The sequence below is a fragment of the Microtus pennsylvanicus genome, chromosome X (genome assembly GCF_037038515.1).
Source record: "Microtus pennsylvanicus isolate mMicPen1 chromosome X, mMicPen1.hap1, whole genome shotgun sequence".
Lineage (NCBI taxonomy): Eukaryota > Metazoa > Chordata > Mammalia > Rodentia > Cricetidae > Microtus > Microtus pennsylvanicus.
In genome coordinates this window covers 143,822,461-143,883,407 of record NC_134601.1, presented here as the reverse complement: position 1 = coordinate 143,883,407, position 60,947 = coordinate 143,822,461, and the positions used below count along the sequence as shown (strand labels likewise).

The following is a 60,947-nucleotide window of genomic DNA, read 5'->3' as shown; positions in this document are numbered from 1 at the left end:
TGGCTCTATTAATCTATGTGTCTCTCCTGGGAATACTAGTCTTTTTTTTTTTTTTTTGGTTTTTCGAGACAGGGTTTCTCTGTGGTTTTGGAGCCTGTCCTGGAACTAGCTCTTGTAGACCAGGCTGGTCTCGAACTCACAGAGATCCGCCTGCCTCTGCCTCCCAAGTGCTGGGATTAAAGGCGTGCGCCACCACCACCCGGCGGGAATACTAGTCTTAATTGTGATAGAATAAGTGGATAGAGCAATCCCTCCCACTTTATTCTTTTTCAAAATTATTCTTGCTATCCAAGTTATTTTGTCTTTGTTGTTTTTTGTTTGTTTGTGGGTTTTAAGACATGTAGCGCTGACTGTCCTGGAACTCCCTTTGTAGACCAGCTGGCCTCAAACTCAATAGAAATCCGCCTGCCTCTGCCTCCCAAGTGCTGGGATTAAAGGCATGCGGCACCACACTTGGCTGGTAATTTGACTTTTCCTATAAATTCTGTAATGAACTTACTTTGCATTTATAAAAACCTTGATGGAATTGTAAGAGAAATGGCATCAAACCTATATATCTTTTTGGGAAGAACTGGCATCTTCCCAACATACTCTTCTAACCCTTTAGCATGATGATCTCCATCTTTCCATTTAGTTATACTCCTCATTGGCATTTTGGAATTTTCAGCATGTAGAGCCTAGGGACATTTTGTTGATTGTTCACTGTCAGTATAACATAGAAATGCAATTGATGTTTGTGTGTTGATCTTAATATCCTGTGACCTACCGAACTCAATTATTGGTTCTATGAGTCTTTTGGCAGGTACTTTGGAAATTTCTCTATAAAAAATTATGTTATTGGACTTGTAAAATGGCTCAGTGAGTAAGGCACTTGCTAACAATAAATGTAATTGTAAAAAAAGAAAGAAATTTGTGTTGTTTGGAAATGGAAATTGTTTTATCTCCTTTCCAATCATATGATTTTTATTCCTTTTCCTGCCTGATTGGCAGCATTTGAGTTATATTGAATGAAAGTGATAAGAGTAGACACCTTTGTTGGGATAGATCTTAGGGGGAAACATTTCATCTTTCACCAGTAAATGTGATGCTAGCAAGGTTTGGGGAAATATTCTGTATCAAGCTGAGAAAGTACCCATCTATCTATTCATAGTTTGCTTAATTTTTTAACCATAACTGAGTGCTGAAATTTTTTAAGTATACGATTATATCATTTTTCTTCATTAGCTTAATAGATATGCTAGATTACATTGATTGAATATTGGGCTTTTAATTTTTGTTGTTTGGGCTTTTTATCATTTGTGGTTTTGTTTTTTGTTTTTGTTTTTGAGATAGAGTCTCAATGTGTAGCCCAAGGTGACCTCAAACCTGTGATCTTCCTGCCCATATGAGTAAGGTATGTCTGGCATTTTGTCTGATAGTTTTAAAACTATTTTGCATATGTGTATGTGTGTGGGTGTGTACATAGGGAGTGAACATGCACATGTACACATATGTGGACCAGAGATTGATACTGGCTATCTTACTTGACTGTTCTCTACTTTATTGACTGAGGCTTGCTTTGGCGAGGACATCACAGTGTGGGATGTCTTCTCTGTGATGGGCTCACAGCTATGCCACTGACCTGCCGAGCTCTTTCCATGGGCCCTGGGGATCTGAACTGTGCTTCCCATACTTACACAGTAAGTGCTTTCCCCACAGAGCCATCTTCCTAGCCCTACTATTTTTTTTTATTAATTCAAAGCCTTGCATGGTGATGCATGCCTTTAAGCCTAACACTCAGGAGGAAGAAGCAGGCAGATCCCTGTGAATCAGGTCTATATAGAGTTCTAGGATAATCAAAGCTACATAGGCCCTTGCCTAAAAAAGCCAAAAAAAGCAAACAAGAAAAAAAAAATCCAAGCTGGGTAGTAGTGGCGCACGCCTTTAATCCCAGCACTCAGGAGGCAGAGGTAGATCTCTGTGAGTCTGAGGTCAACCTGGCCTACAAAGTGAGTTCTAGGTCAGCCACGACAGTTTGACGAAGAAATCCTGCCTCAAAAAAAAATATATCAAACAAATAAAAACAAGGGAAAAAAACCTCAAAATTATTAATTTTATTTTATGTGTGTGGAGGTTTTGTCTGATTCTCTATCTGTGTATCACATGCATGCCTGGTACCTGTGGAGGTCAAAATAAAGAGATGGATTGCCTGGAGTTATGGATGGTTGTGAGTGTTGAAATATGAGCGGCGGGGCTGCGTCCCCAGCACCCGGCTGCCCACATGGCTAGCTTATGCCCCAAAATAATTACACGGAAACTGTATTCTTTTAAACACTGCTTGGCCCCTTAGTTTCAGCCTCTTAACCCATTTCTATTAATCTATGTAGCACCACGAGGTGCGCTTACCAGGGAGATTCTGGCCTATGTCTGTCTGGAGTGCGAGAATCATGGCGACTCCTTGACTCAGCTTCTTCCTCCCAGCATTCTGTTCTGTTTACTCCTCCCACCTATGTTTTAACCTATGAGGGCCAAGCAGTTTTTTTATTGCTTAACCAATGAAATCAACAGATTGATATATGACACTCCGAAGTCAAAGGACAATTTGCAGCGGTCAGTTTTCTACTTCTAGTCATTTAGGATCTAGGGATAAAACCCAGGTCCTCAGGTTTGGTAATAAACAACTTTATCTGCTGAGTCATCTCCCCAGTCCCTAGTAGGTTTGGGTTGTTGTTTAAGCTTTTGGTTGCACCAGCCTTATATCATTGGAAAAGAACCCTCCTGGCTGTAGTAAGATTATTTGTATACATTTCTGGATTCTAGATTCTATATTACTAATATTTTGCTGCAGGTTTTTGTGTCCAAGTTCTTGTCAGGTTAGGCTTTGTCTTGGAGGGAGTTGGGTACTGCCTTTGTCCAGTTTTCGTATTAGGAAAATGTTGGTCTCATAAAATAGTAACAAGGCTTTAGTAGAAATCTAGGAACTTTGGTTTTAGGAATGTCCTTACATTTTCAGAACTGATATTTGTGACTTACAGTGCATAGTCTCTTTGCACAAATGTGTGTCCTAGGAAAAACACTCAAGTCTCCCGATTTACAGCAAGCCTGACTTGGGTTGGGGAAGGTTCCTACAATTTCCAGACTAAATAAGACACTCACTGTACCTAAACTGTTTGTCTAAACAATATGCTTTATGGTGAATACCTATCTGCTTTCCTATGGGGAATCTAGAATTTTAAGTAAGTGCTAGGCAGGAAGTGCCTACATGAGCAACCCCCAATATTGCCTCAGGAACTAAGTTTCTAACAAACTTCCCTTGTAGACAACATTTCACACATGTCACAACTTGTTCCTGCAGGAATTAGCATATCCCTTGGGTCTCTCTACTGGAGGAGGGAAGTACTGGAAGCTTACTGTAGTTTCCTCTGAACTTCACCCTTTGCTAGTTTTGGTCTATATTCTTTTGCCCTAATGAATCATCGCCAGGAGCATGACTCTCTGCTACATGATGTGAGTCCCTATGCTGAATCATCAAGCCTGGGAATGACTTGGAGGACCCTTGACACAAATGTGTTCCTTTTTCTTTGTTATTCTAGAGTAGAAGGGATTGCACACCCCTTTAATCCCAGGAGTCGCAGTCGGGCAGAAACAGGCCATCTGAGTTCAAGGCCGTCCTGGTCTACAACAGAGTGAGTTCCAGGACAGCTAGGGCTACACAGAGAAACCCTGTCTCAAAAAACCAAAGACCCAAACGAAACAAAACAGAAACCTTTCAAATACATTTTTAATAGCTATTGGGCTAGATAGGTAGTAAATGCTCATATCTGTTGAGATTTGGTAGTTTGTGGCTTTAAAAGATCTATTTCATCTGAGATGTCACATTTATCTGCGTAACATGCCTCTATTTCCCTTACAAGAACTATATAGTAAGACCCCTTGTCCAATTTGTGATGTTAGTGACTGTGTCTTATCTCTCTACCTTAGTCAAATTTGAAAAATTTTTGAGATTATAATGACATCATTTCTCCCTTCCTTTCCTTCCTCAAGACCTTGTTATATTCCCCACTCCCTTGCTCTCTTTCAAATTCATGGTATCTTTTAACTTAATGGTTGTAATTTTGAAAAATATTTTCTTGTAGATAACATATAGTAATATTTAAAACGTATTTTGTGCATATTTCTTAATTTACTTAGAAAATTCAAGTTGACCACTGTTATTGATACTTAGAATTTTATAAGCTGCTTAAAGTTTTTCCTCGGATTCTCATTTCTCTCTTTTCCTTTTGTTGCCCAAATAATTTTTAGAACTCCATTTTGCATAGTTTTCTTAATATTTGTTCTAGATATTAAAATATATATGTAATGTGTCACGGGCTACCATTCTCAACATTTTACCACCTCTAATATAGTGTAGAAAATTGATTTTTCTATTCTTTGAGGCTAGTCTCACTTTGTAGTCATGGCTGGCACTGCTCCTGCCTGCCTCTGCCTTCCAAGTGCTGGGATTACAGGTGTGAGCCACCACACTTGGCTAGAAAATCTTGATTTGCTAGCTCTTTTTACCATTCTGCTTTTAAAATACAAGTTTCTTATTTGCCTTCTGTATATAAAATAGACTGTCAGGTTGTAAAATTTTGCTTGATTTTTGTATAGAAAAACATACAAGGAAAAAGGTAGTATATTATATTTATTCTGAGTGTTAGGTAAGTCATTGTTTTCCTTCCTTTCTAAAGTTCCAAGACTCTTTCTGGTATCATTCCCTTTTGTTTGGAGAGCTTCCTTTAGCCACTCATTTATGATACATCTGCTAGTGAAACGTCTATAAATTTCCTCTGTCATCTGAGACTGTCTTTATTTCCCTTTCATTCCTGAAGGATATTTTCCCTGAACATGGAATTAAGAGTTGACAGTTCTTTTCTTTCATTATTTGAAAAATGTACCACTTCCTTCTGGCCTTTCTGGTTTTGGATGAAAAATCTGCTATCATTTAAATCAGCATTCCCTTATAGGTAATGTATAGTTTTCTCACTAACTGCTTTCAAGAGGTGTCTCCTGACACTTTGTCTTTTGTTTTAAAAGGTTCTTTATGCTGTGTTTTGGTGTGGGTATTTTTGTTGTTTCCTGGTCTAAATTTGTGGGCTGCGGTACCAATGACAATTTAATTTTTAGGGCCCTACCAGTGCCATTGTGGTCTGCTTGTGTGTTAATCAGAAAGCATCTTGAAAACCTGAATCCCAGTTCCAGATCTGCAGGTGTGGTGAACTAGGCAAGTATGACATTTGGGCCAGGCAGGTGCCTTCCAGGCACTTCCCCTACACATTTAAAGAACCCCTTTCTCGGTCTCCTGCTTTACTCTAATTGAGAGGGGGTGGGGCACCAGCTGCTGCTGGCAGACAGGGTGAAAGTCCAGACTTCTCACTCAGCTTCCACTGGCATGGAAACAGCCGCAGGGAGGGGGAGCACCTGTCTGCATCCTCCGCTGGTGCCGGATGGTGGGAGGGGAGCGGCAGATGTCCTGACTCCCCGTGAGCTCTCTGCTGATGCCACAAGCGATAGGGAGGAAAGTGTCTCCCCAGCAGCCTGCCTCGTGGTGGGCTTAAGGGATCTGATTTTTCACTTGGTCCCCTGAAGTGCCAGTGGAGTTGGGGGTTGGAGAGTGTCTGCTAGGGCCGTCCACTACCACTGCTTGGGTTCAGACTCAGTATGTTAACTCTGCTTTCCCTGCGGCTGTGGTGCAGTGGGTGGAGGTCTTTGCTACTGGGTAGGTATCCACCAAAGCTGCCAGTTGGGCAGAGCACGCCTCTGCCAGCTGCCTTGTGTGTTTGGAGGATTGGAGGAGGCAGCAGGAGGAAAGTACTTCCCCAAGCTCCTTGGTGCCTTTGGGACTCCTGCTTAATCTCGGCTGGTGTTCTCTTAAGGGAGGAGTGCTTTTCCTCCAGCTGTCTAGGGCCACCAAAGCAAGTTGACAAGCTGTAGGCCCCACCGACACCAGGGCACTGCTGGTGTTGTCAATTAAAGTTTTTCTTCACTGGGCTACCTTTTTCTCCTTTCCCAGTGATTTGGCCACAAAGGACAGGTTTTTCTTTGGTTTGCTTTGCTTTAATTGACGCTCTTGGTTACAGGTCTCTTTAGTACCCTTTCTAAACTATGTGGAAGATAAAAGGAAAAGTCAAGGAGCATACCCAAAGCCATCCCTAGAACCCTAAGGTCCCTGTCAAGTTGGCTTTCTGCTTTCCACCCTTCTGACGAATCTTTGCATAGTTTTTCAGGGATTTTGTTGTGTATAGAAGGGAACGGCAAGGAGAATTGAGTATCTACTGTCTTATAAAGCAAGCTTTGTAGTGCTAGGGATTAAACCTAGGGCCTTGCATACACTGGGCAAATGTTGTACTATCTATGTATCTATCTATGTATCTATGTATGTATGTATGTATGTATGTATCTATCTATCTATCTATCTATCTATCTATCTATCTATCTATCTATCTATCTATCTATCATCTATCTATCTATATCCCCTGCTCTCTTTTTTGTTGTTTTATTGAAAGATTTTCACACTGTAGCCTAGAATATCATGAAATTCAGTATGTAACCCACACTGACCTCAAATTCAAAGCAATCCTCCTGCCTTAGCCTCCTGAATGCCAGCATTTATAGAAATGAGTGCCACCTAGCTCAATCTCATATTTTAAAACAAGTAAATGAAGAGCTTTTCAGTGTCCATTGGAAGACAAAATTTGACAATTGAGGGCAACGACTTCAGTTTGCACTTTAGGGAATTCTTTTTCTTTCTTTTTTAATTTATTTATTTATTGTGTATACAACATTCTGCCTTCATGTATGCCCACACACTAGAAGAGGGCACCAGATCTCATTACAGATGGTTGTGAGCCACCATGTGGTTGCTGGGAATTGAACTCAGGACCTCTGGAAGAGCAGCCGGTGCTCTTAACCTCTGAGCCATCTCTCCAGCCCCGGGAATTATTTTTCTTAGTGGAGATGCTCTCAGTTGCATAAGGAATTGTTTATCTCTACTTCTTGAACCACTGGTACTAGTGACTAGTTGATGAAACAGAGTGCAAGACCTTGAAATCGCTTAGGCTGTGATACACACTATATGGTGCCGCTACTTGCCATAAATTAGCTCAGGGGACCCAAAGGAAAAAGACCAAAGAAATCCAGAGGATCGCTCTTGGCAAGATCTCCTGTTCTTTTTCTTACTATTGTTTTTCTTGACCATCACACCACAAATCTGCCATGATAAGAATCAGCAGCAGGCAGCATTTTCCTTAGACAAGTAAATACCTGCTTTCCACATGGGTTCCTCTGCTTGCGCACTGCACTGTGCGTGTAAATGTGTACATAAAGCCAAAGAGATAATGGTGGTTACCAGTGGCGAGTGGGGAGTGGAGAGCTCTGTAGACTTAGCTCTTGTTTTTCTCCAGGGAAAATCAACCTCTATTTATAGTTAACAATTACTAAAGCAAAGCAATTGTGTGTGTGGCAAGCCACATGAGTCTGATTCTGAAAAGCCCGTCAGTTATGCTACCTTTCTCTTGGGTAAAATGTTATTTCACACTGTGAAAGCCAGTGACACCTTCTATTTGCCCAGAGCATCACTACCGTGATTTGCAAGAACATTTTTAATATTTATTTATTTATTATGTATACAATAGTCTGTCTGTGTGTATGCCTGCAGGCCAGAAGAGGGCACCAGACCTCATCACAGATGGTTGTGAGCCACCATGTGGTTGCTGGGAATTGAACTCAGGACCTTTGGAAGAGCAGGCAATGCTCTTAACCACTGAGCCATCTCTCCAGCCCCTCAAGAACATTTTTAGATAAAAATAGGAAAATAGCTGACACTTCAAATAAAGAAACAATTCTAAACACATAAGTTTATCTTCACTTGGGTTGAAATGATAATGCGTACAAAGAGCTTTGTGTGTTGTGGTTTCAAAATGAAATGCCCCATGGGTTCATGTTTTGAAAGCTTGGTCTCTATTTGCTGGTACTGTTTTGGGAGGTGCTAGAAACTTCAAGAGGTAAGACCTAGCTCAGGGAAGTCGGTTACTAGGAGTGTCTCTTTGCCTTCTTTGTACTATGACGTGATTTGCCCAGATCACAAGCTCCCATTGCCATGTGGACTCCATGCATCTGGAGTTAACAGAGCCAGGGGCTATAGGTGGAAATCTCTGAAAGTAGGAGACAACGTGAATATTTCATTCCTTACGTGACCGTCACTGATAAGGAAACTAATACAATATGTACAGAAGGAAAAACAAAAGAACAGCAATAAGAAGATTTTTCTGGTGATGGTAGTAACATTTTACTTTCTTTCATTTTTATTTTAAAAATTTAGGAGGCTGGGGGGGATGGCTTAGTGCTGACAAGCACCTGCTACCAAGCCTGATGACCTGAATGAATTCAATCCCTAGAACTAGCATGGTGGAAGGAGAGAAACCAAGTCTAACCTCAGCATGTGCATCATGGCATGTGCACACATGTTTAATAAACCTAAGAAAATGTTTATTTAAGTTTTTATTACGCTTCAAAGTAATGAGTTTCATTATGATATTTTCATTATCATACACACATTACTGTGTCTTCCTCATTTCCTGCCTGCACTAGCTGCCCCTGTCCACCTCCTAAACTGGCCTCCTTTCTCCTCTCATAGTTCTGCTTTCATATAACACACACACACACACACACACACACACACACACACACACACACACAGATTCCCTTCCTTCCTTCCTTCCCACCTCCTCTCTCTCACTTTCTCCTCTCACATAGTTCTGCTTCTGCTTTCATATATCACACACACACACACACACACACACACACACACACACACACACACACACACACACACAGATTCCCTTCCTTCCTTCCTTCCTTCCTTCCTTCCTTCCTTCCTTCCTTCCTTCCTTCCCACCTCCTCTCTCTCACTTTCTCCTCTTTCTTGATTGTTCTCTTGATTATGTATGAGAAATATGCAATACTTTCATTTTATTTTTCTATTACCCTCTTGCTCTGCACTTCTCCTTCCCACCCTTTAGACGTTTTCTTTTTTTTAATTTTATTTATTTATTTAATTTATTTATTTATTAAGGATTTCTGCCTCCTCCCCGCAACCGCCTCCCATTTCCCTCCCCTTCCCCCGATCAAGTCACCCTCCCTCATCTGCTGGAAGAGCAATCAGGGTTCCCTGCCCTGTGGGAAGTCCAAGGACCGCCCACCTCCATCCAGGTCTAGTAAGGTGAGCATCCAAACTGCCTAGGCTCCCACAAAGCCAGTACGTGCAGTAGGATCAAAAACCCACTGCGATTGCTCCTGAGTTCTCAGTATTCCTCATTGTCCTCTATGTTCAGCGAGTCCGGTTTTATCCCATGCTTTTTCAGACCCAGGCCAGCTGGCCTTGGTGAGTTCCCGATAGAACATCCCCATTGTCTCAGTGTGTGGGTGCGCCCCTCGCGGTCCTGAGTTCCTTGCTCGTGCTCCGTCTCCTTCTGCTCCTGATTTGGACCTTGAGATTTCTGTCCCGTGCTCCTCTGTCTCTGTCTCCTTTCATCGCCTGATGAAGGTTAATATTCATGAGGATGCCTATGTGTTTGTCTTTGGGTTCACCTTCTTACTTAGCTTCTCTAGGAACATGCATTATAAGCCCAATGTCCTTTATTTATGGCTAGAAACCAAATATGAGTGAGTACATCCCATGTTCCTCTTTTTGGGTCTGGCTTACCTCACTCAGGATAGTGTTTTCTATTTCCATCCATTTGTATGCAAAATTCAAGAAGTCCTTGTTTTTTACTGCTGAGTAGTACTCTAATATGTATATATTCCATACTTTCTTCATCCATTCTTCCATTGAAGGGCATCTAGGTTGTTTCCAGGTTCTGGCTATTACAAACAATGCTGCCATGAACATAGTTGAGCATATACTTTTGTTGTATGATAGGGCCTCTCTTGGGTATATTCCCAAGAGTGGTATTGCTGGATCCAGGGGTAGGTTGATCCCGAATTTCCTGAGAAACCAAAACACTGCTTTCCAGAGTGGTTGCACAAGTTTGCATTCCCACCAGCAATGGATGAGTGTTCCCCTTTCTCCACAACCTCTCCAGCAAAGGCTATCCTTGGTGTTTTTGACTTTAGCCATTCTGACAGGTGTAAGATGGTATCTTAAAGTTGTCTTGATTTGCATTTCCCTGATCGCTGAGGAAGTTGAACATGACCTTAAGTGTCTTTTGGCTATTTGAAGTTCTTCTGTTGAGAATTCTCTGTTCAGCTCAGTGCCCCATTTTATAATTGGATTGATTAGCCTTTTACGGTCTAGTTTCTTGATTTCTTTATATATTTTGGAGATCAGACCTTTGTCAGTTGCGGGGTTGGTGAAAATCTTCTCCCAGTCAGTGGGTTGCCTTTTTGTCTTAGTGACAGTGTCCTTTGCTTTACAGAAGCTTCTCAGCCTCAGGAGGTCCCATTTATTCAATGATGCCCTTAGTGTCTGTGCTGCTGGGGTTATACGTAGGAAGTGGTCTCCTGTGCCCATGTGCTGTAGAGTACTTCCCACTTCCTTTTCTATCAGGTTCAGTGTGTTCGGACTGATATTGAGGTCTTTAATCCATTTGGACTTGATTTTTGTGCATGGTGATAGATAACATAAGGAGATCAAGGGGATTTGTATTGGAAAGGAAGAAGTTAAGCTTTTGTTATTTGCAGATGATATGATAGTTTACATAAGTGACCCCAAAAAGTCTACCAAAGAACTCCTACAGCTGATAAACACCTTTAGTAACGTGGCAGGATACAAGATCAACTCCAAAAAATCAGTTGCCTTCCTTTACACTAAGGATAAGGAAGCAGAGAGGGAAATCAGAGAAGCATCACCTTTCACGATAGCCACAAATAGCATAAAATATCTAGGGGTAACCCTGACCAAGGAAGTGAAAGACCTATTCGACAAGAACTATAAGTCTTTGAAGAAAGAAATTGAAGAAGACACCAGAAAATGGAAGGACCTCCCTTGCTCTTGGATTGGGAGGATCAACATAGTAAAAATGGCAATTCTACCAAAAGCAATCTATAGATTCAATGCAATCCCCATCAAAATCCCATCAAAATTCTTCACAGATCTGGAGAAGACAATAATCAACTTTATATGGAGGAACAAAAAATCCAGGATAGCCAGAACAATCTTATACAATAAAGGATTGTCTGGAGGCATTACCATCCCTGACTTCAAACTCTATTATAGAGCTACAGTATTGAAAACAGCCTGGTATTGGCATAAAAACAGAGAAGTCGACCAATGGAATCGAATAGAAGACCCTGACTTTAACCCACAAACCTTTAGACGTTTTCCTTTCCCCTAGTAGTCTCCCTTCTACTCACCTCTGACTGTCCTGGAACTCACTCTGGATTCTCACTCACAGAGACCCACCTGCCAACCTCCATAATGTCTTCCAAACCCACACTGTCTCTCTGTGTATGTGAGTGTATAAGTGAGTCTCTCTAGTGGAGTTTTGACTGATAGAGTCACTCACTTTACATTTGTTTTGCAAAGCAAGATCTATATGCATTTTAAAAACTATTTTCCCCCAAACTTTCATGTTCTTTCTTTAGACTATTTTTATAAATCAAAAGTTTCCAAAAAGAGTCCAGAGAATGTTCAACTTTAGAGATGAACCATCCTTGTTCATATTTAAAACAGTCCACTTGTCCACAGTAAACTGTGCTCTGTGTGCCTTAGGAAAGACTTATTCCTCTTGGGAACTATTATCTAAGTGAATTCTCAGAAGGCTCTATAGTCAGCTTTCTGAAGATAGAAGCACCAAGGCCTTATGGGACAGAAGCCCATGAAAAATGTTCTAGGCCTCCTCTATGTCTGCATTCTCTAAGTCCGTCCAGAAATACTGTGTACTGGATGCGATAAAACAACAACAACAAATAGTCCTGAAAAAAATCACAATAGCAGTGTTTTCGATCCTTATGTTCTCTAGAAATTTCTTGGAGATTTTCGACTTTTCTGGGATATAGTATCCAAGTGTTTTTATTCCACTGCTTCCTTGAAGGAAATTCTGGGTTAATTTCAGAAATTTTCTTAAATCTTTTCTTTCCTACTTTTAACAGATTTTTTTAAAAAAAAATCCATGTTACAAAAAGCTGATCCTTTTCAGAAATTACTTAATATGAATGACAAATATGCCTTAAATAAAGCAAGACATAAATAAAAATTGGTAGAAGAAAGAGAAATAGCAAAGAAGAGAAAGAAAGGAGAATAAAAGGGAGCCAGAGATCAGAAAAAAGAGCATAATTATCTATAAAATTTTATGGTTTAAATTTTTTAGCAAAAGTTTGGGCGAGAGGAGGCCACCAGTGGGATGAGTGGGATGGGGACGAGAAACAAGAGGGGGCAGTGGGAGTAAAGAGCCTGCTGTGCATGTGCAAACATGCCAGAAGGAGGGCCATTATTTTGTTCATTTGCTTAAAAACTTCTCTAGTAGACTGGAAGTATACACTTCAAAAGGTTCAAGAGAGGAAACCAAACCAACTTTTAAAGAGAATTACAAGTATTTTTAATGTAAAGGAAGGCATTGCCCCCAGGGATATGCTATTGTATATTTAACCTTTTGCTTTCTTTAAAAAACACACAAAGCAATACCTCTAACCCCAAGCACCATGAGAATGGTTTTAAAAAGTATTTTCAAGTAACAACATTTTCTAATTTTGTGTTTTATTTTATCACCCTAATTTGGGAAGAACTTAGCTGTAACTGCACAAAAAATAATGAATTCTTTGTATTTTTTACTTAATGTTTCACCAAGGACCTCCTTTGTCTTGTGGAGGCAGCTAGGCGGAGGGTCAGAGACCAAGGATCCTCCTAAAGTATTTGTTGACCTGGTGTGGATGTCAAAGAGCAAACATAAGAGCTTGCTTCCCGTCCTGGGGCATTCAACTGTCTGATGTGTTCTAAAAAGTTTTCCAGATTAATGTGACAAATAGTGATATTTGCTTTTTTTTGTTAGAATCTCAGTTTTCAAGACAACAGTGGACCTAGTGTAATATCTCCTTGGCTTCCTTGAAGCTAGGATCTGTGCAACCCAGCTCTGGGTTACAGTGAGCTACAAGTCTACTGAGAGACTTTGGCAAAGTTAATGTCTTCTTGATGAAAGCGGACAGCACTCACTCACCTGCTCTAGTCTTTCGCTTAGAATTCAGGCACAGGATTTAGAGGTATGAGAGCCACTCTATCTGCAGAAAGCAAAGCCACGTTTAAGATAGCAGAGCACAGAGATGGAAAGAAAGGGTTAGGACTTTAAAGATACTGTGGAGATTCTGGGTTGCTGACCTCAGAGTTTTGAGCTGTTTAATTCCTAGTGTGTTACTGTTCCCCGTACACCTTGGAACCTTGCTTAATCGTTTCCCCCACTTTTCTAGTCCACTTCTTACTGGTAGCTCATGTGAGGTATTCAATGAGTTACTGATTCAGTGGTATTATTGTCCCAGAGTCTCCTCAAACAAGTCCATATTTGCATTCATCTGGCTTCAGGCAGTTTCAGGCTGCCTGAGCCTGGAGGAGATGTGTACAGAGGTCTTAGAATAGGTCCACAGAGAGCTGTGTCATTTCAGAAAGACAAGACAAAAGAAAAAATATGTTTAGAGAGGGAAACTAAGACCAAAGGCTAGAATCTTTACCTTATTTTGTAGAATGCCCCCAAATAACTGCCAAACTGGTCAGAATTCTTGTTTTGCAGATGAAGAAATTCAAGGTATTGTTTAGGTGACAGGGATTTTCACAGTAGTATGTAGCAGGAAGTATGTTACTCTCAGATCTGAGGGTTTGCCACTCCACCTGACTTGTTTGGAAAAAGCATAGGCATCAGTGGTTTCCTGAAGCAAAGAGAGCTCGGGCCTGTGCTGAATGCTGGGCAGAATTTGAATATCTCCGATGCCAGGGAGAAAAGGGATTCTGATACAGAAAGGAACATAAGCAAACAAGACTTTTCATTGATTGCCTCTGATCCAATAGTGACTATTGGCTAACGGCTCAAGCAGAGAATTGATTTCTTGAAGCCATTATCTGTTAACATCATGGCCTATGATAGTCACTGTCCACTTTGAGAGGGGGCACATGGGATATAATTGCTGTTCTGTTTTCTTTCTTTTCCTTCTTCCATTCCCTTCTCTCTGCTGAAGTTTGAACTGGAAATCAATGGATTGCTAAGCATGCAGCCTCCTTCTGAGTTTCATTCTCAAGGTTTCTGTTCCATTTTTGATGGTTTGGTCTTTAAAATATTGTTACCTATCTGGGAAGAGGAATTATTTAAGAGTTTCAAAGTAGAAAATGTCACAAATTGATCCAAGACTACAGATTACAATCCCCAGAGCTATGCTTTTTTTTTTCTGCTGTGATTTTACTCTCAGTGTAGGGAGGCAACAAGCAAGGAGACGAGCTCTCAAGTAAGGAGTCTAGTTAGCAGACTGATGAAACCATTGCAGGGTCAGTAGCACCCATCAGAATTTTGAGGTTGAGCACAAAAAGGAAAACATGACCAAAAGAAACATTGTCCAAAGCATCTTAGTTAAGAGCTACTTAACAAGATGCAAATCCACTCTGACCTAATCCTAAAATGTGAGCAGCAGAACTGGGAAAACTGCAGGCTACCAATGGAAAGAGATGCGAGGATGGCGAGACTGTCTGGAAGGACAGAAGTGATACTTTCAGTTTATTACATGTAAGACTGGGAGGTCTACTATTTTCTTATTATTTGAATGCACATATTGGGTAGAAAGTTGGAACTGAGAAAATGGAATCAGATGAACAGCCAGCCATGCTTGGTAGGGTCCTGGTAGCTGTGAGAAAGGTTTGTATATCTCAAGGAAAAGAACGTAAGCACCACGGCCATCCTTCACACACCTCAACCTTCCATCAATATCATGCCCCATTTACTACTTGGATATGCTTTGACAATGTTGCTAGAATGCTTTTTGTCTGGAACTTACTAAACCTGACGAAAAAAGCGTTGTGTAAATTTTAAAGGAATTGAATTCTAACATGAAGTCAACTCCAGCATGGCTTTCTGGATATACTGATTTTGCTAGTTTTGAAAGCCTCTTTTACAACTGGAACCAGGATCTCCAGATTTAATCCCCAGCCTCAGGAATTTTCTCCTTTGCTACATCTTGCATTGACTTCAAACAAAACATGTGGTCACAAATGAGAAACTCCCTTTGCTTTTTCAAACAGTTTCATCTCTTCCTACCCTTCCACCCACCTAGGAGGTTCCAATAGGAGAAAATATGATGCTTAATAATTGTCTCCCTGCTTCTTTCTATTTCTAACATCTTTTCTTTTCTTTTCTTTTTTTGGATTTTTCGAGACAGGGTTTCTCCATAGCTTTTTGGTTCCTGTCCTGGAACTAGCTCTTGTAGACCAGGCTGGCCTCGAACTCACAGAGATCCGCCTGCCTCTGCCTCCCGAGTGCTGGGATTAAAGGCGTGCGCCACCACCGCCTGGCTCTAACATCTTTTATTGAAAGGAAAATTGAATTTTGTATAGGTGGTTCGATACAAATACTGCCCATTTCCCAATTTAGATATTATAATGAGTTCTTGTTAAACATTTGGCATTAAATTCTGTTGTCTCAAAATAGTATCTAGATTAGCCAGGCATGATGGTGCGCACCTTTAACCTCAGTAGGTTGATCTCTGTGAGTGTATAGCCAGCGTGATCTACATAGTAAATTGCAGGCCTGCTAGGACTACTTAGTGAGATCCTGTCTCAAATATCTAGAAGACAAAAATAGAGATAAAAGTAGAGGACTTTAGACTCTTTTGCTGTTCATTTGTTGGTTTGTAGGGTCTCATTTTATAGTCCACAGTAACCTTAAACTCATGGTCATCCATCTTGCTCAAAAGTATCAAAAGTAGACAAACACTGCACACCTGAGCATGATCGAATCTTCTACCTTGATGACAAATGAGGTAGAGAGGGTAAAGGCAAGAGGATCTAGATAAAGAGACTAAGTCCCAGGGCTGGAGAGATGGCTCAGAGGTTAAGAGCACTGGCTGCTCTTCCACAGGTGCTGAGTTCAATTCCCAGCAACCACATGGTGGCTCACAACCATCTGTAATGAGATCTGGTGCCCTCTTCTGGCCTGAAGGGACACATGCAGACAGAACACTGTGTATATATAATAAATAAATCTTAAATAAAAAGAGACCAAGTCCCCAAATTGGAAAATTCAATTCTATCAAAGTACTTGGCAAAAACAACTGTTATCCATGGAAGGAATCAATCTAGGGAGACATTTTAAACAGTAAGGGAGAAGGACCTGGTGAGAATAGCCAGTGGTTAAGAGTACTAGTTCTTCTAGAAGACCTGGATTCAGTTCCTAATGTCCATATTGTGGCTAACAAACATCTGTAATTCCAGCTCAGGGGATCCAGTGACCTCTTCTGACCTCTGCAGGCACCCAGCATGAAAGTGCATGCAGGCAAAACAGCCATATGCATAAATCTTTCAAAAATGATTTTAAAATTAAAAAACAGAATAAGGGACAAACAGAATACAGTGAAAATTGATACAGGGAGGGCGTGAATAAAGAAATACCTGGGACTGTGACAAGATTAAAAGCATCCTTGGGAAGTGTAAGTGGCATGAACAGCGGTAACTGTCATTCTTATGAGCTACAGAGCAACAATAAAAGTTCTGTTAGTTGAGTTGCTATGTAGCTGCGCACTTCTTATCTATTGATCAAGTTAGAAGTTCTTCTTCAACTCCATTGCTCCATTGGTCATGAAGCAACAAAATTCCTCTCTGGGCCCCAGGGCCAGTCTTTGGTATGGAGCCAAAGGTCACCTCTTTCCAGCTGTCTCTGAGCACTAATCCTTGCCGTCCCTCAGTTCCATTTCAGAAATGCAGAACAGAAACCTTGCCTAACTGGTTTTGGAAGAAGCAGTTCCACTTGCTGTTTCTTTTTATCTTTTGTTTTCCAACACTTTTATTTTGAAATTCAACTTTTATTTTGAAGTAGATAATCCATTTACCAAGTTCAAAGATCAAAACTGTAAGAGGTATAAAGTTCCATCCCATTTTTTTGATGTTGGAGGGTTCCGTTGTCAGTCTGGCCCCCATCACTTTCGGGTCTTGGTTTTCTAACCTAACAGTGAGATTTCTTCTCAGTAAAAAGAGATATTTTTTTTTTGAGATGGGATCACCCTATCTTTGATCCACACTTTCACCTTTAATGTTTTGCACACTCAACATGTGTATAGGCTTTATAAGTGGAGGGTCATATATACTTTGAAAAATACTCTTAAGTTATTTTGGCACATGCCTCTCTCTGGAATAGGGGCAAAGAGACACACATTGGTTTATACCCCAGCACAAACAGATATTTATTTCCTCTGGTAATGCCGGTCTTTAGAGGCAAAGTAGCTCAGGATTGTCTTCTCTTTGCCCCAGGCTCTCTGCCTAATGGGGATGTTCCACTGGATTGCAGGGGGGTTCTTTGGCAGCAGGCTAAATAGTCACAGAAAGTGGAATTTCCAAAGGATTAAAGTTAGGTGGTCATTTTCATCTGTCTGGATGTACCCTTTTGCTCAGGCCTCCCTTTGAAGTAGCTATGCCTAGAATCAGAGGCTCTCAGCTTCAAGACAATGTTCTTTCCCTTTTTCCCTCTAGCACTCATAGGATAAGACTTTGCTACATCAGTGTAAGACCCAAACATAGAATATGGGCTTTGACCTTACATCTTAATAGACCCCTATTATCCAATTTCAAATATGCGAAACTAAACAAAGAGGGTATTTGACCTAAGTTTCAATTTCTTCATTTGTCAAAATGGAACCAATCATACAGACTTTACACTACCACAGTGCCTAGCTACCACAGGTACTCAATAAAAAGGTTATGTTACCGCTATTGCTGAGTACAGTATAATGTTTGAAAGTAGAGGCTTTGCAGTTAGACTGTTCCCTCTCTGACCTTGGTCCAGAATTGTTTGCCCATTTTTGTTTTGCCACAGGTAAGTTAACTAACCCCAATTTCCTTAATCATAAATACATGCTTAAGTAGAACATCTCTTATTTATGCAGATTTCATTTGTAAGGTGCTTACCACTAAGCCTAATGTCCTGTACCTTAAATGCACTTTAAAACGCAAACCCAACTACACTTAGATGATTTCTGCTCCTTCAGTTAAAGTAGGTGGTACCTCTTCGTATATTTTCTTATAACAATTTACCTATAAAAGTGCATGTACAGTATGGTACATTTGAAATGTGTTGAGAGTACATCTCATGTTGTGTTTTTTCCTCAAAATTTAAAATATGTACTCATGGAAGAGTTCTTAATAAGGTATCATTATGAGCATGACATGTCCTGAGGCTTCTATTTTTACTTGTCTTTAACATTAACATACAAATCAGAACAGCACCTATACATGGTGCTGTCTACCAGCTGCAGTGTGAGCAATACCATATTGGACTCAAATGCTGCCCTATCGAGACAGCACTGCTCTAACCTTTCATCATATATTTCCTCTATGAATACATGTGAACACCAAAAGATTTGCTATGCCTGACTAAAGACGTGTAAAGGATGGTAAGCATTTTTTCCTTTTGAACAGCTGAGCCCTGGCAAAAAGTCAGAAACATCTGACTCCAGATATAACCACTGCATTTATGCACATGGTTCTTTCTTTCTGTATTATGCTGTTTTTAAAATAGTAACCAGAAAAGGGTGATCATATGCCTTGTGGATTCTGGTCTGTTACCACTGACTAAATGTAAGCACTTTTAAATAAAGTCCAAGACTCAGATAAAGACATAAATGTATTTATACTAAGTAATGGGAAGAAAAACTATCAAAATAAATAAAAGTAAATTATAAATTTGGGATTTTACTTTTCTTCTGTTTAGACTTACAGCTAAACCTTCACTCTAAGAAAAAAATAAGGCCACAAATCTGGAAACATTGAGCTTTCCTGGACAATCATACATATTTTACAAATGCCTAAGCTCCTATCTGAACATCTGAAGTGGAAAGATGTCAAAAGATACAGAGGGTGACAGAGCTGAGGGTACCAAGTAATTAACTTCTCCCTTAAGTCCAAAGCCAATAGCTGTTCTTTAATTCAGCCCAGCATCAAGAAATCACCTAAGCTTCAAGATAGAAACACATCAGATAAAAACTTAAGTGACGGAAATGTCCGTGATCTTGTTTCTAGTGAACATCACTGATATTCTTAAAGCTTCCCAGGAACCTCTGTGGGCAGAGATGGTAGTTACTACTTCAACACAAAACAAACAAAACAAGTTTAATATTGAAAAGTGTTTTTAATTTCCAAGCCAAGGAGAGTACATGAAGAGAAGAGTTAATTACACAAGAAACTAAAAATTGCATAATAGATGGTGGATAATCTAATCAAAAACACTTATTAAGCACAGATCACATTATTGGACACTAATGTACTCCCTATGAACATAATGACTTCTGAGCTTTGATTCTAGAGCTTGGGGTCAAATAATACAGAATTCGTTTCTCATATATTAGTATAAATGCACATAAAGACCTGAATTGCCTGAATAATATATTCATAGATGTTTAGTCAACAGATCTAGAGTGGGGCTTATTTTAACCAGTTCCTAGGTGATAGAGATGCTAGACTAGAAATACAAACAGCCAGACAGGCATAGAAATGGGTTTTTGGAAATCTGAATGGAGCATTATATGAGCATCAAGCAGGGACCAGGCCTTTCTGTGTGGGATTGTTGGAAAAGGCTTCACATAGGAGGTTGGAGAGGCCCTGGGCTTCATCCTCAACACTTCAAACTCTCTGTAAATCACTATCTGCTTCTAAGTTAAAAAATAGTATGAAATGTTCTATTAATGAGCCTAACAAAGCAGACTCCACTTTACAATTGAAAGTGTGCCACGCTGTAACAAAACAGCACTTAAGTTCCCTACTCAACTGCCTAGTGACGGCGAGGTGGATGGCCCTTACCACTAAACTATTTAAAAAGCATCACATCCACTTTGTTGAGCACAATGATACTTAACATTTATAAATTACTTTTCACTTCCAATGGACACAACAAGCATCAGTTAATTAGTTATTTTCCATGAGTCTAATTACAAGTGGACCAGATTAAACTGAAGCAGCAAAGGCAGGTGCCAGGAGGAGCAGAGCCCGCTGACAATGCTGAGGGCTCTACCAATGACGTTCACCATTTGTAGGTGAAAACAAACCTTCACCAACGTACAAAATCACGAAAAAAGGAAAAAAATTCAGTTTCTGAACATCTTCCTGCTAAGAGCCACACTGTCATGTAAGGAAAGGGATGAACTCCAATGGCTTATCTCTGCTCCTCCCCAACGTTCTGTATATACCAAGTAACAGAAACAAGCCAATAAATAGTGAAGTCAATACTTCACTTATCAAAAAGCTTTGCACTACTAAGATTTATGGTGCTCTCCCAAATACCTGAGAAAAACCAACGTTTAAGCAGGAAACTTTATTTCAGTCCGTGTTCTCAAAGGTTTCAGTACATGGTCAACAGATTCATTGCTTCCAGGCCTGTGGCGAGACATCTTGGCACGGAATTGGAAATATAGCAAAGCTGTTTACCTAATAGTGCTTGGGAAGCATCAAGAGAGGGGGAAGTGTTGCTGCTCCAAATATCCCTTTGAAGGGCATACCACTAGACCCTGTTTCCTCAAAGTTCCACCATCTCCTGGCAGCACCACGGGCTGGTGACCAAACACATGGACTTTAAAAAATTATGTATAGCTGGGCGGTGGTGGTGTACACCTTTAATCCCAGCACTCAGCAGGCAGAGACTGGTGGATCTCTGAGAGTTCGAGGCCAGCCTGGTCTACAAAGTGAGCTCTAGGACAGCCAGGGCTGTCACACAGAGAAACCCTGTCTCAGAAAACAAACAAACAAAATATTCTTTTGTAATTGTATTAGTACAATATATTTAGATCACACTCACCTCCCAATTCCTCCCAGGTCTTCCACCATATTCCCCTTTCAACAGTTAGGGGTAGAGTCTGATAAGCCTTACCTTTATCTATGTTGGAGTGTTGACCGACTTGGCTGATCTTGTGCAAGTATCAGGCAGGCAATCACAGTGCTGGAGAGTTGACTGGCTTGATCTTGTGCAAATGCTGGCCAGGCAACTACAGTTGCTCAGTTTAGGAGTGTAAGGACTCTGTTATGTTCAGAAGACACTACTTCATAGTAGCCCTCCCTGACTTCTGGTTCTTATAATCTTTCTGCCCCCTTCCTCAATGTTCCCTAAGCCTTGGGGGAAAAATATAATACAGATGTTCCAAATATGGACCTTCTAAAACTTTTATTATTGTGAGAGGCCTCACATGTCATGGCACATGTGTGGAGGTTAGGGGACTATGTGTAACTGATTTCTCCCTTTATGTGGCTTCAAACAGCAAACCCCTTTATCTGCCGAGCCTAACACATGGACCTTCGAAAGATACTTCCGAGTGAAGTTATAATACATGACGGCTGGCTTTTTCAGTATTGTACTTTAAACAAAACTGTTTTAAGGATCTTGTGCTGTTTTTGAAGTAGTACAGTATTTATGGACACAACACAGAAATCAGAAGATTGCAGGAAACCCAATACCAATTCATCCATCTACATCATACCTCCTGCATCTATCTTTTAAACATTCATTCTCTGGGAATTTCATGTGACACATTTTGAACATATTTACCTTTTCACCCAACTCCTCCCATAACTCCCTTCACTATCTTCTCATTCCTTCTCATGAGATTTGTTTTTCTTCCATCAAGTACAGTTTGTGTTGCTAGCTAGTTTGGAAGTGTGGCCTGTCAGAGCCTATGGTCAACCTACCAAGGGTCATGTCATTAAAGAATCCTGATTCTCTCTCTCTCAGCCGTCATTAAATGCCAGGAGCGTCTTAGCTAGTGGTGGGATTTTTGTGCCTCCTTTCCCCTTCTGTGCTGTGATTTGTTTTTTTTTTTTGTTTTCTTTTTTGGATTTTTCGAGACAGGGTTTCTCCGTAGTTTTTGGTTCCTGTCCTGGAACTAGCTCTTGTAGACCAGGCTGGCCTCAAACTCACAGAGATCCGCCTGCCTCTGCCTCCCGATTCAAGGCGTGCACCACCACCGCCCGGCTGTGCTGTGATTTTTTTTATCTGACTGGAGCTTGCACAAGTCTTGTGCATGGAGTTACAATCACTCTAAGTTCACGTGTACAACTGCCTGTTTGTATCCAGAATATAGTTCCCTTGATGTGATCCACCACCTCTGGATCTTTCCGAGTCCTATTCCAAGAAGATCCCTGAGCTTTGTAGGGATTAGTGTGATGCAGATGTCCCATTTAGGGCCGAGAACTCACCAGTCTATACTCTGCACATTAATTGCCATCAACTGCAAAGGAGGTGCTTTTCAAAGATATATTTTCTAGAGTGGGTTTTAAAAAAGATTTATTTATTATATATACAGTGCTCTGCCTGCATGTATGCCTGCAGACCAGAAGAGGGCCCCAGATCTCATTATAGATGGTTGTGGGTCACCATGTGGTTCCTGGGAATTGAACTCAGATCTTCTGGAAGAGCAGTCAATGCTCTTAACCTCTGAGCCATCTCTCCAGTACTACAATGGGTTTTGAAGGCATCTTGATTCTAGAGCTTGGAGAACTAACAGTATGAAATGAGCTTCTCAAATTTTAATGTGCATCAAAATCACCTTCCCTTTTATATAGAAAACTTAAATATATCTTTTATGAGGAAAACAAAGTTTAGACATGAATTATCCAACATGAAGTAATTTTATTATTGTTGTCATTTCTGCTTGTTTCCAATGCTCCAAGTGTTCTTACTGTGCTTGCGGAACCTTTACAAGTGGAAATAAACATCATGTTATATCTTTTAAAACTAACTTGCAGAATCTTTAGAAGTGGAAATAAACATCATGTTATATCTTTTAAAACTAACTTGCAGAACCTTTAGAAGTGGAAATAAACACCATATTATATCTTTTAAAACTAACTTGCACTTTCAGTATTTGTTTTATGAGCTAGGAAAGGAGTATAAAAACTGGTAAATTTGACAATTAAAACTATCATCTACTTTTCTAAATCTGAAAGAAAGTTTATGACAATTCTTTATTTTTTGAGAGGCTCTCACTATGTAGCCCAGGCTTGCCTGGGACTCAATGCATAACCTACGCTGGCCTTGAATTTCCAAGTGCTGGGATTATAACTCTATATGCTACACACAGCTTTTTTTTTTAATATGGAAGAGAAAGATGCCTAATCTTAGCAAATAGTCGCTCATACTAAAATGTAACTTATTTTACCGAAGAAAACATTATGATAGAAATTCCTTATATTAAAATATGTTGCTTCCTTTTCATTTTTTCAGAGTACCTTGCATATATAAACATGCACATATATACATCAAACATATATACACTCACTCAGCATACAGTTCGTTTCTCATTAATATGACACATAGATTAGACCACTTTATTTTGTTTTTAAAATTAAAAATTGTGTAACAAAACACCCAAAAGGAAAATAAAAACTGTATCAAATTTTGGTACATGTATAAAAAATATAGAAGTACTCTTCAAAAAGTTAGTGTTGAACCATTTTAATTTTAACATTTATTGCAAAGCACATTTTATAAACACTAAATTTACATATAAAAGCTACACATATACAGACCCAAAAGAAAAATAGCAGTACTATTAATGCAAGTAAACTGATAAGATGTTTAAACAAATATGACAATAAAATCATTTTCATTGCTATTTATTTTTCATAAATTTAAAAACTACTCAGAAATGAAATGTATTTAGTATATCATGAATACTATCAAAGTTTAGAATTACAGAAACAACACAGAACTACTTATTTTAAAAATCTTTCAAATATTCAATAGCCAACTGACAATTATCAATGTCAGTAAATAGTCAACATCAGTGAAAGTTCCTATCTAACTGAATAGAAAATTTTAGGCTTTGGTTAACAGGCTAAATTTGGTGGAAAAATCTTAATGTCTCCTTTACATTATATTCCTGAGTTTTTGCACAACGTTACAGATAAGATAAAAACTTAAGGTATAGCTTTGTATAACGCTGCATTTTAGTTCTGAAAAAACAAGTATTGAGATTATTTTAAATGTGAATAATAACATTTAATAACCAAGACAGAAAAGAATGCATTTACTTTAGCTTAGCTCAGGGAAATGTTAATGCCTCTAACCACAATTTGTAAAGATCATTTGTAAAATATGACAGAAATTCTATTATACCTGCCAGAAGTTTTTATTTGTACCTCATGAGATCATATTGACTTTGTAGAACACAATGCTTTTATAAAAAAAAAATGCTCAAATGATGACAGTCAGCACAAGGCTAGGCACAGGGTAGGTGTTCCATATTATTAATTTAGCATAACAAAGTATTATTTCTACACATTAACAGTTCAACAGGTAGTTATAAGTTGATTTAAAGCATTTTAAACATGAAAAATACAGTTTTAGTAACAACCATAAGAGGAATTTTTACAAGTGGCCATTTTCAGTCTTAGTTTTATAAAAATAGAGTTTCAGATTCCTTTAAATAGGCCTAAGAAAGCTGCCCCTGTTTGCTGTAAATGTGATAAGAGCAACCTATTAACACCTTCAGAACTGATTAGAGCAGTTTCCCTTGAAAACAATTCCCACACCTCCTGGAAAATTACTATCATTAAATGGATTTGAGAAATAATGATTTCAGGTTACCAACATTTTTATCATACTTGAACATTACTTTACATGAGTAAAAACATGTATGGAGATCTGGAATAACCTGCCTAGCTTATCATCAGACCTTACCCAAAAGTATTTCTTATCTAAAAGTCACAGATTTTGCTCTAGGTCTCTTGCTAGTCACAAGAGCTATCAGACAGTGATCACTTCTGTCAAATCTGCTGGTGATTGCTGTTCTATAGTTTTATATTGCATAGGCTTTTTCTTACTAGGAAACAGAAGAATCATCTGGCAGTTGTATTTTAAAAAGAGCAATACAACTTATGAAGAAGTTAGTTCTTAAAATGGCAATGTCAGCATCAGTAAGAAGTATTTGCAAAGCTGATTACCAAATATCTTAGTTTTTTTCTTTCTTTTAAAATAGGATCTCACTATGTTGTCAAGGATAGTTTTGAACTCCCGAGCTCCAGAGCTTCTTCCACTTTAGCATCCCAAGTAGCCTGGGACTACACATTCAGCTTTCAAATTCCTATTTTTTTAAAAAAATTTTCAATTTACAAAATAGTATGTCAACTCCATGTACAAAATCTCATTAGCCATATAATGCAAGAAGAAAATAATTATTTAACTGGATATGCATTTAAAAAGTACATAAGTTTATTTAATTATTACCTAGTAACAAATTCCTCTAAATAAAAAGAGAAAATAAGTAACAAAATACAATATCAAATGAATGCCATAGAGCACTAAGGAAAGTTTAAATTATCAAAGATTTGAAAGAATTTTTAATTAGTATTAAAATTGTTAACCGGTAGCAACTTCTGTTTTCTAATAAGAGTATTATATAAAAAAAAACCTGAAAGCTCATTGAAGGGGTTAAATAGTTTATAAGATGACTAAAATTACTTAATTTAAATGAACTATTTTAGATCTTCAAGTAAATGATATGGTATTCAAAGAATTATTTAAAAATAGCCTTTAACAATTTTAGAATTAGTAAAAATTACTAATGGCTTAAGACTAATATACATAAGTATTTTATCAAACTCTCTATATAAAGATTAGAAAGGGCTTAATACCACAGTCTGCTTCAAATCGCCATCTGTATCTCAGCAAAGTTATAGAAGCTGTCAACATCTCCAGATGCTGTCTCCTTCTTTTCTGATACAAACATCTATTTAAAATACAAAACAAACACAAGATTAGTTCTGTGGCCCTTAAATACCAAAGGCCACATATTTATAGAACAAAGTCATAAGCTTAGGGTTTTCTTTTTAAGATTTATTTAATTATTGTGTATACAGTGTTTGGCCTCCTTGTATGCCTGCAGGCCAGAAGAGGGCACCAGGTCTCACTATAGATGGTTGTGAGCCACCATGTGGTTGCTGGGAATTGAACTCAGGACCTCTGGAAGATCAGCCAGTGCTCTTAACCTCTGAGCCATCTCTCCAGCCCAAGCTTAGGGTTTTATCTTTAAGAAGTTTTTAGATTTACTTTTTAAATGTATGAATGTTTTGCCTGCATGTATGTATGTGTACCATTTACATGCTTGGTTTCTTCAGAGGTCAGAAGAGGATATTGGACCTCTGAAGCTGGAGTTACATATGGTTGTGAGCCTATGGGTTAAAGAATATACTATAGATACAAGTACTATTTGGTTGTAAGGGAAAGGAGATAAAATGGAAAATTAGATTAAGATAAGTAAGATCTGTACCTTTGTCCCGTTGAATATCTCGTTTACGATAAGGTGACATCCTTCTACAGCACCATCTCCATTAAATTCCAGGGCAATCACAGGACCTAAAATGAACCCCAAGAAGTTTTTTCTCACCACGAATATAAATATATTGTAAAGCTTATTCTTGAATTTGTTTTAGATTTTTGACATAGTTCACTATGTAGCCCTGAAAGACACTATGTAGACTAGTCTGCCCTTGAGCTTTTCTCCATCCTTCTGCCTTTACAGGTATGTATTAAACCCAGCATTCATTTTTTGATTCTTCTCTGAGAAATTTCCAGTATCTTCATCAGGTGGGAAAGAAGAAGGATGGAGATAAAAAGGCACATCATTTTAACTTTTCCCTATCCCTATCATAAAACAAATAAGCACTGAGTCTCATCTTAGGATGCACAGCTCCCGTACTATTACACAACTGTATCACATTTTTAAAAATTATGTATGTGTGTGGGTATGCGTGCATGTGGAGTGCTGCAAGTGCCTTGTGGAGGACAGACGAGGTCATTGGACTCCCTGTAGCTAGAGTTTTGGACAGTTGTTCCTGAGCTTCCAGATTTGGGTCCTGGTATCTGAATTCCAGTCCTTTGCAAGAACAGCAAGCATTCTTTAACTGCTAAGCCATCTTTCCAACCCTTACTGTCACGCTTTCAACTGTTGAAAATTGTCTGGTTTCTTTGGTTTTTGTTTTTCTTTTTAAAACAAAACAAACAAAATAAAAGAATCTCCACTAATTTAGCAGTACAAAGACTAGTGGGCAAAATACCAAACAAGATAAAAACAATCCAAGTCAACACACAAGTCTTACCAGGCAGCCTGCCCTCCTTCCAGCTCCCCTACTTAACCAGCCAAGTTCTAGTCACCAACTATGGAAATAAATCAAAAGGGAATTGAGGCCAGGCACCAAAGCAATGCCTCTTTGAAAGAATTTTCCTTGAGTGTGTTTTAAAGTTACATTCTAAAAGTAAATATCAGGGCTGGAGAGATGGCTCAGTGGTTAAGAGCATTGCCTGCTCTTCCAAAGGTCCTGAGTTCAATTCCTGGCAACCACATAGTGGCTCACAACCATCTGTAGTGAGATCTGGTGCCCTCTTCTGGCCTGCAGACATGCACACAGACAGAATATTGTATACATAATAAATAAATAAATAAATAAATAAATTTTAAAAGTAAATATCAAACTTTTATTTTTAATCCTCTGAATAGAAAGATTTGTGCCTCCTTTCCCACCCATTAATTTGAATGCTTTTAAGACCCCCTCTGACTTACATTTTGAGTTAAACATTCATGATTTAATCTTTGGGAAACCTGGAATTTAGCATAGATTTGTTGGCGAGCATGACCAAAGCCAATCAGACCAAGAAAACGTGTGCTTCAATTAATGTGTATTCAGCTATCACTATATTCCAAACAGATCAGCATTTTATTTCCTATGGTGATGGAGAAGTTTTGACCTCAAGGAGTTTACAAATGTGTCTCAAAAACAGATATAAACTGATTAAACAAACAAAACAATAAAGAATAATGAGTACTACATCTGAAAAACCAAGGTAAACAAAATATGAATGCTAAGTTTAATGTAGTTCTGAGACCTGGACAAAGCACAAGAATGAGATAGATCTCATTATATTTGGCACTGAAATAACTGGAGGGTTGAAGTTTAATACAGAAACAAACAGGAAAGGCAAGTAATAAAACAGTCAACTGTACCCTCACACAGACCTAGTGAACAAGCTAAACTAGGAGTTTACAGCACATAGTATCTATAGATTATGATAAGTACTGAGTCAAAGAAGAGGCAACTGTTTACATTTTCTTACTCTTGGCAAAAAGGCTCTGTGGAAAATGTGGCTGATAAGAAGAGGAAAGAGAGGGTCATGTAGTAGCATGGATGCAGGTGAAAATTGTCTCAATGTACCCTTTTATATAACTTGATATTGGAAAGCATGTCAGTATTTCAAAGCCAAAAGTAAATGTGGGGGGAAAAGCAGTTCTAAAAGTTAAAAGCAAACTAAAATAAACGAGTCTATCAAGTTAGTGATATGACCATACAAAGACTTATTCTAAGCAACCTTAGAAGGCAATGCCTTGTCTGTATACCTTCAGTGGTATGTGGCCTAAGTATAAAAATATAGAAGGTGATCGAAAGCCAGTAAGCTAGGCCAATGTAGGCCTGAGGCAACGAACGCCACCTTGGGCCAGAGCAGGATTGAGGCAACAAATTCCACAGGAGTGAGATGGAACCAGCTACCTAGGCTGTAGTGAACCTGAGGAAGCAAGCTCCATGGGAGCAGGAGCTGTGAGCCAATCCAGGCCTGGGACACTGGTGGACCAGGATTGAACCAGGGTCCTGGTCCAGAGACAGTGAAGTCCACTGGAACAGGTACAGGAGAGTAACTGCTGAGTGAGTGAGCCAGAGTCAGAGACTATTGAGGGTCCAGATGTGAATTTGGGGCCTTCAAGGGAGTATACCTAAGCCAGGACCCCTGTGGGTCTGGACTTGAGTCTAGGACCTCTCAGGAACTAGGCCTGAGCCAGGACCTCTGACAGTCTGGGTGTGAATCTGGGACCTCCGAGAGGGGAAAGGCAGGAACCAGAGATCTCTGTGGGGCCAGGTGTGAGTCTGGGACCTCAGAGGGAGTAGGCCTGAGCCAGGTCCTCTATAGGTCCTGGCATTGGTCTGGGACATCGAAGGGAATAGGCAGTAACCTGGAACCTCTGTGGGTCCTAGAGTGAGTCTGGGACCTCTGAGGGAGTAAGCCTCTGCGGTTCTGGGGGCTCCTGAGCCTGGGAGCTCCAAGGCAGTAGATCAGAGCCAGAGACCTTTGCAGGACCAACTCCATGCCAAGGACCTTTGCAGGAGTGGATCCAGACCAGGGTTTACAGAAATAGGTCAAAGCCAGTAACCTAGGCCAAAGTAGGCCTGAGGCAACAAACTCCACCTTGGGCCAAGCAGGATTGAGGCAACAAATTCCACAGGAGTGGGACTGAACCTCTCTTAAGATTGGAGGGTGTGTGGGGGAGGGGGTAAGGAGGAGGGTGTGTGGGGGAGTGGTAGGGAAGTGGGAGGAGGGGAGGAAGTGGAAATTTGGATTGATATTATTTTTTAAAGTAATAAAAATAATAAAAATTAACAAAAATACAGAATGAAATATTAACCAAATTAAAAAACAGTAACCTTATTAATTAATTAATTTCAGATAAAATTGATTTTAAAACAGGGAAGATAATCAGAGCTAGATGGCGTTATTATATAAGCAAGGGTTTTCCAAAGAAAAATCTATCAATTCTAATGCATATGCAATTAATAGACCTTCAAAGTACACAAGGTGAAGCCTCAATAATTAGAAAAGAGAAATACACAAATCCTCAGTGACACCTGTAGAGCTCAACATTTCTCTCATTAATATATCAAATAAGTAGGCAGAAAATAAAGGAGAGAGATGACTTGCACATTATCAATTAAGTTGGCATAATAGATATTTATATAGCATTTTACCAAGCAACAGATTTTACATTATTATCACATGAGCATGAAATATAAACAAAACAGACTGAAGCCTGTGTCATAAAACAAGTTTAACTAACTGTAGAAAACAGCAAGTTTGTCTTTTTTAGGGTATATACACTTGAGTATAAGTGACCATGGAAGTCACCAGAGGATGCACTGAGAGCTTGAGTATAGGCATTTCTGAGCCACCCAATATGGGGTACTGGGAATTGAACTCTGGTTCTCTGGAAGAGTAGCAAGTGATCCTAGTGACATCTCTCTAATCTCCAATTTTTTGTTTTTCATTTCTTTTTTTTTTTGAGACAGTATTCTAATAGGTAACCCAAGTTGATCTTGAACTAACATATAGCCTATGTTGGCCTGATACTCATGATCGTGTCTCAGGAATGTGCCACTATACTGGCTTTAAAAATACTTTTCACTAAATTAAATATTAAATTACTTTCTCTATAAAGGACCAGATAGAAAGTATTTTAGCCCTTGTGGACTATACATTGCCTGCCATGAAACAAATCTTTGGTTGTGGTTAAAAAAAAAATAAAACCCAGCAGAATAGATAGAAGAATGAATATGACCATAATCCCATAAAACTTCATTTTGTTTTGTTGGTTTTAGGAGACAGGGTTTCTCTGTAGCTTTGGAGCCTGTCCTGGAACTAGCTCCTGTAGACCAGACTGGCCCCAAACTCACCTAGATCCACTTTCTTCTACCTCCCAATTAAAGACATGTGCCACTACCACCCAGTCAAAAACTTCATTTTCTAATGCATGCTGTGGGCTGTATTTTGCCAAATCTTGAATTGAATAAATATGAAAATACAATGTGTTGAAAGTTGCATGATACAGCTAAAGTCATACGTATAGGGAAAAATCAGTATTAAATATATATGCAGTAGATCCTTATCTGTATACTTGTTAAAATTCTCCTGTAACTACCTCCACACTTAGGTGTGTACTACCCATCAATACTTGAGTCTACTTTTGTAGCTATTCTCAGACATGCTTGTTGTTCATGTTCCTAGCTAAGTGAAGTCCTCTTGTTTTAGTCGTCTTATATACGCAAATATCCTTTTCACCATCTGAATTGTGCCTTATTTTTCATATTTCTGAGATCCCTATTGATTGTGGTGTTGACACAGCCCCCAAACTTGGTGTCCACTGTACCTAACTGAGGAAGGCTAGTCTGTGCTTCATGAGAACATGTGTGTACATATGCTTCACGCAGGCATGCTGTTAGCTGTAGTTCTTAGATCAATGTCAAAAATCATACTTAAATCTGTAACTTATGCTCAAACTTTAAGAAACTAGAGAATGAACAAATCATACCTAATGTTAGTGAAAGTAAGGAAATAAGAAATACGAGAACAGAAACCTAATGGAATTGAAAAGAAAATTGAAATGCAAAGCACTTCTTTGAAACTCTCAGTAAAATTAGAAACATCACGTGAAAAGGTACTGAATGTCACTAATCAAGAAAATGCAAATCAAACTCATGATGAGATAGCAACTTCACATACATGTTAGGCTATTATCACACAGGGAAATGCATTGCTGAGGATGTGAAGCAAGAAGAACAAGAACCCTTGTGCATCGCTAGTGGGAATTTAAATTGTTATATATAGTCATTATGATAATACTTCTTCAAAAAAATTAATCCAGCAATCCCACTTCTGGGTATATATTAAAAAGAAATCAAATCACTACCCAGAAAGAATTCCTACGTTATTGAGGCATTATTCACCCTAACCAAGAAATGGAATCAAATTTAGGGGTCTTGTTGACAACTGGGTGGACAAAAAAAGTATGGTATGGACTACTCTTGGTGGCATATGTCTTTAATCCTAGAATGTGGAAGGCAGAGACAGGCAGATCTCTGTGAGTTCTGGGTCATCCAGGGTTATGTAATAAAGCCTTATCTCAAAAAAATCTCACTCTCCTCTCTCTCTCTGTATCTCTGTCTCTCTCTTTCTGTCTGTCTCTGTCTGTCTGTCTCTCTCTCTCTCTCTCTCTCTCTCTCTCTCTCTCTCTCACACACACACACACACACACACACACACACACACTCACGTCTATTCTGTCAAAAAAAGATCTTGCCATTTGCAACAACATGGGTGAGCCCAGGGCCGAGAGGCTGGAGAAAGTGCAAGATGCTGGTTACATCATATAAATTTGTGTAGTTATATGATTAGTATGTTGAGCTATCTCCTGTCTAAAATGCATGGGGTTTAATCTACAACACAACCCCCCAACACACATTTAAGATAAGTAAGTTCTTAGGATTTAATATATAGTATGATGGCTATAGTTAGTAATACCTTATTGTATACTGGAAAATTGCTGAGACTTTAAATGCTTTTATCACAAAACAACAATTATGGGCCATTGAGATGACTCAGTGGGTAAAGTTTGCTGCACAACACGGAAAACTGAGTTCAACCCTCAGAATCCAGTGAAAGCAGAAACAGAGAAGTAACTTAACAGAGTTGTCCTAACCTCCATAGTTGTGCACCCACAAACATACATATAATAATAAGAGATTTTAAACAAACAATTTCAAGACATAACTGTTTGTTGTAATCATTTATAATATATGGATAGGTCAGGTCACTAGATTATATACTTTAAAATGTAGTATCTGGCAATTATATATAAATAAATCTGAAAAAATTTAAAAAGTTACCAAACAAAATATAAATTTCTAGACTGATGGAAAAATGAGAATAAAAGCCTGACACCCTGCATTTGATCTGTGGGACCCACATGGTAGAAGAAGAGAATCAGCTCCTACAAGATGTAACCAGCATCTTGCACTTTCTCCAGCCTCTCGGCCCTGACTTCTACATTTGCCCTGTAACACAAATGTATCCCTACCCTGCCACAATGGAAGGTAAACACAGCAGATACCATTTCAACTTCACCTCTTCTACAAAACCTATAACCCTTTCTAACCTGAGAAAAGAGCAGATGATCCCCAACACAACAACATTCTTCAGACTAACTGGAGGTGATGAAAAACAAAAGTCACAGAGTTGGTGAGATCCAGGAACCACAGCAACTAAAGTCAGCGTGGGCTCTAGAAATGAATTTTGGACCTGGAACTTGCTGGCAAACATCTGGTGAAATGAGAACAGACTGTACAAGAAAACATTTTACCAATGTCAATTTCTTGCTTTTGACAAATGTGCCTTGGCTACGTTAACATTTGGAGAAGCAGGAAGAAGATATACAGAAGCTCTTGGTACTGTCTTCGCAAAGTTTCTGTAAATTTAAATTATTCTAGAGATTTATTAAAAATAAAAAGCATGAAAATTCAGACTAAACTACCAAACCTGGCATGGCCTACAAAGCACCATTTTGTCCACTACTGCTCATAGCTCATCTACTGTTTTTGCTGAAGAAGATGAGCCTTTCAAACAAAGAAAAACAAGTCTAATTAGTGCCCAAGACCATCTGAGAAGCTACCAAAATGTTGATTCCAAGGACATATAATAAAGACTTCTGAGAGAGTAGTTCGAAATTTATATTTTTAAAAACATCCTATATAGTTTTGAGGATTAGTATGGTTTGGAAGTTCTAGGATAGAAAACAATAGATTCTCTTATTAATAGTCAAATAGTAATATTTATTAACTAAAGAAGATAATTGTGATTAAAGACTATTTAGATTCAGCTATGAATTACAATAAAGGTAAATTTCCAAGAGTAAGCCTATTATTTAAAAAAAATGGTTTTCAACTGACAATTATTTCAAAGGACATCAGGCAATGTCTAAAACCATTTTTGTTGTTGTTGCCACAACTGAAGAAATGTGTATCAAGAGGGCAGGAGCCAGAAATGATGTTCAACATTCTATAATGCACACAGCAGCCCTACTCAGGACAATTACCTGCCTGAGAATGACTATTGCTCACCTTATTCCACCCTGTTAGAATATTAGCATCAAGTGGGCTTGCTATTCCACATGACCTAATAAACTCACTATTGGGCAGATTAAATTATTTTATCCATTTTAGGTGGTTTTGAGAATAAGATATATAATTTTTTAAAGTTTTTATTTCACTTTTATTTTATGTGTTATGGGAGCTTTGCCTGCATATATGTGTGTGGACCATGTGCATGCAGTGCCTTTGGAGGCCAGAAGAGGGCATTGGATCCATAGGAACTGAAATTACAGCCAGTTGTCAGCCACCACTGAGACTAGAGAACCTGGGTGCTCTGGAGGAGCAGCCAGTGAGTGCTCTTAACTGCTGAGACATTCACTGCTCAACTCCTCCAATGTTCAATTAAACACACACACACACACACACACACACACACACACACACACACACACACACACACACACACACGTAGTAATAGGAGTGGCGGGGCTGCGTCCCCAGCACCCTGGCTGCCCCCACGGCTAGCTTATGCTCGAAATAACAACACACAACTGTATTCATTTAAACACCGCTTGGCCCTTTAGCTCTAGCCTTTACTGGCTAATTCTGATATCCCGATCAACCCATCTCTAATAATCTGTGAGCACCGGTCTTACCGGGAAGATTCTAGCCTACATCCATCCTGGGTCGGAGCTTCATCTCGTCTGTCTGCCCGGGAGTGGGGCATGGCGTCTCTTCTGAGGCGTCTGCTCCCGAGAGGAGAGCTGTGGAGTCTGAGCTCACTTCCTCTTCCTCCCAGCGTCCTGTTCTGTTTACTCCTCCCACCTATCTTCTAACCAATGAGGGCCAAGCAGTTTCTATTTATTTAACCAATGACCTTCCTCCATCACACACACACACATTAGAAATACTGAAAGAACAGCATAAATATCCACCTTACCTTTAACTATAGTCACCAAGAGTCAAAATTTAGCCACATAGGTTTTTTTAAACAATTATTTGTTTGCATATTTACTTATTTTTATAGATGTAGAGGTGTGGGCACTCATGCCATGGACACACTTATGGAAGTCAGAGGACAACTTGTGGGTGTAAGTTCTCTCCTTCCATGTGGGACTGAACTCAAGGTCATCAAGCTTAGTGGCAAGTGCTTTTACTCACGGAGTCATTTTGCTGGCCCCTACATATTATACATTAGTGCACACACATACTTTATTCTTGTTTTGCTGACACCATGATACTCAGCATGCATTTCCTACCTAATCACAATACTATTTCCATACCTAAGGAAATTAAACAACTCCTATCACCTTCAAACTCCTAGCTTAAAAACTATATCAATCCCATATCAAATCAGGGTTCTCTCTTTGCATTAATTGTTATATCCCTTTAGATTATTTTAATCTAAAAGAGTTCCCTCACCTGAAGAAAGCTAGTTATCTTATAGAACGTCTTGTATTTTGGGCTTGGTTCATTGTTTCTTTGTGGTGTCATGTAACTTTCTTTCCTATCTTGGTTCAGTTATCAATAGATTGAAAGATTCCCTTTCTCCAGATTTAGAAAAGAAAGGAACAAAGACAGAAGAGGTTGGAGGCAGAAAGAAGGTAAGAGATGCAGCCTGTAATCATAAAATTCACCTGCTTTCTTTTTCTTTTCTTTTTTAAAAAATATTTATTTATTTATTATGTATACAATATTCTGTCTGTGTGTGTGCCTGCAGGCCAGAAGAGGGCACCAGAACTCATTACAGATGGTTGTGAGCCACCATATGGTTGCTGGGAATTGAACTCATGACCTTTGGAAGAGCAGGCAATGCTCTTAACCACTGAGCCATCTCTCCAGCCCCTCTTTTTTTTTTCATTTTTTGAGACACGGTTTTTCTATGTAGCCCTAGTGATCCTAGAACTCGCTCTGTGGACCAGATTGACCTCAAACTCACTGAGATTGGCTTGCCTCTGCCTTCCAGTCCTGGGATTAAAGGAGTGTGCCACCATCGCTCCTTCCCTCTTTTTTTGAAATGGTCCTGAACTCCTTATATAGCTGAGAATGTCCTTGAACTCCTAAACTCCTCTTGCCTCTACCTCCCAAGTACAGGGATTGCAGGTGTGGAGTACTTTGCTCAGGCCTCTACTTTTCCAAAGGTGCATAACAGTTATTAAATTACCTGCACTATTTTTTTTTGAGACAGGGTTTCTTTGTCTTGGACTCGCTCTGTAGACCAGCCTGGCCTTGAACTCACAGAGATTCACCTACCTCTCCCTCCCGAGTGCTGTGATTAAAAGGTGTGCATCACTGCTGCCCGCCCCCCCTGCATTATTCTTTGTGAGGTTTATTTGGTGCTAGAAATGAAACCCAGGTCCTCATGCTATTCAAGCACTGTTACTACTCTGACCCCAACCCCCATTATTCAATGGTCAAACTGCCCCCAAATTTTTCCAATGCAAACTCCTTCAAGCTGATTCTTTTGACCTGACATGAGTGCTTCAGTCTTTAAGTACTTCCTGTAGACATGTTTTTTCAATTAATTAATTATTTTATTTTACTTATCTTTATTTTATGTGAATTGATATATTACCAAGGGATGTCAGGTGCCCTGGAACTGGAATATTAGACAGCTGTAAGCTACCATGTGGATTCTGGGAATCAAACCTGGGTCCTCTGGAAGAACAGTCATTGTTCTTAACCAGTGAGCCATCTCTCTAGCCCCAGAATCTCTTGTTTTTATAAGACTTGGTTGTATGACATTATTTCCTGAAATTCTGGTAACATCTGCTCATTGGTTTTAGTTCTGCTTTTTCCAGAAACAAAACATTTTACTATTATTGAAAGACAGGTACTGTTTAGGTTGAAGCAATTCTATAAGACTTCTTTACTAATATTATACAAATATATAAACCCCTGATTCAGGTTACTGAATTCAATACTAACTCTTACACTTTAGGATATCCATTAGACTTATTGCTTAATTCCATTCCTAGAAGTTGATGAGGGTTTCAAGGTTCATTTCCAAGATTTTATTTGAATGTTCCGATGTCAAAATATATTCTGAGGTAGATTCAAGCACTGGATTGAGTAAGTCATTGCCACTACCACAATAACTAAGAAAAAGATATGAAATATTATGCTAACACTTAATAGCCCAATTACATAGAGCATTATTGCTTAAAATTATCATAATATTCCTTCTATGCTTTTTTCATACAGTTTTAGAGTTCATTATATTTTATTTATACATAAAGAACACACATACAGATGTGCCCTGTCTGTAGAGTATACCCAATTAGCATTCCATATTGCTATTCATACTGGCTTGGAGCCTTAAGCAAACAATGTCCCTACTCCCAACAGAAAGATAGTACTTTGGCCTCCAGAGTCAATATGCCTTTAAGAAAATATAGGCAAGCAGCAGCTTTTCAGCGGGGCAGGCAGATTCTAGCTCCTCTCTTTCGCACACTTCTTCACTATCTGAAACTTATTGCTGGTATTCACTTGCTAGGGAAAATTATAATTTTCACAAAAAGTTAATTATATGAAAACAGAAAATTAGTGACTATAATTCTTCTTTTTCAGTAGAGCCAACGCATATCCTTATTATGTGCTTTGTAACAGTACAAAGGTAAAATAGTAATAAAATGACAACTAAAATAATACAGAACTGTGACCATTTAAGTACTAAGAGAAAGAACAGGAGAAAAGTGAGTTCTACAGTGCTTCTTGGGTTTTGGGGAAAACCGAACAAAAGAGAAAGAGAAGGCAACATGAAAGAAATGTTAAGAGAGTCAGAAAAGAAAATAACCAAAAAAGTACCCCAGTCACCCAGAAAATACCTTTGTTTAGAAGAAGAAAAAAGTCAGATGCCTTTTCTCGGAAAACCCTTTGAGCATCTTCAGCTTTCATTGACACTTCCTTTGTCTGCACTAGGAGAAACCCTTTACCAACCATCTGTGGAGAATAAAACTTCATTCAGATTGGAAAATGAACTTTTGGAATGAAAACAAGGATTTGTTATTTGAACATTTTTCCATATATAATGCAACGCAGCATTCTGATTTTTGTTTTAGTTCTGAGTAATTCAGACTCCACTGTCACTACTTTACAACTACTAACCAAAAGCTTAATTTGATGATACAGAAAATGTTCAATGAAAAATACCATAGTTCACTACAATTAACATAATTTGTTAAATATAATAAAGATGTTAAAATAAAACAAAAATACCATGTCATGTTAATTTTAAAAGCCATCACATCAATTTGTATAGTATATTGCAAGAATGATTGACCACACATATGGGACCATTTGAAGTTTTCTGAATATTATACATATATACATACAAAATGCATTTAACCTCTCATGAGACGGGTACCACCACCATCTTCCTTGTAGGGATGAGACAATTAAGATGTAACATGGTTAAGAACTTGCCCAAGGTCTATAAATGAACAGAGCTTTGATTTTAATTCAAGTTAATGAGATGGTGGATTAAAGAATTATTTTTTAGGATGGGTGATGGTGGCTTGTAGATGGAGGCTGTTTGTTCATTTTCCGGCCACCCAGACCCAAAATAATCACACAGAAACTATGTTAATTGCAATACTGTTTGGTCAATAAGTTGTGTGTGTTTCTGTGTATTACCACGAGGTTGTGGTCTACTCCCTATATAAGAAAACAATTTGTTTGTGAAAACAATATAAAATGTGATTTTATGATGTTCCTCAGCAAATCAGAGTTGGTAACTGCATCTCCCAGTCTAAGCTGTCCTAATATAGCTGTGCTATGAAAATACTTAACTTTTATTTTTTTCAGAACTAGTTTCTTTGCTAACTCAAGTATAATTTAAATAGTATATAACCTGTCAACATAGCATTTAGGCTTTTCCCTTTTCTTAGCATCAGCTTTCTTTCAGCACTGGGACAGCACAACAGCTTGATGTTTAAGGGTTAATATACAGGAAGAGTATCAGCCTGCATGTATGAATCACAGCTCTGATGTTTACCAGCTAGCTGAGTGACTTTTGCCAAGTTATTTACCCTGTCTGTAGGTCAGAGTTGTTTTGAACACTGAGTTAATTCATGTAACTCTCTTTACAAGTACCCGACTGGTGAAAGTATGTAAGAGTAAGTTACTATTATTATTAGTGTAGGATTGTTATTTTGCATTCCAGAAGGACATTTAAAGAACATCACTCTTCTAAGTCATATTCTTGCAAAGGCCATTTCACACATCAGATACCAAAAGTCAAAAGGTTCAGAGCATTGATGACTCACAAATAGACTGTGTTGATGGCTTTTTTTCTTTAAACATGTTAAAATATCCTAATTATCTAACAAAATGGAGTTTAACTTGAATGATTAATCTTTGAAAATTATATGTAGTAAAAACTCACAGACAAAAGAAAGCTCTCCCTCAATGTTGACGGGACAAGAGAAAATAAGGAGCCCAGTGTGGATGACATCATTTCCAACCTCTAAACCAATTCAAACTCCAAAAAAAATTTCCTCATTAGAAAAATCATTAGCAAAGACTATGCTTCAATACGCAGTACTGTTGTGAGCATGTGTGGAAACTGTTTATGATGAAAAACGGAAAATCTTTGAGGCAAAGAAATGTATCTGTATGCCTTAATTTCCAGTATCACCTAGTTTCTATTATTTCTAAGTTGCAACTAATTACAAGGTATTTAAGCAAAGATGTGGAAAACAAACTTGTATCATATAATGAATGAAATATGATAACAGCATAACCTGCATATAATTGATGCTAACAAATGCTTACTAAATTAAATTAGATTTAAAGCTTGCATTGGGAAAGGATTTTGGCCGGGCGATGGTGGCACACGCCTTTAATCCCAGCACTCGGGAGGCAGAGGCAGGCGGATCTCTGTGAGTTCGAGACCAGCCTGGTCTACAGAGCTAGTTCCGGGATAGGCTCCAAAGCCACAGAGAAACCCTGTCTCAAAAAACAAACAAACAAACAAGCAAACAAACAAACAAAAGAGCGAGAGCGAGAGAGAGAGAGAGAGAGAGAGAGAGAGAGAGAGAGAGAGAGAAAGGATTTTGTAGACCAAGAGATCTGCTTCTAAGGTAAACTTTGTGGATCCAAGGAATTCGAGGACTATAACTTGAGGGTTGCTAGTATTTCTAATAATTAATTTGTAAATAATTGATGCAGGATTTCCCTCTGTATGCTGTGAATACCACTGGTGAATAAAGAAATTGCCTTGGCCTGTTGATAGGGCAGAACTTAAGTAGGCAGGGAAAGCTAAACAGAATGCTGGGAGAAGGAAGGCAGAGTAGAGAAAAGCCATGGAGCTGCCAGAGACAGACACTGGAACTTTACCCAGTAAGCCACAGCCATGTGGTGACATACAGATTAATAAAAATGGGTTAAATTAATATGTAAGAGTTAGCCAATAAGAAGCTAGAGCTAATGGATCAAACAGTGATTTAAATAATATAGTTTCTGTGTGATTATTTTGGGGCTATGTGGCCAGGAACAAATAAGCGGCCTCCCTCCTACTACAAATAATAACAATAAATAAAACCTAGCAAGTCCTATCTATGTCTATTTCTCTTCTCTCCTCTCTCCCTCTCCCTCCCTCCCCCCCTCTCTCTCTGTCTCTCTCTCTCTCTCCTTACCTCATCAATTAATTTTCTGGCATTTGCAGTTGTATAATCATCAGCAAATAATACCACTAGGCATGACTCATCGCTGTCCTTCTGTCTCTGACCCCGGGATATGGGAACAATGCTTCTATTGGCTTCTGTAGAAATTCGTACAGCTTTGAATTCTTCAGTAGTTGGAATAGGAACATAGTCTTGAACCACAGCATTTTCTGGAAGAAGGCTCCAGTTGAGCTCTCCTGACACAGGTGTAAAATCATGAACATGACTCCATATATTATTGAAGATACTGAGCCCTGCATCTTTAAATTGGGCTGCTAATTCAGGGTAGTACCACTGAAAACATCCAAACTTGATATTTGTGGAAGATTCAATAATGGGTTGAGTGGCACAGCACAGAAAGACTTCCAACTTTCTACAGTCCCTCACACGAAATTGTTGGCAAGCTAATGTACACTTGCAATCTCTACAATTTCGGAAAAATACACTGCCTTTCACTGGTCCCAAGAAAAGTATGCAGTTGGTGCAGTCATCAATGGTAATGGTAGCTGAGTGATCAAAAATATAGATGTTACAGTTTTCACAGTCTTGAATGACAAATTGTTGTCCTGCCACTTTTCCAGGTAAGCGACCTACTGTTTCATTCTTCAGTCCGCTGAACATATAATCTTTTGGATCAACCTGCAGGGACAAAGCACAAGACCTTGAGTATTGTTAAGTTATTCACCAGAAACATGTAAGTGCCTATGGGATACCAGACACAGTTGTTAATGCTAAAGCTTAAGTTTCCAATTTCATTGACTTTGCAATAAATTAGAAACCAGTAAATAAAAGGAATGAGGAAGGAAAGGGCGAAGGAAACCAAAGTTCAAGGACACAATCAGCAAGTGCTTGGATCTTGTTCCAACCAATTCAGTTGTAAAATTTTTTAGGCAACTGGGGATATTCACACATATACACAAAGCCTATAACCTCAAGGACTTCTCTTTTTTTCATTTTCTAAGTGTGATAACAATACTGCTGTTACAGAGAGGTGAACTTGGCAATTTTAATTAATATAAAGTTTATAACCTTGATTAATATATATCTACCTCCCAAGAAATGGATCTGCTCTTTCTGCTATCAAATTTCATGCCTGGGCATGCAAAGCTAAAAGAAAGCCTGTGTGACTATGGTTTGGGTCTGCCTGTGAGTTAACCCAGGTGACATATCATCATTGCTACTATCAACAGCCTTTCAGTTTATTTGGAATCTGTGTGACCACAAAATTAGTATGGAGTGCAATGGTAAAGAATATATTTTTAAAAACAATTATTCTAACAGAGTAGCTATATAAGTCAGACATGAGAGTAGACACCTGCAATCCCAGCATTTGGGAAGCTGAGGCAGGAAGATTACTAGGGATTCAAGTCCAGCCAGGGCTACAGAGCAAGAGTCTGCTACAAAAACATTGCTAAGAAAGTAAAGCTTATATCCTCTGCATCTATCCTAATCAGAACATACTATTTCAGCTGGAATGTAGCTCAGTATTAAAATGTGTGTTTAGAATGTAAAAGGCCTCCCAACCAAAAAGAAAAAAAAAGCCCAGAACCAGATGACTTCAGCACAGAATTCTATCAGAATTTCAAAGAAAAACTCCTCAATACTTCTCAAATTTTTCCACACAATAGAAACAAAAGGAACATCACCAAATTCTTTTTACGAGGCTACAGTTACACTGATACCCAAACCACACAAAGATGTGATTAAGAAAGAGAATTACAGACCAGTCTCCTTCATGAACATTGTGCAAAAATACTCATAACACACTGGCAAACTGAATCCAAGACACATCAGAAAAATCATCCACTATGATCATGTAGGCATCATTCCAGAGATGCAGGGATGGTTCAACATACAAAAATCCATCAACGTAATCCACCACATAAACTGAAAGAAAAAAAACCACATAGTCATCTCATTAGATGTTGAAAGGCCTTTGACAAAATCCAACACCCTTCATGATAAAGGTCTTGTAGAGATCAGGGATACAAGGAACGTATATAAACATAATAAAAAGCAAATACAGCAAGCCGACAGCCAACATCAAGTTAAATGGAAAGAAACTCAAAGTGACTTCTCTGAAATTAGGAACAAGACCAGGCTGTTTACTCTTTTATTCATTATATCTATTCAATATGGTACTCACAGTTCTAGCTAATGCAATAAGGCAACAAAAGGAGATCAAGGGATACAAATTGGAAAAGAGGAAGTCAAACTCTCACTATTTGCAGATGATATGATAGTTTACATAAGTGACCCCAAAAATTCTATGAGGGAACTCCTAGGGCTGATAAACACCTTCAGTAATGTGGCAGGTTACAAAATCAACTCAAAAGAATCAATAGCCCTCCTATATACAATTGATAAAGGGGCTGAGAAAGAAATCAGAGAAATATCACACTTTATAATAGCCACAAATAACATAAAATATCTTGGAGTAACACTAACCAAAGAAGTGAAAGACTTGTACAAAGAACTTTAAGTCTTTGAAGAAAGAAACTGAAGAAGATATCAGAAAATGGAAAGATCTCCTGTGCTCTTGGATAGGTAGGATCAACATCATAAAAATGGCAATCTTACAAAAAGCAATCTATAGATTCAATGCAATCCCCATCAAAATCCCAGCACAATTCTTTTTTTTTTAAAAAAAAAGATTTATTTGTTTATTATGTATACAACTTCTGCCTCCATGCATTCCAGAAGGCGGCACCAGATCTCATTATAGATGGCTGTGAGCCACCATGTGGTTGCTGGGAATTGAACACAAGACCTCTGGAAGAGCAGCCAGTGCTCTTAACCGCTGAGCCATCTCTCCAACCCCCAGCACAATTTTTCACAGATCTCAAAAGAACAATACTCAACTTTATATGGAAAAACAAAAACAAAAAAAAGAGGAATTGCCCAAACAATCCTGTACAAGAAAGGAACATCTGGAGGCATCATCATCCCTGACTCCAAGCTCTATTATAGAGCTAAACTTGGTATTGGCATAAAAACAGACAGGTGGACCATCAGAATCAAATCGAAGACCCTGATATTAATCCACACACCTATGAACAACTGATTGTTGACAAAGAAGCCAAAATTGTACAATGGGAAAAGAAAGCATCTTCAACAAATGGTGCTGGCATAACTGGATGTCAACATGTAGAAGAATGCAAATAGATCTATATCTATCCCCATGAATAAAACTCAAGTCCAAATGGATAAAAGACCTCAATATAAATCCAGCCACATTGACACAGGAGACCACTTCCTAAATATAACACCAGCAGCATAGACACTGAGAGAAACAATAAATAAATGGGACCTCCTGAAACCAAGAAGCTTCTATAAGGCAAAGGATAGGCTGGAGAGATGGCTCAGAGGTTAAGAGCACTGACTGCTCTTCCAGAGGTTCTGAGTTCAATTCCAGCAACCACATGGTGGCTCACAACCATCTGTAATGAGATCTGGCGTCCTCCACTGGCGTGTGGGCATACAGGGAGGCAGAATGTTGTATACATAATAAATAAATAAATCTTTTAAAAAATTTATTTAAAAAAAAGGCAAAGAACACCATCAATAAGACAAAATGGCAGTCTACTGAATGGGAAAAGATCTTCACCAACCCCACATCAGACAGAGGATTGATCTCTAAAATATATAAAGAACTCAATAAACTTGACATCAAAATAGCAAATAATCCAATTATAAAATGGGGTATAGATCTAAATAGTGGATTTTCAACAGAAGAATCTCAAATGGTCAAAAGACACTTAAGGAAATGTTTAACATCTTAAGTCATCATAGAAATGCAAATCAAAACAACTCTGAGATAGCATCTTTTACCAGTCAGAATGGCTAAGATCAAAACCACCAATGATAGCTTATGCTGGAGAGGATATGGAGTAAGGGGAACACACCTCCATTGCTGGTTGGAGTGCAAACTTGTACAGCCACTTTGGAAATTAGTATGGCGGTTTCTCAGAAAATTGGGAATCAACCTACCTCAGGATCCAGCAATACCACTCTTGGACATATACCCCAAAGATATCACACTACAAGGACATTTGCTCAACTGTGTTCATAGCAGCATTATTTGTATATGCCTGAAGGCCAGAAGAGGGCACCAGACCTCATTACAGATGAGTTGTGAGCCACCATGTGGTTGCTGGGAATTGAACTCAGGACCTTTGGAAGAGCAGGCAATGCTCTTAACCGCTGAGCCATCTCTCCAGCCCCTGCATAGCAGCATTATTTGTAATAGCCAGATCCTAGAAACAACCTAGATGCCCTTCAACTGAAGAATGGAAAAAGAAAATGTGGTACATTTACACAACGGAGTACTACACAGCAGTAAAAAAAAAGACATCTTGAAATTTGCTTGCAAATGAATGGAACTAGAAAAAACCATCCTGAGTGAGGTAACCCAGACCCAGAAAAAAAAACCACAGTATGTACTCACTCATAAGTGGATATTAGATGTAAAGAAACAAAAAAAACTAGCCTATAATCCACAACCCCAGAGAAGCTAGGTAACAAGGAGAATCCTAAGAGAAACATAAATGGATCCCCTGGGGAAATAGACAAGATCTCCTGAGAAAATTGAGAGCGTGGCGGCGGTGGAAAGGGAAGAGGAGGGGAGAAGGGGCAGGGGGAATGTGATGCTCAAGAAGGGGGAAGGACAGAGAGGGAGAGCAAGGAAGCCGTCGTGGGGCTAGTGAGAAACATGGCACTAGGGAAATTCCCAGGAATCCACAAGGATGACCCCAGCTGAGGAAGACCCTAAGCAACAGAGGAGAGGGTGCCTCAACTGGCCTCACCCTGTAATCAGATTGATGACTATTTTAATTGTCACCATAGAACCTTCATCCAGCAACTGTTGAAGCAGATGCAGAGATCCACAGTGAAGCACTGGGCTGAGCTCCCAAAATTCAGTGGAAGAGAGGGAGGAGTGAGAATATGAGCAAAGAGGTCAAGATCATGATGGGGACACCCACAGAGACAGCTTACCTGAGCTAATGGGAGCTCACCAACTCTGTATTGACAGAGGGGGAACTTTTATAGGACTAAACTAGGCCCTCTGAATGTGGGTGACAGTTGTGCGGCTGGGGCAGTGGGACCAGGATTTATCCCTAGTGCTTGAACGGGCTTTTTGGAACCCATTCTCTTTGGAGGGACACCTTGCTCAGCCTAGATATAGTGGGGGAGAGCCTTGGTCCTGTCTCAAAATGAAGTGACAGACTTTGCTGACTCCCTATGGGAAGCCTCACTCTGAGGAACGGATGGGGGCTAGGGCTGAGGGAAAGGTGGAAGGAGCAGGAGGAGGGGAGGGAGTGGAAACTGGGATTGCTATGTAAAATGAGAAAAGACTGTCTTAAAACTAAATAAATTTACATAAAAAATAAAGATGCATACTATTTCAGCTTTCTGGTGCTTTGCTTTTCCTGGTGCTTTAATTTTTAAAACTTCCACTTCTTAAAAAACATTTTAAATTGAAAATCTTTACCTGACTACAAAATGATATTTAGGTGTAAATTTAGGCCTAAAATATGTCACATTATTTTTTTAATTTTAACTGTGCTGTCAAAATATAGTCAGAGGCTAGACATATAATTCAGTGATGGAGTGTGGATAACATGCCTGAGTCTCAGAGTCTGATCTGCAGCATATAACCCCAACACACAGACACACACACACTAGACACACACACAAGAGGCAGGGGGAGGGAGGAGGAAAAGAAGGGAGTGTGTTAATAAAAGGCCAGTCTGACAGTTTAAAATAACAGCTGAAATGTATTACTTTTTAGTTTATTGAAACTATTTTACTATTTTAACTGTTTATAAATATAAATATTTCATGCAAAACTATACACTAGAAAGAGGTTCCTTTATATACATTACACATATTGTTTACTTACAAAGTAACTTGTTAGCATGTTAATTGTTATTAAACTAGCTTAAAGTGAGTTATTCCATCATACACAATATTATATTTATCCAAGTTTACATAATATTCTAGGATGAGCACTGGTCTATAGCATGAAGCAATAAGAGCTACTCATTTTCCAGCCTCAATTTTGTCACCTATGAACAACATGATCTTCAAAAAGTCACTTTACCTTTCAGTCACTCAACCAACATTTGAATACCCAAAATTAACTAGACACTCTTTTAGGCACTAAAAGGGAAGTAGTATATGCCTAAATAGACCATTTAAACAACCTGACTATGTAGTGAGAGGTGCTGCGAATAATTTAGAAATACAGAGGAGGGTCGCATAGCAGGCAACACAAGACTTACTGTACAAAGTGAGTACGAATAAGTTGGAGTTTATTGGAAATACTGGGAAAGAAAGAGCATTCCAGAAAAAGGTATCATATTGAACACGCTGAAATTCTTTAGTAGATGAAACTAGGGGTCCTGGTATAAAGTGTGGAAGCTATGACAACAGAAGCTACATTCAGAAATATCAATAAGAATGTGGAAATATGAAATGTGAATCTGAGAGCCTTAGGCAGAAGGGACTGAAGCAGTTAGAGGGGAAGGGAACGATGGGATAAACTGAAAACTGTTGAGGAAAGAGAATCAGCAGATGTGCTGAGCAGGAAGTTGTCAGTGTGAGGTCAGCTAGGGCTAAACAATGAGACCCCACCAAAACTAACCAACCAAACAAAAGACAAAACTATCTAGGAGAAGAGGCTGAGGCACTGCTCAGTTGTTGAGCACTCACCTAACGTTCACAAGGCCCTTGGTTGTATCCCTAGGACTTCCAAAGGAAGCCAACTAAAATAGAAAATTAAATCTAAGGAATATTTTCTAACACTACTACTCTCGATTACTTATAGGTAAAGAAGACCCTCAAATTAAAATCTAGACATACAGGATTGGGGGGTTGCATGCACACTCACGCGCATATGAAATAAATAGGCTGTTGCAGGAAAATAGCTCAGATCCAGGCTCTATTAAATAGCAAGAGCCTACCTCAAACAGGAAAAACAAAACAATCCATGTATGAGAACACAAAAGAGCCTCAGGGAAAAAAGATGACTACCACAGAGACCTGAGTTCAATCCCCAGCAGTTATGTCAGTGACTGGCACATCCTTGTAGCTCACTGGCCCATGGCCTAGCATCCATGGAGAATTCCAGGGCACCTGTTTCCAAAGAGGGTGCATGTGTGGAGGATGTCTGAGGGATGACACCCAAGGGTGTTCTCTGGCTTCCATAGGCACATGGATGTGTACCCCCCACACGTACAAAAAGTAGATAAAATTAAAAATACAGTTCACCCACACATCTACATATATGTACAAAATAGATAAAACTAGAAATACAGAAGAATTGAACGCATAACAAATAAGCTTGAAGTGTACATCTAATAAGAGTCAAATGACTTTGTATATAAGCACACACACTGCAAGAAATTATAAGTGAAATTAGGGGACCGGAGAGATGGTTTTGTAGTTAAAAGCACTTGTTGCTCCTGAAAAGGAGCCAGATTTGATTCCCAGCACCCACATGGCAGCTCACAGCCATCTATAACTCCAGTTCCAAGGGATCCAATGCCCTCCTTGGGCACCAGACATGCACGTGGTACATAGACACACATGCAAGCAAAACACGTGCACACATAAAAGAAAAACATTTAATTTTTTTCTTAAAAATAATGAAGCTGGGTCTGGGCGGCGGTGGCGCATGCCTTTAATCCCAGCACTCAGAAGGCAAAGGCAAGTGGATCTCTGAGAGTTCGAGACCAGCCTGGTCTACAGAGCGAGTGCCAGGACAGGCTCCAAAGCTACACAGAGTAACCCTGTCTCAAAAAATCAAAAATGAAGGAATAAATGAAGGAAGGGAGGGAGGGAGGGAGGGAGGGAGGGAGGGAGGAAGGAAGGAAGGAAGGAAGGAAGGAAGGAAGGAAGGAAGGAAGCTGGGTGTGGTGGCAGCACACACCTAGAACCTCAGCACTTGGGAGGCTCATGCAGATCTGAGTTCAGATCCCCAGAATTCACATAAAGCCAGATATGTGGAATCCTGAAACAAGAGACAGTAATAGGAGAATTCCTGGAAGCTCACAGGCTGACCAGCCTGGCCTGTGCAGCATCAAAGACCAAAAGGCCTTATCTCAAATGAGGTGGAAAGCCAGGGCTGACACTCAAGGTTGTCCTCTGATCTTCACAAGCACACCAAGGCAAGTGTGGGTCCACACCATGCTCAAATGCATTAAAACACACACACACACACACACACACACACACACACACCCTATAGAAACCATTACTAGGAGTTAAGATTTCTTGTTACAAATACCAACATAAGCTCTATTGCTAAATTACTGAGCTATTTAGTTTCTTAATAGGCTTGAGTGTGCTGTGGACTTACATTCATATCGCCCCCATTTTTAATGCTATTGAAGACTGAACCCTGGAAATCATATATGCTTGGCAAGTGTTCTCCCACTGAGTTGTATCTCCAGCCTGTCTCCCCAGATTTCTACATGGAAGATCTAGCCTTTAATATCTGGTATTTGGAGGTGGGACCTTTGAGAAGTAACTAGAGGCCTTCATAATGGGGTTACTAATCTTATAAAATGTGGCAAAAGCCAGGCAGTGGTGGCACACACCTTTAACCCCAGCACTCAGGAGGCAGACAGACGCAAGTGCATCTGTGAGTTCGAGGCCAGCCTGGTCTACAGAGCAAGTGACAGGACAGGCTCCAAAGCTACAGAGAAACCCTGTCTCAAAAAACCACACACACACACACACACACACACACACACACACACACACACACACACACACGGGAAAGGAGCATTCTGGAGCTGGAGAGTATATAGAAGCAAAGTCATATAAAAGGACACAGCAAAAAGATAGCTATCTGAAGCCAAGAAGAGAGATCTCACCAGACAACAAACCTGCCAGCATCTTGATCTTGTGAGTCTCAGGCTCTAGAACTCTGAGAAATAAACTTGTTTAAGACATCCAGAATATGGCAATTTGTTATGGCAGCCTGGTATAGTTGGCTCCAAATGAAAAAGCCCTTTTAATCCCTGTATCTGTATCTTTACCAGCACTTTCCTCCATGTGGAGTCAGGGGACATGACTGTGCTTCCCTTCTAATGAATCTTCTAGTCATTAATCCTGTAGGATCGGAATTCCGTCCTTAGGAATCTTATGTGACCTTAGTTATTTCTTTAGTGGCCCTAACTCCAAATATAAGGGGACTTAGGCCTTTAACAATGTTTGATTAATACACATTCTATAAGAGCCCCCAGTGCTGAGGTGTTCAATGTAATTTACTCCTCTTAGTCTTTCCCTAGACATTCCATTTTTATGAGCTCATGAGGAGAAATTAATCCTGTAGCTAAAGATGCTATAGCTAACTTTACAGTATAAAATTATTTGGATTATTAAACAGTATTCAAAGGAGAAATTTAAGATTTGTGTTACTATATTTTCTCAGAAATTTCCAAAAGTTTTTCAAAACAAAAATTAATAGCGAATATGGAGTTTAGAACCATAATAATTTTATAAAAGTTACTAGTTCTTAAAATGTCTAAAATTATAAGCATGGATAAGTTATAATCTAAAGTACTTTAAAGCAAGAGCCTTGATGAAGTGAGCATAGTTTATTTTTATATTTATTACCTATGCTGTCCTCAAACTTGCTATGTAGCAGAAGCTGGATTTAATCTGATATTAGTATCCAATAGGTATTAGGCATTATTTTCCTAACAGAAAACAAGTGAACATTTTATTCCTTTACTAAGAAGCAAGCAAAATTTTCATTACATTTTATTTTCATAGTTAACTTCAGTAATGATATTCTGAGATACAATAATGGAATTTGCTCAATATAATGGAAATCCAGTTTACAAAAGAAAGTCCTTTTTTAAAAAAACAGCTCTTAGCAGATAATTATTTAAGTTTTAATATGCACATTAAACACTTTCTCTTAATATATATGTAATGAAGGGCTGGTGAGATAGCTCAGTCATTAAGAGTACATGCAGAGAACCTGAGTTTCCAACACTCAGGTGAGGTGGTTCATCACTGAAGGAAACTCAAGCTCCAGAGAATCGGAGTCACTGGTCCTTGGACCTCTTCACCGTGTGAGGAAGCCCAGACTACGCATGGAGAGTGCTTGGCCTTCAGTCCCACTTGAGCTCCCAACTGAATGCCTTTTATCAACCTGACAGCCGGCTTTGGGGCTAAGCCATCCTGAAGGTGATCCTTCAGTCCCTACTCAAGTTGTCACAGTTGATGCCATATAGAGTCAACCCTGCTTAGCCCTACACAAAGGGCAGAGTCATAAACAAAGCCAGTACTTACCAGTGTTTGAAGGTATTAAGTTTGGGGCTGGTTTAGTTCACATTGATGGACAACTGAGTTACCTCACATACTTAGAAGATGATGAAAATAGCATCTAGCTTCCTAGCCACTGCAGACACTTTTTAGTAGGTTACCCATCCAACCTCTCTGAAGGTTGATGGAGGTGGGTCATATATCAATCTGTTGATTTCATTGGTTAAGCAATAAAGAAACCGCTAGGCCCATTTGATAGGCCCACCCTTAGGTGGGTGGAGTAAACAGAACATAAGGCTGGGAGAAAGAAGCTGAGTCAGAGAGTCGCCATGATTCTTCTACCCCAGGCAGATGCAGGTTAAGATCATTCCTGGTAAGCCAGCTCGTGGGCTACAGCAGATTATTAGAAATGGGCTAGTCCAGGTGCGAGAGCTAGCCTAGAAGAGGCTAGATAGAAATGGGCCAAGCGGTGTTTAAAAGAATACAGTTTCCGTGTAATTATTTCAGGGCATTACTTAGAGCTAGCCATGTGGGCGGCCGGGTGCCGGGGACACAGCCCGCGGCTCCTATTTCAACAGAAGGTTCTAACATAGACATCGGCTCCTCACAAAGTCACCCCATCTATTGATGAAAATTCTGGGGATTATGATCTCTCGTAAATTGTGCTCAAAGTATTATCTCTGGAGATGATCATTACTATCAATGAATGTCTCTTCTTCACCTTGCTAAACTGTGCAGAACTCTTATATCTAAGACACCTGAACTGCACAAATTGGTTGCTTTACCCGAAGATGCACAACAGACACTTGAATTTCTAATGATCATGAGACAAATACAAATGTGTTCTTCATACTCAAATCACAAGTTTCCTACTTAGGCTATCATTTAGAGAACTATTTTTTTTTATGGAGTCAAGATCTCAGTCTCATAATGACCACACTTACACACGGCAGCCTGAAACCCAGAAGGCTGGCCCTGAACTCATAAGCACCTATCCTCCAGAGTTGCTAGGATTATAGGTGTGTTCCACCATGCCTGGCCAAGAAAACTAGTTCTCATTTCTATTATTTAGGAGTTTTAGCATGAGTAACTGGAAATTTAAAACTACTTTTCTATGCCACTCATCTTTATTTTTACTTCAGTATTTCGTGTTTTAACTCCAAAGGACCAGTAAGCTCTTGGAGGGCAAGAATAATAATTTTGGCTTTTCCTTGGTGTTTGAATACATATACATGGAATAATTTGCTTAGCTAATGAATGCAGCATACAAATAATAATGACAAAAGCATTTCTTTCCAAATTATTTATTTATTTATTTTGTGTTTTTTTTTTTCAAGACAGGGTTTCTCTGTAGTCTTGGAGCCTGTCCTGGAACTAGCTCTTGTAGACCAGGCTGGCCTCGAACTCACAGACATCCTCCTGCCTCTGCCTCCCGAGTGCTGGGATTAAAGGCGTGCGCCTCCACCGCCCGGCTCCAAATAATTTAAACAGAGATCTTGCAACCCCAAAATATTTCTTGTCATGTCAATGCAGTAACTATGTAGTAGGCTTTTTCCCCCCTTTTTCAAAGTCAGCCGCAATGGAAAATGAATTTCTTCCACTGTTGACTACAGTATGTAAGTTGCCATGACACTACTTAGTCCCCAAACATTCTTTCTAATTGAGACAATTTCTCCTTGCTTTAGTCCCTTAAGGCTGACCCAATTACCCAATGCAAAACCCCAAAACCCTGGGGTGCCTGTCAACTCTTATTATGCAACCTAACAAAATTTTAAATACTACTTTTCCAATGGTAAGGAAATTACAGGCAACTCATTTTTAAAAAGTCTTACAGGCTGAATAATTGCTTGATCTAGCTTTAAACCACATAGACTTAGACTCTATGACATTCTGAAACCTAACGCACATTCACATGGTGGAGGAGGGGACTTAGATGCTAATATCTACTATGCTCCTTTTTCAGTACTTAGAGAAAGACCACAAAAAAAAAAAAAAAAGAAATCACAAAACACATACACATGAAAGATCCCAATTATCAGGGTGTGGTAACACAAGCTTATAATTTCAGTACTCAATAGGCTAAGGTAAGTGAATTGCCAAAACTTCAAGGTCAGCCTGGCTATAGAATGTGTAACAGGCTAGCTAGAGGTACATAACAAATCATTGTCTCTAACCAGAATTGCAATTCCAGCAATCAGGAGATAGAGGCAGGAGGATTAGTCAGTTAGAGAAGGATATCAAAATTACATGAAACCTTGTCTCAAAATATCATAACGTAGTACAACAAAAGGAACAGAAGATCCCAGCTAACCAGAACTTTGTCAGTAGAAGTTAGCTGTAAGGCAACTGTTGTGAAAATATGAGCCATAGCCAACCCAAGACTACTGCAAAAAATGTAAAGCACACTTTTAGTTTTAGCCTGTGACCTTAAAACAAAAAGTTGAAAAACAAAACAAAAACAACTCTCTGGAGCAGTAAGTTCAAGTTTAAAGAGCATTGTTTAGCTAGGGATGCCACTCAGTGGTAGAATGCTTGCCTAGCATAGTTCAATCTCCAGTACTGGGGAGAAAAAAATTTAAACAGCACTGTTAGAAATCCCAAGGCTATCGAAAATGAATATTTAACAATCCACCAACCAAATAACTTTGATAGGTACAATTTTCTTATAAAACAGAAAATCGACCACTTTCTTACATGACAAAATCCTGCTATATATATATATATATATATATATATATATATATATATATATATATATATATATATATGAGAAGGGAAACAAAAAGCCACATGGCCCAGGAAGGGCTTCAGAATCAAATGCACAAATCTGGGCCTGAGAAGTCCAGCAAAATCTTTGATTTTTTTTAAAGCCAATACTTTGAGAATCTCGTTTATATGAATACCGAAATTCTTCTGGGGATTTTAAACGATGCAGGATGATTTATTATATCAAAGCATTAATAACAGACTTACTATAAAGTATATTTTGGTCAAAGGTGTTGCATTAAGCAATAGTTAACCAGCACTCATTTAAAAAATAAGATCTTTCATTTTGTTTGGGAAACCAAAAGAATAGGCGCCTATCAAACTGTTTTACAAGCAACTATACTAGGCAGAAATGAAGAACTATGTAGAAAGAGGAACCATTGTGAAATGTATGCCTAAGTAAGTGTGTTTTGTGCAAGAATTGGGGACTTTTTCGAAACTTTTTGGGTTTTAGCTATATATAATATAAAAATAAGGGTGTTTTCATTCATATAAAGCAACAATAATAAACTACTTCCTGGTTTATGTTGGTGACTTTCACTTCACACAATAATATATTCCAAGACTGCCTTAACTTTCATTATTTCTTTCCGGTAAACGGAAAAGGAGAGAGAGCAAAGGTGGACACGAAACAATTCATTTAGTAACTGAGTAACACCAAGAGGTACCAAAAGAGATTTGTCAGGAGGGGCAGACAAAAGAGAAACAGCTCAGGAACACAAGCTGCAGAAAAGATGAGAAATTCGACCAAACCTCTTTGGCCGCTGCTGGTGAAAGGAGCTGATTGGAGATCCAGCACCCTCCGGGCTCCTTACCTCCCCGGAAGTCCATCCTGGGATGGGGAGTCAGGGTACAGAGCCAAGGATGAGGCCCCGAGGGTCTAGCTTGGCAGACCACCAACTCCTTCGAGCCTTTCACAGCCAGACCCCAAAGTCCTGCGTACCGACTTCAGCTCCCTGAACGCGCGCGAGAAAGGCAGTTGAGGGCCACCCGCCTCCCTGCCCCGTTTTCGTTTGCTCCTTCGGGACCCTCTGAGGGGCAGTCGGGGAGGACGCAGAGTAGGGAGCCCTCAAAACATCACCTTTTCCCGTTGGTCCCAGCTGTAGAGCTTGGGCTGCTCCTCCTCTCCCTCAGCCTTCGACTCCTTCTCACTCTTCCGTCTCTTAGAGAAGCAGCAGCCCATGGCGCCGGCCAAAGGGTCTCGCTAGTGGATCCCGCGCGCTCGGACAACTCCCAGAGGGTGGCGGAAACCCAGGGCGACAGGGCGACTCGGGCCGGCAGCTCCTCGGACACCGCCCAGGAGAGCAGCCCAGCCGCCCACAACCTTCAGCACTCCCGCCAGGCCCAACACCCTTCTCCTTTTTTCCCGCCCCTCGGTCGCCTTGACGACCTATACCACAGCCAATGATCGGTCAGAAGCCACTGAGCCAATCAAAGCCCCGCAAGCCGTTCTGCACCTATTAGCTCAGACAGAAGGACTCATTCGCCAATCCAAGCCTGGCTCCTAACGTCAGCAAACCGGGCTGGCCTGGCCGCTGGGGCGCTCGCACAGAGGACCCAACCTCCTGGTCGGTCCTGCCCCGCCCTCAGCCCCTCCTCTCCGGGAACTAGGCTGGGCGAGCTGACTGTTAGGCTACATGGAGTTCCCTTCTCCTAATGTGGTGCTCAAGTTTCCAAAGTTTCGAAATTCTAAGCTCTGGAGGGGATGCCTTGTGGAATAGTAGACTTGTTTTATGACATAAATCGCTCGAGAAAAAGAATTCTTTTGAAAAAACGATTTACTGGGCTGGAGAGATGGCTCAGCGGTTAAGAGCATTGCCTGCTCTTCCGAAGGTCCTGAGTTCAATTCCCAGCAACCACATGGTGGCTCACAACCATCAGTAATGAGTTCTGCTACTGCCCTCTTCATACACACAGACAGAATATTAGATACATAATAAATTTAAAAAAAAATTAAAAAACCTATTTACTTTTATTTCATTTGGATTTTGCCTGCATGTATGTCTGTGTGAGGGTGTCAGATCTTGGAGTTGGAGACAGTTGTTAGTTGCCATGTGGGTGCTGGGAATTGAACCCAGGTCCTCTAGGAAGAGCAGTCACTGCTCTTAACCACTGGGCCATCTCTCCAGGCCTCAAAAGAATTCTTGTTGCCATGATAAGACCTAAACTTTGTGTCCTTCACTCCCCCCCTCAGCACCCTTCTCATAGACCCCACAAGCTTCTGGTCAAGTTGTGCATGTCTGGTGTGTCCGCGGAGGTTGAAAGGGTTCAAATCTCCTGGTTACTGATAGTTGTAAGCCACCAAGTGGGTGCTGGAGACCAAACCTCTGCAAGAGAAGCAAATGCTCTTAACTACTGAGCTATCTCTCCAACCCGTTGAGTTTTCTAAAATCTTCTCCTTATCTCTCCAAAACTGAAAAAATATCCAGTAAAATAACTGAGTATTGTCTCCCTACTAGAACTGTGAGTTTGAAAGCAAAAGAATATTGTAAAGGGGCCTGTGCCTTTGGCTCACTCAGTCTAGGTGCTCCATAGAATGTTGAGCAAGTGATTACATGCATCTAATGATACAAACACATATAACCTTTCCTCTATATCTTCCCAAAGAAAGTGACCCAATTGTGGAGGTGGGGGAGGCATGCGGAGTTACTACAAAGGTATTTTTGGAACTCAAGCAGTGCATAGTCTATTAGAGAATAAAAACCCTATCGCATAAACAATCAGATCTGTTCAAAGCAAGTGGTACAAAGTTTGCCTGGATTTAAGAATATATAGTAATGTTTGTTGTATTTAGATGGACTTTTAGTACAATACAAATGTACTGCTTTCATAATAGATAAGTTGATTTCTCTGAGGTATAGTATTTCACCATCATGATAGGACATTGAATACTTATCAGTTCAGTTTCAAATTTGTTTATCTTTTTACTTTGCCACACCTATCACATTTAATGGGAATGTGGATTTTAAATGAGCCTCTAACTTAATTTGGACATTAAGATTGTTCCCCATTTCATTTCCTGTCCTTTTTGCACAATCAGGAAGAAATTATAAATGACCAGAAACTGAAGTTTCAGATCTTGGTCGATAAAGGCTGGTCATTACACGTTTTTTTCTTCAGTGTCCGATAATTTTCTATGTGAAGGTAGTTTTGGTTTAGAGCCTTGCTTCTGGTTTATGTTCATAGAATAGCAAACTTTGATCACTGCATAGTGCAGAATAAGAAGCCAAGATCCAGGAATGAGTCTGTGACCACAATGACAGTAATTGAGCAGGTACTAGAAAAACCCAGAGCCTGTGTTGTCTGGACCCTTTTCCTGTCTTTATATTGTTTCTCTCTAATTCGCCAGAGACAAAGAAATCGAAATGCATCCCTCAGCCTTCTGGTGCCTAGGGGAGCTCTGTCCCTCAGGGATAATGCTTTACATGAAGATACTACTCAACAGGCACCAAAGTTACAGAGAAACCCTGTCTTGAAAAACCAAAAAAGAAAAAGATACTACTCAATAAAAATAATTTTAGAGAAATAATTTCTAAAACTCATTGCTTTAAAATATGTGCTCATGAGAAATTCAAACCTAAAATGAAACCTAAATCAACCTGTAATTTTTTCAAAGATTCTCAAATAAAAGTGAAGATTAGGGCTCCTCTCTATTAACTCTGAGTCCACTGCAGTCTAACCCCAAATTAAATTAAACTAAAATTAAATTGAAATTGTACAAGTTGTAGCTGGGTGCGGTGATATATTCCCAGCATTTGAGAGGTAGAAGCAGGGGGAAGTTCAAGACCAGCCTGGGCTACTTGAGGCACTGTCTCCTCCTTTCCACATAGCCCTCCACCCACCCAAGAAAACTCAGGACTAAAAAGCTCAGAAACAAAGGTAGGAGTAGTGATTACCTCTGCTTTCTCTTGTTCTCTCTTCTTCTCTTTAGCTCTTCCCACCATGAATTCTCATAGTGATTTTTTTAATTTTTTGCAGACTGGCTCTGTACTTACTAATCAGCATATGCATAGCTGCCAACTGCCATCCTACCTTGAGTCCTGGTTCTTCTGCCCCAGTATAATGAGCTCCTTATATGTTAATTCAGGCTCTAAAGGGAGTTAGCTACTCCAGTCTCTGTGAGTCTCTATGAGCCCTGCTTAGATAATTCAAGGTAAATCAAACGGTTAGTTAGCCCCTCCTACTTCTGTGCCACCATTGCTCTAGCATATTTTGTAGGCAGGACAGATTATAGGTGGACAGTTCTTTTTATCTGGGTTGGTTTCTCTTTCAGTAGCCTATAGAGTACCTTCTCACACCAAAGACACTAGAACTTAGGGTGAAGGCTTCCCCAGTTTTACCTCTCTACACTCAAGGAGCTATGTGTATGTTGTCCATGACAATGAAGCCCCGGTGCCAGTTGTTGTTCTAGCATTAAGCCTGGGTTGTTTGCGGATCTCCACTGGACCCCTTCGGAGAACAACTCAATTGAATGCAATCGAGTCCTGCCAATGGAAGAGAGGCCAGTTCAGATTCCATATCCTCCATTACTAGGACGACCATCCTTATAGATTTCAGAAAGTTTCCACTGTACTAGGTTTCCTCATCATCTCCTAAATGTCCCTCCCCAATTCCAGCCATCTGTCCCCACACCGTCTCTCTCTGTCCTACCCTCCACCTGATCCCTTACACTCCCATCCCCACGGGTCCCCAATCCACCCACAAAATCTATTCTATTTCTTCTTTCCAGGGAGATCTATACATTCCCCCAGGCGTCTCCTCTTTACCTAACCACTCTGTGTCTGTGAACTGTAGCTTGGTTATCATTTGTTTAATGTGTAATATCCACTTATAAGTGAATACATACCATATTTGTCTTTCTGGGTCTGGGGTACTTCATCTACCTTGGATTCAGTTTGCATTTATTTTATTGGATGTTTTGCATGTATGTTCATAAGGGAAATTGGTCTGTAATCCTCCATTTTGGTTAAGTGTTTATGAGGTTTGGGTATCAGGGTAACTGTGGCCTCATAAAATGAATTTGGCAATTTTCTTTTTGTTTCTATTTTGTGTAATAACTTGAGGAGTACTGGCATTAACTCTTCTTTGAAAGTCTGGTACAATTCTTTACTAAAATTACCTGTCCCTGGGCTTTTTTTGGTAGGGAGAATTTTAATTACTGCTTCTATTTTACTAGATGTTTTAGGTCTATTTAAGTTGCTTATCTGATTGCGATTTAATTGTGGTGATACCTATTGCAAAAATTGTCCCTTTCTTTTAGATTTTCCCTGGCTGGAGAGGTGGCTCAGTGGTTAAGAGCACTGGCTGCTCTTCCAGAGGACCCGGGTTTGAGTCCCAACACCCCCATGGCAGCTCGTTGTCTGTAACTCCAGTTCTTTTAGATTTTCCAATTGTTGGAGTGCATGTTTTTAATGTTTTTTTTTAAATTTATTTATTTATTAAAGATTTCTGTCTCTTCCCCGCCACCGCCTCCCATTTCCCTCCCCCTCCCCCAATTAAGTCTCCCCCCAGCCCGAAAAGCAATCAGGGTTCCCTGTCCTGTGGGAAGTCCAAGGAACCCCACCTCCATCCAGGTCTAGTAAGTTGAGCATCCAAACTGCCTAGGCTCCCACAAAGCCAGTGCGTGCAGTAGGATCAGAAACCCATTGCCATTGTTCTTGAGTTCTCAGTAGTCCTCATTGTCCTCTATGTTCAGCGAGTCTGGTTTTATCCTAGGTTTTTTCAGACCCAGGCCAGCTGGCCTTGGTGAGTTCCCGATAGAACATCCCCATTGTCTCAGTGTGTGGGTGCACCCCTCGCGGTCCTGAGTTCCTTGCTCATGCTCCCTCTCCTTCTGCTCCTGATTTGGACCTTGAGATTTCAGTCCTGTGCTCCAATTTGGGTCTCTGTCTCTGTCTCCTTTCATCGCTTGCTGAAGGTTAATATTCAGGAGGATGCCTATATGTTTTTCTTTGGGTTCTCCTTATTTAGCTTCTCTAGGATCACTAATTATAAGCTCAATGTCGTTGGTTTATGGCTAGAAACCAAATATGAGTGAGTACATCCCATGTTCCTCTTTTTGGGTCTGGCTTACCTCACTCAGGATAGTGTTTTCTATTTCCATCCATTTGTATGCAAAATTCATGAAGTCCTTGTTTTTTATTGCTGAGTAGTACTCTAATATGTATAAATTCCATACTTTCTTCATCCATTCTTCCATTGAAGGGCATCTAGGTTGTTTCCAGGTTCTGGCTATCACAAACAATGCTGCTATGAACATTGTAGAGCATATACTTTTGTTGTATGATAAGGCCTCTCTTGGGTATATTCCCAAGAGTGGTATTGCTGGGTCCAGGGGTAGGTTGATCCCGAATTTCCTGAGAAACCGCCATACTGCCTTCCAAAGTGGTTGCACAAGTTTGCATTCCCACCAGCAATGGATGAGTGTACCCCTTTCTCCACAACCTCTCCAGCAAAGGCTATCATTGGTATTTTTGATTTTAGCCATTCTGACAGGTGTAAGATGGTATCTTAAAGTTGTCTTGATTTGCATTTCCCTAATCGCTAAGGAAGTTGAGCATGACCTTAAGTGTCTTTTGGCCATTTGAAGTTCTTCTGTTGAGAATTCTCTGTTCAGCTCAATGCCCCATTTTATAACTGGGTTGATTAGCCTTTTACGGTCTAGTTTCTTGAGTTCTTTATATATTTTGGAGATCAGACCTTTGTCAGTTGCGGGGTTGGTGAAGATCTTCTCCCAGTTGGTGGGTTGCCTTTTTGTCTTAGTGACAGTGTCCTTTGCTTTACAGAAGCTTCTCAGCCTCAGGAGGTCCCATTTATTCAATGAGGTCCTTAATGTCTGTGCTGCTGGGGTTATACGTAAGAAGTGGTCTCCTGTGCCCATGTGTTGTAGAGTACTTCCCACTTTCTCTTCTATCAGGTTCAGTGTGTTCAAACTGATATTGAGGTCTTTAATCCATTTGGACTTGAGTTTTGTGCATGGTGATAGATATGGATCTATTTTCATTCTTCTACAGGTTGACATCCAGTTTTGCCAGCACAATTTGTTGAAGATGCTCTCTTTTTTCCATTGTATACTTTTAGCTCCTTTATCGAAAATCAGGTGTTCATAGGTTTGTGGGTTAATGTCAGGGTCTTCTATTCGATTCCATTGGTCGACTTCTCTGTTTTTATGCCAATACCAAGCTGTTTTCAATACTGTAGCTCTGTAGTAGAGTTTGAAGTCAGGGATGGTAATGCCTCCAGACAATCCTTTATTGTATAAGATTGTTTTGGCTATCCTGGGTTTTTTGTTTTTCCATATAAAGTTGATTATTGTCTTCTCCAGATCTGTGAAGAATTTTGATGGGATTTTGATGGGGATTGCATTGAATCTATAGATT

At 39.6% G+C, this 60,947-nt stretch overlaps 1 protein-coding gene across 2 annotated transcripts; it reads right to left on the bottom strand.

Annotated features, from left to right (window-relative positions):
• Positions 1 to 22,807: 22,807 nt before the first annotated feature.
• On the bottom strand, positions 22,808 to 54,929 carry Rp2 (RP2 activator of ARL3 GTPase). Of its 2 annotated transcripts, none has more exons than XM_075957788.1 (6): positions 54,650 to 54,900; positions 40,492 to 41,157; positions 37,681 to 37,795; positions 26,443 to 26,528; positions 25,808 to 25,902; positions 22,808 to 22,866 (listed from the first exon to the last, which is right to left on the bottom strand). In XM_075957788.1, the coding sequence occupies exons 1-5, from the start codon at positions 54,749 to 54,751 to the stop codon at positions 25,819 to 25,821; spliced, it is 1,053 nt and encodes a 350-aa protein (XP_075813903.1). In that variant the 5' UTR covers positions 54,752 to 54,900; the 3' UTR covers positions 22,808 to 22,866; positions 25,808 to 25,818. The 2 variants fall into 2 exon arrangements, with proteins under 2 accessions (XP_075813903.1, XP_075813902.1); XM_075957787.1 differs by lacking the exon at positions 22,808 to 22,866 and adding an exon at positions 23,476 to 25,257 and having other exon boundaries at positions 54,650 to 54,929.
• Between the last annotated feature and the right edge of the window lie 6,018 nt (positions 54,930 to 60,947).

Excerpts from the sequence above, each read along its gene's own strand:
- Rp2 (XM_075957787.1), bottom strand. The coding sequence starts at position 54,751 with ATGGGCTGCTGCTTCTCTAAGAGACGGAAGAGTGAGAAGGAGTCGAAG. Across the intron at positions 41,158-54,649 it reads GCTGGGACCAACGGGAAAAG|GTTGATCCAAAAGATTATAT; the intron begins GTGATGTTTTGA and ends TTGTCCCTGCAG. Across the intron at positions 37,796-40,491 it reads CCAGAAAATTAATTGATGAG|ATGGTTGGTAAAGGGTTTCT; the intron begins GTAAGGAGAGAG and ends TATTCTCCACAG.